The sequence below is a fragment of the Silurus meridionalis genome, chromosome 5 (genome assembly GCF_014805685.1).
Source record: "Silurus meridionalis isolate SWU-2019-XX chromosome 5, ASM1480568v1, whole genome shotgun sequence".
Taxonomy (NCBI): Eukaryota; Metazoa; Chordata; class Actinopteri; order Siluriformes; family Siluridae; genus Silurus; species Silurus meridionalis.
The window spans coordinates 26660828-26721775 of NC_060888.1; the positions used below are offsets into that span (position 1 = coordinate 26660828).

General features: G+C 38.9%; 1 protein-coding gene across 2 annotated transcripts; it reads right to left on the reverse strand.

Moving 5' to 3' along the window:
* Positions 1 to 36381: 36381 nt before the first annotated feature.
* Positions 36382 to 60521, reverse strand: kitlga (kit ligand a). 2 transcript variants are annotated; one of them, XM_046850263.1, is made up of 10 exons: positions 60165 to 60521; positions 46693 to 46800; positions 44683 to 44739; positions 43776 to 43931; positions 40886 to 41099; positions 39909 to 39944; positions 39504 to 39604; positions 38630 to 38739; positions 37984 to 38030; positions 36382 to 37497 (listed from the first exon to the last, which is right to left on the reverse strand). In XM_046850263.1, exons 1-9 carry the CDS (start codon positions 60177 to 60179, stop codon positions 38000 to 38002), a joined length of 828 nt encoding a protein of 275 aa, XP_046706219.1. In that variant the 5' UTR covers positions 60180 to 60521; the 3' UTR covers positions 36382 to 37497; positions 37984 to 37999. The 2 variants fall into 2 exon arrangements, with proteins under 2 accessions (XP_046706219.1, XP_046706218.1); XM_046850262.1 differs by having other exon boundaries at positions 36382 to 37501.
* Between the last annotated feature and the right edge of the window lie 427 nt (positions 60522 to 60948).

Here is a 60948-nt window from a genome sequence, read left to right on the forward strand (position 1 = left end):
ATGTGCTAGCATGAAATTTTAACACCGATGCTACGTGGGGAAGTAGCAGCTCAATGATTAAGACATTAGACTGCTGTTTTCACCAAATTTTTCCCCAGATGTGTTTACGGTTAGATTATTGTCCAGAGCCCGCTGTGAATTAGTTGTCGCTAACGAAAGGAGAACGCATTAGCGATAAAGTTTTTTTCGGCTTCTCCCGTTAGGGGTCGCCACAGCGGATCCTCTGCACGTTTTGATTTGGCACATGTTTTACACTAGATGCCCTTCCTAATGCAACCCTCCCCAATTTATCCAGGCTTGGGACCGGCACTGAGAGTGGCTGGGTCCCCTGACCAGGGGATCGAACCCGGGTCGCAGCGGTGAGAGCGCTGCATCTTAACCACAAAACCACCCTTATTTTCTTTTGGGAGTGAGTGTGATTTGTGTGATTCCACCCAAGTACTAAACGTTTTCTTGATTTCTCCATGTAGAACAAAAGAAAACTCCACTGAGGGACGATTCACCTAAATAAATAAATGTGCATTTTTTAAACGCCTTTTAAGGACAAACTGGCCCAACCAATCCCCCACCACACACACACACACACACACACACACACACACACACACAGAGAAAGACAATGGCCTGAAATCACAAGATCCTCAACATTGAATTTAATTAAGTGTTCACTTGGGCGTGGTCACTGTTGTCGTTGCGCAAGCGGTCTGTTTTTGAACCGCATAGCCATGATGTTTCAATGCTTGATGAACTGCTTTTGATTATCCAAAGGATCGTTCTTGTATCGCACGCTTCTTGAAAACACTCACTGAACCACTCTTTCCGTGGAAGAATTACGGCGGCTGTTTTCCGACGTGAATCCGTGTTATTGTTCGCCGCGTTCGCGAGCACCGCAGGAGCCTCAGTGGCCGTTTCCTGCGTTTGACCATGGAGAAGTTATTTTCAGAGTCACAGTCACTCATCTCATGGGGGTTTGGGAACAGTAATAGAAGGAACCTTTGGCAGAACAATTGTGGGAATTCCCCCGATGCGTCCTGGGAGCGGACACTGGAGCTCGAGACGCTCTGTCTGAGCCTAAACCTAAACCACACACCAGGTCTCGGCTTATATAGTAAAGCGTTTTTAGACACCACCAGTTCACCTTTGGCCTCAAGGAAGCGTTTAAAGCTGTAAAACTTTTTTCTTCCTTCGGGGCTTATGATAAGCAAGCAGACCGTCAATGTCGTCCTTTATTCCTGAGTTAATCGTTCATTCTTTCTTTCCTCCTTTCTGCTGTCCTTCCTTATTCCTATCTCGCTGCATTTGATTTTCGAAAAAAGCCACATGGTTCCTCAAGATGAAAAATCGGATACCTCTTAAAAGTGCAAACTGGTGCCGAGCCGGAGAGTCTTGCGTGCGGAGCTCAGCGGCGATGAAATTGAGATTGACGTGAATGCCTGGGAGATCAGAGTCTAAGCACAGAGAGATTTAAGAGACAACATATTATCAAGTCTCTTATTCACAGGCTCTGAGATGAATATGCGAATCTTTCTGACAAGCTGAGTGTGGCTTTTCGGTGTGCTTTTGCCAAAATCCCACAAAGCCCTGGGTTGCTATTTATACCCTACTCCAGCTCCAAATCTCGAATCGCAACTATCAGAGCATCACACTAGTACTCTGAGAAACCAGAACTGTAATCCCAGCTGAACAGCATGTCCACAGTCTCGGCCAGCAAACTTTGAGACGCCTCATGTTGATTACAATTCACTTTTCAAATTAGAGCAATTTGTTCATCGTGAGATTCCTCAGCAACTCTGTGGGCCCTTTCCGTTTAATCTGATTACCCTGAATGTTTTTTCTTAGCGATCACACGTTCTAAGGAGACGCGAGCCGACCGAAACAACCTCTAGCCTGTAAAGCTCGGAGGCTGAAGAAGGTGGCAGGTTAAAATGTTTCCCATCTGTGTTCCCATCTGTGTCTTATTCCGTATCTCCGAATTCCTCATGAGGAGTTGATTTGCATGAAAACTCTGGGAAGTGTTTTCACGTGTTATTCGCGCACTCGGTGTAACTCGTGTAAAGCTCAGACTTGTGTGCCTTGTGTTTTATGCCGCTAGCCCCTTGGTCATTTGGAAAGTGCAGCGTTTGAGTAATTAGCGCTTCGGCTTTCAGGAGAAAAAAGAAGGCACGCGGTTAAATAACGAGCGCAACCGGTACTGCAAACACGCACACGAGGTGGTCATCGGCGCCAGAGTGCAACACGGACGACTGTTAAATTTTACATCAACTTTAACGCCAACACTGTTAAAATCAGGTGCGAAACTGCTAGTCAGCATTGTGAAAGTGTCGATCCGGTTTTAAACTGAACCACGTTTGTCCTAATCAACTGCTCGCATTTTATGTTGTGTGGTCTTAATGTTTTTACCCTAGTACTCGCAACCAGAATGAGGGATTATAAACCTCACTGGCAGCTGTTTGGATTCGATTCAATCAATACGATTTCCTTCCCCGTTTTGGTATGCAGCCCTTTGCACCAGCGGTTGTGCATTAAGCATTCGCTGGAGTTTGTTTGGCCACAATTATTTGTGCCAATCCTTGGGCGTCGGATCAACATGTGCACCGGCGGCTCCTTGTTTGTTTTTCCCTTTTATCTCTAACCACATTGTGGGCGTACGGAAGCAAACGATTCCACTTTTTACTACAGAGGGTACAAAGTGCGGCTTGAAACTTCGAGAATGATGCCGTTCTTAGACGATCGGATATCGAATATGTTAATGAGACAGTAGGTGCGGGATAATAAACCGAAGATCATTGACTCTGTGTTGTTCAAGGGAGCTTGCTGGGGTCACGGGCTCATGAGTGAGCAGGGGTTCATGTTCCCTAAAAAAAAAGGTCCTGCATTAATGAGAGTCTTTTGAAAGAGCTCAAACATCCGCTTGTGCTTCCTTTTCAGCTGATGAAATTCGTTGTTGATGGAGTCGAGATCAAAAACTGACTTTAAACCTTTCCTCACATACACACAACTGTGTGGTTATCTGGAAAGTGTGTTTTATGCATCACCCCGAATAACAAAAACCCGAATAATACTAATAGCTGGCCATCAGCTTGCAGAATATTTAGTGGCTGAAAAGGTGCTGTTTGACACCATTGTTGATCTTATGTCAGGTGGGTCAGGGGTCATGAGGTAGATCATGGTCCAAGTGCAGAACTTGCAAAATGTTTAAAGCGAAAAAATCTGAGCTTTGCGATGACCTATATTTATTACATGTTGCCAAATAACTTATAGCCCCTCAACCTTCAAAAATGTCCCTGCTCGGTGAAACCACAGCTACACTTTATGGACAAAAGTATTGGGCACCTGGCTTTCTTCTTCAAACTGTTACCACAAAGTTGGAGGTACAATATTGAATATAAACATTTTTAAATCATTACATTCTCTCATCACTTGTACTAGAAGACCCAAACCTGTTCCAGCATCACAATGCACAAAGCCAGCTCCATGAAGCTCTGCGTTCCATGGTTTGGAGTGGAACATCCAACCCTACTGCACAACTTTAGGATGAATTCTTTACACTGACTGCACCCCAGGGTCCATAATTTTTCATCCTACATCAGTACCTGACTTTACAAACACCTTTGTGGCTAAATGAATCTCACAAACCTCCACAAAATCTAGTGGAACATCTTCCCAAAAGTGGTGTCTACAAACGTTTTCCATTACACATAAAACCAACTATTGTCTAATAGGTGCACACGTTGGTTTTGAGTCACTGTGATTGACAAGCCACCCAAAGAGCACTCCTGTGGATTTTTTGGATTCAAAAAGTCCTGAAGCCTGAATCTAGTTACGGAACATGAATTTGGAACGAATAAATGCTGTGTTTTAAAAATAAGAGGTTTGCATGAATTCAGTATCTGCTACATCCTGGTTTTGGTGATTAAAATGACTGTTTTGTTTAATACATTGGGGAAAAACAAAACCAGATTTTCTTGGTCATCAAATCAAATAAAATAAAAACACTTTGTGTCAGGCAAACTTATTATCTGCAAAGCGTTACCTGTTACCATGTACTCATTACAACCACACCTTAGTAAACAAGAACTTTTCACGTTCTGACCCAGAAATGTTAGTTTTCCACACGTGATCCTCTCTCTCACCAGATGGGTGTCCTCATATCACTTACTCAAGAACATTCCTTAATCTTGCGAACCATCTGGAAGTGCTGCATAAGCCGTATATCACCTGTAACGGTTCATTCTTCAAAGAAGCCTTTTGAAGGACAGCCTGTGGATTCTTCCCATCGTAGAACATAGTACTAGACAAGCATGTTATTTAGTGGTGGCTTAGTGGATGTTCTGAGGTTCTCATCATTAAATCCTGCCAATGCCAAGCTCACTTTTTTTTTGGCTTTTAATCATAAGCCATAACAATCAACTCGTCTCAACTGTAAGTCATTTTTGTAAGTTTCAGCAAACGTCCTTCATATGAACATCAGCTTCAGATCTCACCATGACTCATGACTTCGAAATGGAATTATGTTCAGGACTGTAGCGTAGTTTGGGCAAGATTATATTTCTCCCATTGGACCTGGAGGAATTCCAACCAACATATGCAGGCTTTTCTGAGAAACTTGCAGCAGTGGAAACCATGTAGTCGAGTTAAAGATCAGATCCACTTGGTAAAATATTACTCCAGTAAAAAAGTGTCCCTTAAAACTTTCACTTTGGGCAATAATGTTCCTATTCTCAATTTATTTACAAGATTCCTTCTTTTGCTTGTGTACAGAAAGTATTAAAATTTCAACACTTTTGTCCTGGCAGAAGTCAGATTTGTGTCCGAACAAACAACAAAACTCGATATGAGGATTCATCAGAAAGGAAAATCACAAGTTTTCAGTGGTAAACAGTAACGAAGGAAATGCAAATCATTACAATAATTAAGTAGCTTGTTGTTCTGATTAAGAAAATGTCCTCATGCGACCCTGAGATCCCAACCCAGGTCCTGCTGTCCTGCACATTTTAGGGTTGTTAGAGCAGTAAATACTCTTGGAATACGTGCCCTCATCCTGAGCAATCTCATTTATCCAACTGAGCAGTTGAGGGTTAAGTGGCTTGCTCAAGGGCTCAGCATTTGCAGCTGATATTGTTGCCATTTGAACTCACAACCTTCTGTTCAGAAGTCCAACAGTCTTAACCGGTGAGCTCCCACTTCCCAAGGAACATAAAGAACATCCACATATGACCTTGTTAGTCAAAAAAAAAAAACTGAGGTCCTCATAAAGGTCCTCACAATTGTCTAAAGTGATGATCACGATCACTTTGATGCAATTTAGAGAAGGAAACATCAGTGCCGGTTTAGAGTATTGTTTAGTCTTGCTGTCGAAAAAGCTCAGTACTTATCATGCAAACTTGTCCCTAAGAGCGCTTGAGCCTGGTGCTATTCTTAAACCTTGACCTGTTTTTGTACTAGAATGAGTAAAATGCCTTTGATGGACAAAGAGCACTTCTGTGAGACATTCTGGATAACAGTGTCTGCATAGCTGACCTTAAGACCTCAAGACAAAGAGTGAATGAAGTTAAAAGGTTTAGCCTCAGGCTGGATGAAACCAAAACATCTCACGAGTGTCGCTCAGTGTTGGTGTGCTGGATAATGGGGACAATAAAACAATGGAATACATTTATAATTGTTTCTTCGGCTTTGTGAGAACTTTGTGCAGTTTTACTTAGTTATTTATTATTTCTGGATGAATGGCTCCTAAAATAGTTCATTAACATGTTTAATTAATGTTAATTAATTGGTAGTGTTTGGAAATTGTCTTAAGATTTGTACATTTTGTGAATGAAAATATAGTTTAAAAAAAAAAGGGAGATGATCAGGTGCTGGAAAGGTGCTTTAAAGCTGTCACATGTACATTACAGCACAATTCTTTCTTCGTATATCCCTTTGCATCTTAGGAAGCTGGGGTCAGAGCGCAGGTCAGCCATGATACAGTGTCCCTGGAGCACAGAGGGTTGCCCAAGTGGCAGCTTGGCCATTGCAGGGATGGAATATTCAGGTTTTGAAAAAACATTTGCCCATGCAGTGTAGTTTATATTAGGAGTTTAGTGGTCCATTCTCCTGCACCCCCAACCCCCTCATCTGTACACTTGCACACTTGTCCACTAGGATTAGATCCCTGACCATCACATATCAGTGTCTAAGCCTTTTTATTAGGTATCTGACTAATAATTCATAAATTCAGGTTTGGTTTTTGTTGTTTTTTTCAATGAGATGTTCTGGTTCGGATTGTTCACAGCTGCATTTAGGATGGTGGACATGCCGCATGAGCCCAACCTCATGAGTTTTCAGATCACAGGCAGCCTTCCAGATGTCCTGCAAAATTTTCCTGATGTACAGTGAAATTCTCAGGTTCTTCTCAGTTACTCAGTGTCCATAAATCAATACGGATCAAACAGGTTCATGTGTCAGGCCTTATACTGTACCTGAAATGAAAAATGCAGGAGGTGTTTTTTTTTTTTTTTTCTTTTTTTTTTATTACTACTTCTCCTGCACTGATCTTTCCTGAACGCCACCTTCCTCTTTAGTGTTTTTATAACAATAAAGTCATGAACGCCGATGCTATCATTCTTGTTTACAGATTCTGGCTTATGCCTTTGTGCAGATGTTTGCAGAACGTTCACTCACTCTTTCGGAGATTTACTACACGGCCGAGTTTCTTTATTTTCCTGGGGTTTTTTTTACATGCATTTGCTCAAACTCATTATTTTGGGTTCATTTTTAAAAGGTAAAATCACATGCAAGAGCTACAATTTATGGACAAAAGTTTTGGGACTCTTGACTTTTTCAGCCGTATGTGGTTTCTCTCCAAACTGTTACCAAGAGGTTGGAGGAACACGATTGTTTTTGGATGCGGTAGCATGAAATTCTCCCTTCAGGTGAACTAGGAGACCCAAACCTGCTCCAGCATGACAATGCACAAAAGCCAGCTTCATAGGTTGGTGTGAAGGATCTTCTGCTATAGAGCGCCAACCCTATTGAACACCTTTGCGATGAATGTGAATGACACCCTAAGCCTCCTCAGATCGCCTTCATCAGTACCTGACGTACACTCTTCACTCTTGTGGCTGAATCTCCACAAAATCTGGTGGAACATCTTCCCAGAAGAGTGGAGCTGATTATAACAGGAAATATTGACTAAATGTGGAATGGGATCTTCAAAAAGAAGTACACATCAATCTTATGGTCATCATTAACACCTGCTGTACTTCTAATATCCCTCACGGTTTTATTTATTGGTAAGAAAGTGGCAGGAAATGTTAAGGTTTTTTATCTTTTCCGCTTTTTATTGTAATCAATTGAACACTGTTTCTGTAAATGCTGATCCTTTTATTTTTTTATGATCTGCTTTATGACATAATCAGACTTATATATGAGGTCATGAGCCCCGGACATTTTTTTTCATGTTTGGTTTAATGATTTCTTGACTTTGCTCGTTTGAAAGCAGCAGAAACAATTTCCACAACATCAAACAAATAAGCGCAACATTTACGGGCCAAAACTAAAGAACTTCAGTCATTATTCTTATTTTGTATTCTCTCCATATTTGCTTTTAAAAAACTTTGTTGTAACTTTGTGCTTTTCGGCCAGCGGTCCTCACACTCGCCAAACACACCTGAACTGAGTTTTTCTTTATTGTGCTCATTATCCTACAAAAATGATATTTTTATAGTGCTTATTATCCTTATGACCTTAATTTCGTAATACATGAGCATCGTGCTGATCTTTATGGACTGCTCTTTATGTTTTTAGAAACCCCACTCTCAGGCACCTCTCATACTTGAGGAGTTGGAGCTGGAGTTCATGTCTCCGCTTCAGCTTCTGGATGAAGATAGAGCTGGTTTTCCCCTGAGTGCTGTTCAAATCCTCGCTGTTATAAACACATCAGAGAGAGAAGAGCTTCATATCTCAGAAAACGTGTCTACAAAATGCGACAAACGGTGAACAATAAAATATATTTATATTTTATATATTAGATTTACTGTATTCCAAAATTCCATAAAAATCTGATTTACTACTTCCTTATAAATCCCAAAATTCAGATTAAATAAATAAATAAATAAATAAAAAAATCAGATTTACTGCTTAGAAAATTGTAACAATGTACAATATATTTATTTTTTGTATACTAAAATGTAAAATGTACTGTATTGCAAAATTGTAAAAATTCAGATTAACTGTATTCTGAAATTTAAATAAATCAGATTTATTGCTTTTTAAATTTCCCAAATTTTTTTTTTTTTTTTTTTTATCCAAAAATTCTAAAATGCAAAATGTAATGTAAGGCAAAAATTAATCATTAAAGATTGAATGTATTCCACAGCTCTAAAATGTAAAATGTAAAATTTTATTTTTGTATTAAAAAAATTCCAAAATTCACATTTACTGTATTTCAAAATTCCAAGTCTATAATTCTTATATAATTCTAAGTAAATTTTTTTTAAATGATTAATTATGAAATAAGTCAGAACTTGGATTTTGATATAATACATGATTTTGCTCACTGTCTGGGACGTGGAGGACGTGGAGGACGTGAAGGACGTGGATGATGTGGAAGATCAGGTATTATAGACGTTTACACAAAAAAGTCTTCATGAGTGTGTGAACTGTGTTTTAATGTGTTTTAAACACCTCTTTTTATCCATCCTTCCTTTCTTCGGTTTCCATGTTTCATCAGTCTTTATCTTTTTTCCTTCTTCCCTTCCTATATTCTATCTTTCCTCCATTCCTTCCTTTTTTTTATCCCCTCCTTCCCTCCTTTCCCATGTTTAATTTAGACCCCCTTTATCCCTTCTTTCCCCATGTTCCTTCTTCCCTTCCATCCTTTTTTTCCTCCCTCCATCTCTCTCCAGTTTGTTCATTTCTTCCTTCATTTCCTCCCATTCTATTTCATTCCATTCCTTTATTCCTCTCTCACTCCATGATCTGCTTTCACCCTAAACACAACACACTCCGTATTAACACGCTTTAGAGAAAAGTTTGAAGTCTCGGCTTCAGTCTTCCAAAAGGTTCAATTTGTCTCACAGATTGATTTTATAAATAAACACAGACATTGTTTTTTTCCCCGTAAAAAAAAAAAAACACACCTAATTAGCTAACTATGCTAATTAACCAGTGATTAATAATCGCTTTAGTCTGTGGTGTTAGAGCGTGGTGTTGGACTGAGGCAGTGATGTGTGAGATGGAGCAGCGTAGCGTCTGGACACGGCGGCTGAGTTGAGCTAAAGTCTTAATCGAAAACAACTGCAAAAATACAACAAGTGCTGAAAAACACATTTCATTTCTGGACACGGGCCGTTTGGCTTCACGCTTTCTGGGGCTTGTTCATGTCTGCCTTTGTGAGAAAACTCCCAAATGTCCTCCTGGGGATTAATCAATTATGTGCACTACTTACTAAAGGTTAGTACACCCCAACCCCCTGAATAATCATGCATTAATACCTGAGACAGTTGTCAACCCAAAGTTGAGGTCAGACCACTTTAACAGGAGATCTTTCACTTCAACCCATGTAAAGCAGATCTTCATGAAGCTGGCTTTGTGCCCAGTTGTCATGGTGGAACAGGTTTGGGTCTCCTAGTTCAAGTGAAGGAGAAAGTTTTATGCTACAAAGACGTTGTATACAGTGGGAACAGTTTGAAAAGATCCGCATATGGCTGGAAAAGTCGGGTGTCCTAATACATTTTTTTTTTTAACATTGAGTGGTGAAGTGAAGAACACTGATGATCTCTTCATCATGGAACCTGTTAGTGGGTGGATTTATTTATTAGGCAGCAGGTGTACATTTTGTCCTCAAAGTTGATGTTAGAAGCAGGAAAAATGGGCGAGCATAAGGATTTGATCGAGTTTGACAAACTTTGACGTCTAGACGTCTGGGTCAGAGCATCTCTCCAAAAGTTCATGCTGTTGATGATCGATAGGTTTTAGGTCTTTTTGTAAAGTGAGGACTTGTACTTTTTATATTTTTCACAGAAAAAAAAGTTTAACTTCACTGGAGTTTTTATTATAGAGTTATTTCTGTAGAGGATCAGGGGAACTTTTACTCAAGTACGGTTTACTGGTAGCAACCAAAAGACTGGATGAGGAGCATAATCCTTGGAGTGGAGATACTGCATAAAATAAAGAGGAACCAGCTGAAGTGGTTTAGTGTCCTTACAAAGATCAGAGATGGATCTACGACCCAATGAAAAACATTTTGACTGCATCAAATTTCCCCAGATCCCACTGGAGTGATTTTATCTCACAGTTGGTTTGGGATACGTGCAGATCACGCAGGAGTGCGAGTGCTTTGGTCCTTAACTCTGTGTTCTGTTATGTAGCTCTGTGTTGTGTGATGTCACTCTATCTTGTTTAATGTAGCAGCAGGGTTCTGAAGAGACGTCTCGTTTCACCGTGTACTGCGTCAGCTATACAGATGGTCCCCGGGTTACGATGGTTCGACTTAAGTTTTTTTGATCTTACGATGACGATAGCGATACGACAAAATTGTAAAAATGTAAAAAATTTCATGCGCATGGCAGCTGGGATGAGCGAATCTCTCGCCCTGTGAGATGTTTTGCTCTCGCTAGCGGTCGATGGAGTAAAATTGTCTGCATGTATTTTTTTCTGTCCCAAACAGCAATTTTAGTGATAAAAGCATCTCCCAAGCGCCAAGTACGTCTCCTGCTGCTAGTGAAAAAAAGAAGAAGAAAGCCATCAGTTTAGAGCCGAAAATGAAAATTATAAATCAGTATGAAGCAGAAAAAAACGTTACAGTCACAGCACCATCTTCCACTTACGATATTTTTGACTTACGATTAGGTCGTCGTAACGTATCTCCATCGTAAGTAGGGGACTACTTGTATATGGTAGAAATGACAATAAAGCTTCTGACTTCTCTTGACTTCTCTTCTGTCCTGTAAACAGGGTTGCCAGATGCTAGAAAGATGTCCAATAAAAAAAAGTATCACGTAAAAAAGTTGCGATATCACAGTGTTTCTGATCCGCCATTATTGTACCCGGTCTTGGCACTGCCCTCTTCATAATCCCACTTTTCCCTTTTCTAATCTACAATGCTTTCCTCTATATTTTCACTGTTTCTTTGGCAACACACTTTCAAGTACAAATGTTTTTGCCTTCAAATGTACTTAAGTATCTAAAGTAGTGATTTATTATAAATATAATGTTCCTGTTATCATTTTTATCACAAGATTCTTTACTTAATCACTTCAGTTTATGTGAAAAGACTCGAATGTGACTCTCAGCACACTGATCTATTAATAGAATGATATTAATGACTCAAACACTGATTGATTTCTATTATAATCATCAAAAATCAGTCACGTGTGTTGTGGCGAGTTTGAGTCTGGAGTTTCTTCATCATTTATTCCTCTCTAAATGTTCTGCTTGATGTTGAACTGATGCTGAACTGTATGTTGGTGATCAGTAGATACACTGAGCGGCGATCAGAACACGTGTAAAACAGAGCGTGCGCTCGATCCTGATTGGTGACTCGCTGCGTGTTTCACCAGTTACGTTTTTATCCTCGTAAATAAAAAGGAATGACTGATTTCACTAAATGTAGTCGAGTAAATATTTGACTTTGAATTGTAGTGAAGTTACAGTAAAAATCTCCTTAAATGGAAACACTTCAGTGATGTACAGACACGTGAAAAAGCGACTTAAATACAGTAGCGAATTACATTTACTTCATTACTGTTCATCACTGATTAAATTTCAATGTTTAATTAATTTTTTAAGTTTTCTACATACTAATTAACCAATTATCTATGTGCAAATTTTATTAATTTAGTTTTGAGACCAAACAACAACAATTTCCTGTTAAAAGTAACACTTCCGGGCTAAAATGCTCTGAGATACCGGAATCACCAGAGCGATTGGACTTTGAAATGCACCAAAGGGAAACGACATGAAGCGACATTTCACAATCTTCACCTTGTGTAAAAAACAAAAAAAAAACAAAAAGCCTGAGCTTGAAGAGCTTTTTAGATAACATTATATCGTAATATACATAATCTCTGTACTCAGATGAACATAGGATTTCAGTAGTGATGGTTTATTAGGGATAATAAACCAGTTTAAAGATTTATCCGCCCTGTTCCTAAATCATCTCTGCCTTATTAAGAACTTTCAAATGCTTCCGAGCATGTTTTCTGGAGTTCTTCCAAATCATTTCAAGAGCGCCATTTTCAAGTATTGTTTAGCGCCACATCGCTGTGTAGCGCACGGACTGCTCGTAGAAACAAGACTTGTGGAACTCTCTGGCCTGATGTGAAGATGTTAATCTCCAGAGGTTAAAACCCAAGGTCGAGGAACCAGACGTCGGGCCCGGGGCTTCTCCTAGAAGGCCCAAAGACCTGACAGACACAGGTGTTTGAGAATCAAGGTGTGTGATTGTGTGAGATGAGATGATCTACAGCTTTAAAACGATCCTTTATGTTGTGAAGTTTGATTGAGAGAAGCTAAACAGGAGCAGACAGGGAGGCTAAAAGGATTGAAGAGTGTTTTGGGGAAAAGTGGAGGATTGCATGAACAAAGCTTAGTACCTGGAAGCATTGTAAACATATTTTTCATCCAAGTCTCGTCTGATAGAGCGTCTACGGTGGTGGTCTGATCATTTTCTTCAGAATCCTTTCCTTCAAACACGAAATTAAGAATCCATTGGTCCAGCTTTCTGTTTGTCACTTTTCCCTAAATGACTTACACTGTATGAACAAAAGTATTGGGACACCTGAAATACGATTTGCATAAAGAATAAGAAAAGTGCTTTATACTTGTCACATGTACTTTACAGCACAGTGAAATTCTTTATTCACATAAAGGGGTCAGAGTGCGGGGTCAGCCATGATACAGCACCCCTGGAGGTTAAGGGCCTTGCTCAAGGGCCCCAAGAGTGGCAGCTTGGCAATAACCAGGCTTAAACCCACCATCTTACGATCGGTAACCCAAAGCCTTAACCACTGAACGACCACCTCATCAAGTCGTGAATGCTGATGTTTCCTCTCCTGGTGTTCTTGTTTCCAGATGCTGAGTTATGCCTTTGAACAGATGTTTGTAAAATGTCCACTCCCGCTTTTAGACATTTGAAAATCATTTGGTTGTATTAATAATTTCGGCTTAAATCAGGATCGGGCAGCAAGTGAACATTTTGTCCTCAAAGTTGATGTTAGAAGCAGGAAAAATAAGCGAGCGTAAGGATTTATGTAAGTTTAACAAAATTCTAGATGTCTGGGTGTGAGCGTCTCAAAAACTGCAGCTCTTGTGAGATGTTCCTGGTCTGCAGTGGGCAGTATCTTTTAAAAGTGCTTCAAGGAAGGAACAGTGGTGAACTGGCGACAGGGAGAGAGCCGAGGCTCATTGATGCACGTGAGGAGCGAAGGCTGGTCCATGTGGTCCGATCCAACAGACGAGCTCCTGTAGCTCAAACTGCTAAAGAAGTTCTTGCTGTTGATGATCGACAAGTCATGACTATTTAAGCGTCCAAAGGAAAAGGAAATCAGTTCCAGTCAGAGTTCCATTCTGGCAGTGATCTGATGCTTCTGCAGCTGGAAAAATAACTTTTCAGACACCAAATGGTGGCAACCAGTGGCATCCTTGAAGAGTTTGAAACCATTAAGAACCACTCACTGGAAGGTAAGAGCTGGTAGTTTTTTCGACCTGGTTAAGATGTTCTGGAGCTTTGATTCCTGTCCCAGTCTGTGTTATTATTTTACATTACATTAATGGCATTTACAGACGTCATTATCGAGAGCGACCTACATTTATCTCATTTATTCCACTGAGCAGTTGAGGTTAAGGGGCTTGCTTAAGGGCCCAACCGTTGCAGCTGGGGATGGTTCCACATCTACAGCTGAAAGATTCATGAAGTTACTTAAGAACTTTAAGGATGAATTTGGACTGTAATTAATATCTACTATAGTGGATCAGGACCACAGATGCATGAATAGTTCTGCATTTAAGCACCTATAACTGTACAGTTCACCTCAACAATGATAGAAAAAAAAAAGAATGAACATTCAGTGATGAGAATGACGATGGGTTCCCTTTTGAATCTGGTTCCCCTTAAGGTTTCTTCCTCATGTAACATCATTAGGGTTTTCCTTGCTGCAGTCACCACTGGCTCGCTCATTAGCGACAAACAAAACATATGCATTGGTTTATAAAACCTTATAACCGCTTTATCTCTGTAGACACTTTCCATTGCAAAAAGCGCTATACAAAAAAAAGGGATTTGAACTCATGACCTTCCAATCAAAAGTCCAGCTTTTGAACCCCTGAGCTAGGACTACTCTATTTTATGAGGTTATTTATATCGTGTACAGATGCTGTCACTTGATATTTGGGTTTTTGCTATGCCTTGATTGTCATCATTAATTGTAAAAAATGGTACCTGCCCTGTTTGTGTATTAAAACTACAGTGTACACTGGGTCTAATTCAGGTCCAATCGGACGCTGGTATCTGAGCATGGAAGAAGTACGAGTGTAAATCATAACAGAACGCATCATTGCATGATGAATCACGCGACATCAACGAAGACAAAACAGAGTTGCTCGCTCGCCAAATGACAAACTTCCTGACAGCATTCAGACTGACGTGTCTTGCGCCTCGTCTGTCACAGACAACAGAAAAAAAAAAACGTTTAGGGAACGCATAAAAGCGTAGTCCTTTCTTTTGTACATCACAATACGAAGATAATCTCAGAAGAGACGCGCTGAATGACGGGGAAATGTGAAGAGTGACAGAGGAAAAGAGTGATAATGGGTTAGCCGCTTCGGGGGACTTTTCAATCGGCCGCTTTTTCAAAGGAAACGCTTCTGTTATATTTGGTCCTAACGCGATAACGCTTCCCGAGAACGCCTTGTCCTTCCATCCATGTTTTCGCCGACGCTTTGTTCAGACAGCGCATCTGATGCTGGTTGCTGATAATGAGTCGCCATCTGTGCTTTGGACTTCTTCCTGCCTGCACAACTTTATCTGTCTCTTGATAAAATTGCTCCCGTTTGACCACTGGTTGAAAATAAATCCACAAATGATGGACTCTCGATATGAACTTCATGTGATTTCACTCCGTAGACATGCAGACGCCGTCTGCGCTCCCGCGGACGCATTTGTTAATGTTCCACCAATTAACTTCTCAGTTCGCTTGATGTTCTCTGCACACTGCTACCTTTCAAACCTTTTCATCCTGTGCTTTTACACAAGGGTCAGATAAACATCTACAGGTTTACATCGACATGCTTAATTGTTTAGAGCATAGCCCTTTTTTTTTACATTCAGTATTTAGGAACATGCTACCATTTCTTTTTTATTCATTTACGTAAATCTAATCTGGTGGAATGTCTGAGAAACAAGTTAGTTCCTGTAATCACTGAACTTTTCCTGTAGCAGCTCTAAACACATTTTTTAATCAGCAGATTCTCTTTTTTGTCTCACGTCGGAAAACTGGGAGAGACTCCTTCCCTATTCTGGATTTCCCCACGAACAAGTTGCTACCGTCGAAGCGATAATAGACCCTGACACCAGTGCATTATTATAAACCTGAGCTACCTTCAGAACTGCTGTTCTACCACAAAATAAATCAACACCGTTGCACCTTCTGAGAAACTCAAGCATGCCTTCTGAAAGACTGAAGAGACTGAAAGAAAGAGAGGAAGAGAACTGTATGGACAAAGACCATAAGATTGGTATGTGCTCTCTTTGAACATCCCATTCCACATTGAGTCTCCATTTCCTCTTATAATCAGCTCCACTCTTCTGGGAAGATGTTCGACTAGATTATGTGGAGATTTGTGTTTTCATTCACCCATAAGAGTGTTAGTAAAGTCAGATACTTTAGGTGTAGGTGAGGTGAGAAGATCAGCATGAAAGATTCAATAGGTTTGGAGCTCTATAGCAGGAGCTCCACCACTCCACACCATGTGAAGCATCTCTTTATGGAGCTGGATTTGTGCACAGGGGCCTCATCATGCTGGAGCGATAGAAGGGAAAATTTCCACTACTGTAATAAATAAATAAAGTGACAGGACATAATGCAGTTCTTAAATCAATTGTTTAAAACCTGTGTGTCAACAAGTAACAGATGTTCGAAGAGGAACCAAATCCAACATTAAACATAAAAACTGTAACATTGCAACATAAAACATTTTCTTCACATTTTTTTAAAGTTACATTGTGAGATCAATGATACAGTAATCCATGTGCACTTTCTCAGTTTGGATTGAGTTCCAAACTGGAGTCAAAAATGTTGGAATAATGTCACTCCCAAAAAACCTAAAAGTCAAAGAAAGAGAGGAAAAAACAAGAGACATCAAGATCAGTGTGCTGAGAGTCTCATTCGAGTCTTTTCACATAAACTGAGGTGATTTAGTGAAGAGTCTTGTAATAAAAATGATAATAGGAACATTATAGTTATAATAAATCAGTACTTTGGATACTTAAGTCCATTTGAAGGCAAAAACATTTGTACTTTTACTCAAGTAAAAGTTTAAAGAGACACTTTTACTTTTACTGAAGTCACATGTAACCAAATTTAAAGCTCTAACTGGGTACACATATTTTAACTGTGTGACAGCAACAGGTGCCTACACTTTCAGGTCATTTACTTCAGATAGTTTATGTCTACTAATCCAATCCAGAACTATTGGCACCCTTGAAAATCCTGGCCATAGAAATATCAATAAATCAGAATCTCTGAATGACTAACTGTCACTACTGAGGCGGTTTATTGTTTCGATGGGACATACAGTACATTTACACATTAAAGTGTTGCTGCCAAAACGGCTACATTGCACTTCGGCTTGGATTCTACACATCTCTGGATCGGTACCAGGACATTAAATTCTATCGTCCTGAACGATCGTCCCTCGGTTGGTATTTTCTCATGACGGTTTTATTTTTCCAATTTATAACAGAATGAAAGTGAGTTAAAAAGCATATCAGATGCGATCAGCAGATGTGTGGATCGAATGAGCAAATACATGATATTGTTTGATTGTGATATTATTTGAATAATTAGAAATGTCTGTAAGTTATTGAATATTTGGGATTTAATAAGCACTGACATCTCACACACGAACACACATTGTGATTTCATTAGCTTGATTAAATATAGAGTTAATTAATTACCTAAATAACGAACTAAATGTTAAATGATGGGACGTGCTGGATGAAGTGTTATTTTATAATACTCATTTGCTTTATTTATTTCAGTGGTTATAAACATTTTTTTCATGAACTCATAATTTTTCTCATTTTATATCTCTTGATTTACTAACATACAGTAAATAGTATGATAGTAACTACAGTGAAACCCGGTTATGTCGATGTCCTAGGGGGACGCCAAAAAGCATCGAGGTAACCGATGATCGAGATAAACGAAAATCAAAATGGCGGCAATATATTAACGTGCTTGAAATTTCTTTATGTACATGATGTGCGTTAATAAATGAGAATGTGCATGCGTGTTTTGAAGGTTTTTACACAACAGCGTTGCCGCGATTTGTTTGATGAAGGCATGCTATAAAAATACATACAGTACATGTTTATCTGTCCCCCCTTCGGCCCCCTTCAGCGTGTCGGGTGTTTTCTCGGCCGCTTTCTCTGAAGCTCCCGGCTTCAATCGCGCATATGGTGCTCGTTTATCATCATCACCAGCTCTATTTAAACTTCCACACTCTCACTGTCCGTTATTGTTGGTATATGTTGGTTCACGGCGGTCGTTGTTATCGCTCATGCGTAGCCCGGTACGTGTCTTCCCACCGGCACTCTCTCAACGGCTGCTCTTTTCTTCCCAAAGCGCACATGATTCCCCGATCCTGCCGGGGTTCATTCTATGCTTTTGCTGCTCATCCCACGTTCTCCCGTGTCCTGTTCATTGCCGCGCTTCTACTTTCGCCTCCCGTTCATCGCATAACATTTAACAACAAAAGGCATATGTGCACTAACTAACAGCAGAGATTCACCAGTATACAATACAACACCTGTAGCAGCTGTAAGACTTGATTTTTCCGCCACTTTCACGAGTTCTTCTGCGGCTGCACCGAGATAACCGACGTTAAATGGCAAATTTTTCCCCCCTTGTGCTCGAGATATCAGGGTTCGGCGACATAAAAAAGTCGACATATGCTTAGACAAAAAAATGCTTAGACAAAGCGAGAATTTGGCGGTTCCACTTCAAAAACGTCGACTTAATAGGGTTGTCGAGTTAACCGAGGTCGAGATAACCGGGTTCCACTGTAGTAAAATAGGGTTTGGTTTAGGCGAATGTTAGGCCAAGGTTAGTGTTAGATTATGATTAAGGTTAGGGGTTAGATTAAGGTTTAGAGTGTTTTTAGGGTTAAATTGGGTTTAGAGTTAGGTTTTAGGATTAGAGATAGATTTAGGTGGGGTTTGGGTAGGATTGGGCTAGGGTTAGGTTATGAAGAGGTTAGCGTTTGATTATGGTGTGTTTAGAGTTAGGGTTTGGTTAGCATTAGGACAGGGTTAGGTTAAGGGTTTGGTTATGGTTAGGTTAAGTAAGCGGTTGATTAGCATTTTGTTAGGGTTTAGTTAGGACTTGGGATGAGAGTAGATGAATATGGTTAGGGCTTAGATCAATGTTAGGTTAGAGTTAGGGTTTATTTTGAATTAGGTTAGCTTAGCTTAGTGTTTGGTTAGCATTAGGATAGGGCTGGGTGAAGGTTTTTGTTTAGGGTTAGCTTGGGTTAGTTTAGGTAGTTGGTTAGCATTTTGATAGGGTTAGGTCTGGGTTTGAGTTAAGGTTAGTTTAGAGTTAGGGTTTGGTTGGGGGGCTATTTGGATTTGGGTGAAGCTAAGGTTAGAATTTAGACTAGGATTTGATTAGGGTTTAAGATTGGATTAGATTAGCTATTTGTATTTATTTAAACTCTGTATATATTCTATACATTATTTTTTCCGCTTGTGTTAAAGTCAGTGGTCTACATGCTACTTCAGCCTCAGACGGTTTTACTTTACAAAACTCTGGCAACCCCGCAGATGTGAACTACACTCAGGTGGATTTAATAATCTTTATGACGAGTGTAAATATGAGGAACTGTCACAATATTGACGCATGGTTGATGAGCCATGGTGATTTGGACGGCAAAATGTGCTGCTGCTGCATATGAGCACTTTGTGCCCCGTAGTTGTTCTTTTATTATTTTTTGTTTTCGAAACTTTAAAAAGTTCAATGAAGCAAATGCATGTTTTATTTCTTGTCTATAAAATCTTACACTTATTATCCAGTTATAATGACATGTCATGTTAAGGAATGTCTGTGTGAAATGGCATAGCAGCTCTAAACAGCATTCCTCTTGTTTTTTCTTTCTCGAGCGTAATACGACAAAAAAAACAAAAAAGCAATCAAACGAGTGCAGATACAACAATATAAACCTGATTGGCAGCTGCAAAAAATAAAAAGGCCGAAGTTTTATTAGAGAAAAAACACATTCTGACCAATCGGAATTGGGAATCTAAGAGCGATGTGATTACAATGAGAAAACAATGAGATATTTGTTTTTGCAATTTTATATCTATATTTGCACACAAAAAAACAAAAAAAACAAAAACAGCCTGAGAACTTGGCGTAAGTAAAAGCAGTAGTTCCCTTTGGTGATTGTTACAAGTTGGAACAATGTTGTTTACAGCTTATGGTAGCTGATTTCCTCAGGGCAAAGAGAGAGAGAGATGGAGAGATAGAGAGATAGAGAAAGAGATAGTGAATGAGAGAAAGAGAGCAAGAAAGAGGGAGACAGAGAAAGAGAGAGGAAAAATAGAAAGAGAGTATAGAGAGAGAGAGAGAGAGAGAGAGAGAGAGAGAGAGAGAGAGAGAGGGGTAGAGAAAGCAAGAAAGAAAGAAAGAAAGAAAGAAACAAAGAGAAAGAGAGATGGAGAGATAGAGAGATAGAGAAAGAGATAGTGAATGAGAGAAAGAGAGCAAGAAAGAGGGGAGACAGAGAAAGAGAGAGGAAAAATAGAGAAAGAGAGTATAGAGAGAGAGAGAGAGAGAGAGAGAGAGAGAGAGAGAGAGAGAGAGAGAGGTAGAGAAAGCAAGAAAGAAAGAAAGAAAGAAAGAAACAAAGAGAAAGAGAGATGGAGAGAGAGGTAGAGAGAGAGAGAGAGAGAGAGAGAGAGAGAGAGAGAGAGAGATAGAGAAAGAGAGAGAGAGAGAGAGAGAGGTAGAGAAAGACAAAGAGGTAGAGAGAGAGAGAGAGAGAGAGAGAGAGAGAGACAGAGAGAGAGAGGTAGAGAAAGACAAAGAGGTAGAGAGAGAGAGAGAGAGAGAGAGAGAGAGAGAGAGAGAGAGAGATAAATAGAAAGAAAGAGAGAGATAGAGATTAGAGAAAGTGAGAGCAAAAGGGGGGACAGAGAAAGAAAGAGAGGTAGAGAATGAGAGATGGATTGAGAGAGAGAGAGAGAGAGAGAGAGAGAGAGAGAGGAAATTGGTTTGCAGTGTCATAGCAACATCTCGACTCCACTGTGTCAGTACTGTACTTTAGCTGCTGTCATTAACAGTAACCTGATCTGCCTCTACATCTCGTAATTTCCTTTACAAAAAGAAAAGGAAGAAAAAAAGAGAAAACCTGACATGCATGTTTTATGTTTGTCTTAATGTGTTTATTGTGGCTGCAGTCCAGGAACTGAACCAACTCCGACTTCTCAGCCACACCTTTCGAGAGCATTTCATTAAAACCTTACGAGATTTTTATATTTAATTAAAAAGTTTTTCCGTTTGCTTGTTTGAGACTCAAACTAACACGTCCAGATATGAGACGAGGAACCCTAGTGAGAACTATCATCAAATGAATTTATAGACCTTCTTTTTCTATAACTTTGAAACCTTCTTTCCTACTGCAGGATTCACGTTCACCCCTTCGACCCTGTCTGCGAACCGTCGTGATCTTGAACAGTGTGTGAGGAGCTCATCCTTCTGGTCTTCCTGATTATCCGGCATGTTATCCATCGTTCTCAATGAAGCAATCACAAAGAGAAGTTTTTTTATTAGAGATACATTAAATGGAGTTTGTGGACACCTCGTTATGAGCTTCTTTTGAAAAATCCCATTCCACATCTAGACTACATTTGCTGTTATAAGAACCTCCACTCATCTGGGAAGATGTTCCACTAGATTTTGTGGAATTTTGTGCTCATTCAGTTACAAGGATTGTTAGTAAAATCAGGTCAGCGTTCACATTCGTCCCAAATCTGTTCCAGCATGACATTTGTGCACAAAGCCAGCTCCAGGAGCACCTGCTGGCAAAAGATCTCCTGCTATAGAGCTCCAACCCTATTGGGATGGATGTGAACGCTGACTGCACTTTAGGCCTCCTCACCTTCTTATCTACATCACTACCAGACTTTGCTAACAACCCTCAAATCTGAAAGTCCACACAATATAGCGAAGCATCTTCCCAGAAAAGTGAAGTTTATTATAAGAGCAAATGGAGAATAAATGTGGAATAAACCGTTCAAAAAACACATCCAGCAGACTGCTCCTGAAGTCAGCATTCCAATTTTCCAATGGGTGTCAGGAGATCTTCCACTTCAACATATGCAATGCATATCCTCATGGAGTTTGAGTGCTGGAACAGGTTTGTGGCTCCTAGTTTAAGTTAAGGGGGAAATTTCATGCAACTGCATCCGAACACACCATATACAATTTTTGTGGTAACAGTTTTGAAAAGAACTACATATTGCTGGGAAAGTCAGGTGTCCCAATACTTTTGCCCGAACAGTGATTGCTGGTTGAGATGTTCGATGAAAGATAAACATGTAGAATGAGATCTATCAATAACCGTCTAATAAAACTGCTATTGTTGAGCAATGCGTTATATCAGGATGGTGTAATAAGACACACACACACACACACACACACACACACACACACACACACACACACACACACACACACACTTCTAGGGATATATAGGATTCATGATTTGGATTATTTTACGAGGGCTTTTGAAGCTCTACTCGTTTCATCCAAATACCAACACACACAAAAAAACATCATTTATCCATCATTCTGGCATCCGTTTGTGTATTCTTTACTTGGATTGCACAATGTGTCTTCTAACTTTATTTCTCTTCCAAAGACAATAATAAAAATAATTAAAAAAAAACCCAGAATGATTAATAGATTATAAAACTCAGCCGTTATGGTTGCACAAGTCAGTGCACTCTTAGTGCGGGTCTCAAGCCCAGATAAAAGGGAGGGGTTTTGTTATGAAGGGCATCCAGCGTAAAACATGCGCCAAATCAAATATACGGATCACAAATCAGAAATTCATACTGGATCGGTCGAGGCCCGGGTCACCAACGACCGCCACAGGTATCGTTACCCAACAGGGTACCGGTGGAAATTGAGCTACTGTTGACTGAAGGAGGAGAAGGAGAGGAGGAAGACGTCTACAGAGACAGCAGGGAAAGGAGAAGTGGAGGAGAGTGGAGGTTTGGGTGGGCACTTTAAATGTTGGTACTATGACTGGTAAAGGGAGAGAGGGAGCTGATATGATGGAGAGGAGAAAGGTAGATATGTTGTGTGTTCAGAAGACCAAGTGGAACAAGGCCAGGAACATTAGAGGTGTTTAAACTGTTCTATCATGGTGTGGATGGAAAGAGAAATGGTGTCGGGGTGATTCTGAAGGAAGAGTGCAGTAAGAGTCTAGTGGAGGTGAAAAGAGTTTCTGATAGGGTGATAAACGTGAAGCTGGAAGTTGAAGGCGTGATGATAAATGTCATCAGTGCTTATGCTCCACAAGTGGGTTGTGAGATGGAGGAGAAGGAAACATTCTGGAGTGAATTAGATAAAGTGGTAGAAGGTGAACCTAGAGAATAACGATTGGTGATTGGGGCAGATTTCGATGGGTGAACCTGCAGTAACTACAGGGGTATTAAGTTGATCAGTCACACCATGAAGTTATGGGAAAGAGTGGTGGAAGCCAGGCTGAGAGAAGAGGTGACCATCTGTGAGCAACAGTATGGTTTCATGCCGAGGAAGAGCACCACAGACGCAATATTTGCTTTGAGAATGTTGATGAAGAAGTATAGAGAAGGTCAGAAGGAGTTGCATTGTGTGTTAGTGTGTTTTATACAGCTATAAGGGTGTGAGTAAAGTCAGGTACTGATGAGGTTGAGAAGGTCAGGAGGCCTGGTGTGCAGTCAGCGTTCACGTTCATCATGTTCAATAGGGTTGGCGCTCTATAGCAGCTCTCTATTACATCAACTCATGTAAAGATCTTCATGGAGTTTGCTTTGTGAACATCATGATGCTGGACCAGGTTTTGGGTCTCCTAGTCCAAGTGATGGGAAAATTTCATGCTACAGCATCCAAAGACGTTCTGTATAACTGTGTGCCTCCAAGTTTGTGAGAACAGTTTGAGGAAGAACCACATATTTGTGTCCCAATACTTTTGGTATACGTAAGTATACGTAAACCTAAGACATTTAATAGCATTTAATAATCTGGTTCTAATATGATAGCAATTAAAAATTAATGAAGCACCTGCTGATAATATGATCCCAATCAGTTTCCAAGATGAAAGACAGATGAAAGTGTGTGGTGCAAATTCATTTCCTGAAAATGAAGATTGGATTAGATTGGATTAGATTAGATTCACTTTACTTTAAATTTGGCAGCAAGTAGATTTTTGCTGGAAAAAAAAAAAAAAAAAAACGGGGTGAGAAGCTTTAATAAGACCTTTTCAACCTGAAGAGATCATCTGAGACATCAAACCTCAACCACAAGAAGATCAACTACCATGTGTATTTTACACCTGTTATGTTTGGTGTGTGTGTGTGTGTGTGTGTGTGTGAGAGAGACTTGACAAGGCTTGAAGCAACAACAAAAAAAATCGAACATGACCCAGCTACATGCAAGATTTTGAGGAAAAAGAGAGTGGATTAAAAAAGTTATCAGAGGAAGCCCTTTGTAAAAAAAAAAAGAGAAAGAGGAGTGTTTATTTCATGCTCATCTCCTCCCTCGTTCAGGGCTGGGAAACTGGCGTGCGCTCCATAAAAACCTGAATCGACTTGTTTCTAGGAATTACGCTATTTATGCAAGTTTGTATATGATGAGTGACACTAATAAAACTACACAAAACATTGTTGCATTTTATTTGCTTATTAGGAGACGTTTTTCTTTTTTTTCGTATTGTACTGGCATGTTGGTGTACAGTACTGCAGCGGCAAATCATATTCAATTATATTCAGGCGATTAAACGATATAATAAACTAATTGAATACAAAATATATTTCTATACCAACAGATCGTTGACAGAGACATGAGCGGTGTAAAACAGGTTAAAAGTGTAATCTCTGATATGTGATGTATATTTCCGTGTATATCTGTGTATATAACTGTTTGTAGCAGCTTATAGCTGTGTTTAACTGTGTACATTCCTGTTCATAGCAATTTATAGCTGTGCATATAGCAGCTTTTAGCTGTTTATAACTGTGTTCAACTGTGTACATTCCTGTTCATAGTTTATAGCTGTGTTCAGCTGTGTATATAGCTGTTTATAGCTGTGTTTAGCTGTGTATATAGTTGTTCATAGCATTTTATAGCTGTGCATATAGCTCTTTTAGCTGTGTTTAGTTGTGTTTATAGCTGTTTATAGCAGATAATATATGTGCATATAGCTGCTTTTAGCAGTTTATAGCTGTGTTTATAGCAGTTTATAGCTGTGTTCAACTGTGTACATTCCTGTTCATAGCAGTTTATAGCTGTGTTTATAGCAGTTTATAGCTGTGTTTATAGCAGTTTATAGCTGTGTTTATAGCAGTTTATAGCTGTATTTATAGCAGTTTATAGCTGTGTTTAACTGTGTATATAGATGTTTATAGCTTTATAACTGTGTACATTCCTGGTACATTTCTAGCAGTTTATAGCTGTGTTTATAGCAGTTTATAGCTGTATTTATAGCAGTTTATAGCTGTGTTTAACTGTGTATATAGATGTTTATAGCTTTATAACTGTGTACATTCCTGGTACATTTCTAGCAGTTTATAGCTGTGTATATAGCAGTTTATAGCTGTGTTTATAGCAGTTTATAGCTGTATATAGCAGTTTATAGCTGTGTTTAACTGTGTATATAAATGTTTATAGCTTTATAACTGTGTACATTCCTGGTACATTTCTAGCAGTTTATAGCTGTGTATATAGCAGTTTATAGCTGTGTTTATAGCAGTTTATAGCTGTATTTATAGCAGTTTATAGCTGTGTTTAACTGTGTATATAGATGTTTATAGCTTTATAACTGTGTACATTCCTGGTACATTTCTAGCAGTTTATAGCTGTGCATATAGCAGCTTTTAACTGTTTATAGCTGTGTTTGTAGCTGTGTATATTGCTGTTCATAACAGTTTATAGCTGTGTTCAACTGTGTTTGTAGCTGTTTATAGCTGTGTTTAGCTGTGTTTAAAACAGTTTTATATATGTGCATATAGCTGCTTTTAGCTGTTTTTAGCTGTGTTTATAACTGTTTATAGCTGTGTTCAACTGTGTATATAGCTGTTTATAGCTTTATAACTGTGTACATTCCTGGTACATTTCTAGCAGTTTATAGCTGTGTATATAGCAGTTTATAGCTGTGTTTATAGCAGTTTATAGCTGTATTTATAGCAGTTTATAGCTGTGTTTAACTGTGTATATAAATGTTTATAGCTTTATAACTGTGTACATTCCTGGTACATTTCTAGCAGTTTATAGCTGTGTATATAGCAGTTTATAGCTGTGTTTATAGCAGTTTATAGCTGTATTTATAGCAGTTTATAGCTGTGTTTAACTGTGTATATAGATGTTTATAGCTTTATAACTGTGTACATTCCTGGTACATTTCTAGCAGTTTATAGCTGTGCATATAGCAGCTTTTAACTGTTTATAGCTGTGTTTGTAGCTGTGTATATTGCTGTTCATAACAGTTTATAGCTGTGTTCAACTGTGTTTGTAGCTGTTTATAGCTGTGTTTAGCTGTTTTAAAACAGTTTTATATATGTGCATATAGCTGCTTTTAGCTGTTTTTAGCTGTGTTTATAACTGTTTATAGCTGTGTTCAACTGTGTATATAGCTGTTTATAGCTGTGTTTAGCTGTGTATATAGTTGTTCATAGCAGTTTATAGCTGTGTTTGTAGCTGTTTATAGCTGTGTTTATAGCTGTTTATAGGAGTTTATAGCTGTGCATATAGCTGCTTTTAGCTGTTTCTAGCTGTGTTTCTAGCTGTTTATATATGTGCATATCTGTCTATATTGCTTTTTATAGTTTCTAACTGGGCCTATTTGTGTATATATCTGTGTATATAGATATTTATAGTTGTATATATATCTGTGTTTTATAGTTGTGTATTATTGTTTGTGTGTGTGTGTGTGTGTGTGTGTGTGTGTGTGTGTGTGTGTGAAACTGTGTATAACTCTGTTATGTGGTTCTTAACACAAAGGTGTTTAAGAACCACAAACACTTGTACCAGCACCACACACACACCCACACACACACCCACACACACTCCACCATGTCGGTGTCTCTGCTGTACTCCAAATGAACCAGTACATTGTTCCGAACGACAGATGGCCTACAGTCAGTAATTATACACCTACAAAGTGACCTGATAACGGTCAATGTACTTTTGTTGTATCTTTGTAAACAAGACATTTCTGCCTATTGTGAGAAAAGAATCGAATGTCAAGTGAATTTTTCGTCCGTCGAGGAAACACAGGGTCAGGTCGCCTCGAACCGAATTATCGTATAGCACACAACGCCATGCCGTCCCACATGAAAGACGAGTTCTTGCCGTCGCCACTTTGATGACACCCGAGTAAAATTTTTTGTGTATAAACAGTCAGAATTGATCGGGTCATGGTGAGGGATCTGCAAGCCCGAGGCACCACACAGTCTGTTTGGTTTAGTTGTATTGACTAAAGGCGTGCTGACGAGGGCGACGTTTTAAATACGAATGCTGTTGAACTTGAGTGCATCTTACTGTGGCATCGATCTATTAAGAAAAGGCGTCCACCTCCTTCACATATACAATCTCTTCATCCTTCTCTTCCACCACTGACCCCACATCGCTGAGACGATCTAAACTACAGAGACCCCCACAAACAACAGCAGCAACCTCGATCACCGCTCGCTCGCTCCCTCTCCCTCTCGAACACCGTCCAGACCCGCCTACACATGCAAAAGCACCATCTCTATCTCTCTCTCACATTCTCTCTCACACTCTTTCTCTCTCTCTCTAGCATTCTCTTTATCTCTTTTCCACCCACTCCTGAGACGTCCTCTGCTGAGGGACCGCCGCGTTCTCCATTTCAGCCTCCGCGTCCTGAGTGGTGGTTCATTGGGAGGCGCTGGAGGAGGCCTTTCACAGGAGTATTACAGCACAGCGCCGGGCCCTCACAAGCCTCCGGTTACGGCCTCTAGGGAGCGGGCATGTCCGCCTACGCTCCCCACCTGGGGGCGAGGGCTTTCTCTGCAACGACGTGGAAGCGCTTTTGTGGGAGGGGGGGGTAAAAAAAAAATCACACAACACAAGGCAATTGGTTGGAGCTATTAGTAACCTTAAACCACATGACCTGTGACTAAGGTCCTGTGCCGATTCCCACTGACGCGGAAAAAAAAAACCCTCAACATGCACGCAGTTTAAATTTATAAAGACCTTTGTGGCACATTCAAAAGTGAGAGATAATGCCCTTTTTTTGTTAATGTATGCACTGTCACAGGAGAGCGGAGGCATTCAGGGGACAGAGCTTTTAGGCTCATCTGCCTGGGCTCTCAACCATCGAGCCTGCCCACACACACACACACACACACACACACACACACTCACTCACTCAATAGCACTCTGACTAATGCCGCTACACACACGCACACCAGAGCAAAGTCAAGAGGTCTGAGACACAGACAGTTACGCAAGCCGCATTTCCATTTCATTTACCTGCGCACTCGTTTACGCACCGAAACCCAAGAAGGTGATGGAAGTTAATTAAATACGGGGGAGGAACAATGAAGGGCTTTATTATCGCCACTGTCATTTGAATAATTCACTCTAAAGTGGTGCATTAAATGAAATTACATTCATTAGATCTCGTTGTGTGTGTGTGTGTGTGTGTGTGTGTGTGTGTGTGTGTGAGAGAGAGAGAGAGAGAGAGAGATTGTTTTGTACAGACTCTGGTTATATCACAGCCTTGCATAAACAACTTGTATAAATCCATTAAGTGGGTCTTTTTTTCACTGCTTTTCTATGTGTGTGTGTGTGTGTGTGTGTGTGTGTGTGTGTGTGTGTGTGTGTGTGTGTGTGTGTGTGTGTTTAAACCTCCCACTGAAAATCCTTTCAAAGTCATGTGTTTAGAGTGAGCTGAGATAAATTCATTTCAATGCTTTTTATATGTTTTTTATGGTGACCACATAGATGGAGACACACACATGTATAGGACGTCTTTGGACGCATGAAATTTGAAACCTGTTCCATGACAATGCCCCTGTGCACAAAGCCAGCTCTGTGAAGATTTGCTTTACATGGGTTGGAATTGTGTGGAAGATCTCCTGCTATAGAGCTCCAACCCTATTGAACACCTTGTGAACTCTGACTGCACCCCAGGAACCTCCTCACCTTCTCACCTACATCAGTACATGACTTTACTCACACTATTGTGGCTGAACGAATACAAAATCTCCACAAAATCTAGTGGAACAACTTCCCAGAAGAGTGGAGCTTATCAGAACAGCTAATGGGGGAATAATTGTGGAATAAGATGTACAAAAACACATACAGATCTTATGCTGATGTGGCCTGTCTGTCTGTCTGTCTGTCTGTCTGTCTGTCTGTCTGTCTGTCTGTCTGTCTGTCTGTCTGTCTATCTATCTATCTATCTATCTATCTATCTATCTATCTATCTATCTATCTATCTATCTATCTATCTAAATACTTACCCATGACAGGGTTCTGAGGTAATTATGGGTGAAGAATGGTATGATATCAGACAGACAGACAGACAGACATTGGACAAAAGTTTGTGTCCACATCAGCATAAGATCTGTTTGTGTTTTTGAACTTCTTTCTTTCTTTCTTTCTTTCTTTCTTTCTTTCTTTCTTTCTTTCTTTCTTTCTTTCTTTCTTTCTTCCTTCCTTCCTTCCTTCCTTCCTTCCTTCCTTCCTTCCTTCATCCAAAATTCACACATTCAAGTTCTTCCCAGAGCAGTTCAGTAGGATTTAGGTGCGGTGACTGGGCAGCCAATTCTATGATAAATATCACTCCAGACGACAGTTTTTTTCTCTAAAGAACACGTACAGATCTCAGACGCACAATGTGGCTCATCATCTTGTCCTATGGTGAAGTTGGTTCCAATGAGCCGCAGTCCAGATGGAACTGCACGGTGTTGAAATTTGGAATGGGAGCCATGTTGGTTCAGGATTCATTTTACGTTCCGGAATCTACCCTGTTCCAATACAACCACAAACCATTAACCTTCCACCTCCTTGTGTGAGTGTGGGGGTGAGGGAGTCTGATCACATCTTCTCTCCTGTTCTCCAACTTACACAATATCTTCTGTTAGAGAAATGTCCCATTGGGACTCCACAGAACTTTCCTGTTTTGAACAGGAGTTCGGCGTCGATCCATTTTCGTGATGATGGAAGGAGAATGAAATCCACAAATAAAGCAGAGATGAATATAAAAAAATATATATACTTTATAATAAAACCAATAATGAAACACTTGGCTTTCACAGCTTGATGGACTGACTGGATGCAGGAACTCTAACTGAAGGAATGACTTTATGACTTTATGGTTATCTTCACGTCCATATTGGAGATGTCGTAGGTCGAATAAAAACCCACCGTAAATATCAGCAATGTTCACTAATGCAGCATCCCTGTTAGAAATCCTGTAAACAGTGCCGTTCTTTTCACCGTTTGGCAGCGTGATTACAAATATAGGAAACAATTATAACACAAAAGATGTCGAAATATAGATTACAAGTTTTAAAAGCTCCCAAATCTTCAATCTTCTGTCTGAACAGGAGCGTGTAGGCGTGTTAGGTGTCATAATGATTGACAGCGGCACGTGTAGGAATTGTGGGGAAAAGTGCGTAGTAACAATAGTGTTGCTTTTACTGCATAAAGAAACGAAGCCTTTGTTGTCACATATTGTTTTTATCTTCCCAGTTTGTCAAGAAGGATGAGTCTTAATACAGATTTTTTTTTTTTTTACATACGTACACACATACACTGGATGGACCAAAGTTTGTTCCAAACCTCCACTCTTTTGGGAAGATTTTCCACTAGATCAGTGGTGTAAAGTATGTAAGTACTTCGTTACTGTACTTAAGTAATATTTTGGCTGCTTTCTAGTTTTAGTGAGTATTAAATATTTAGATACTCTAAAGCAGTGGTCCCCAACCCCAATCCCCATCAATCACCAACCCCACCAATCAACAGCCTAAAGATCCATGAAGTTACTGAGCAACGCACTGCACCATGCTGTCTGAGATCCTCCAGCACTGCTCGACTGGTACCACCTTCTCTCAGAATGAGAGGTGAGTACACTTCAAGGCTCTTCTCTGTTTTGGCACCGAGGTGGTGGAATGAACTTCCCCTAGATGTCCGTACAGCAGAGTCCCTGACTATCTTCAAGTGACGATTGAAGACCTTCATCTTCCTGAAATACTTAAATTAGCATTTTGCAAGTTTGCTTTGTAGATTTATTCATTGCTAGAGACTCAAAGCACTTTTGTACGTCGCTCTGGATAAGGGCGTCTGCTAAATGCCACAAATGTAAATGTAAATGTAAACTCAAGAACTTTAAAGCTGGATTTGGACTCTAATTGTAGTTAACAGTCTTCTACAATGTGCCACATTTTGCACAAACAGTTCTGCATTCAAGCACCTGATGGAACTGTAATGAATGAACATTTGGACTGGAATTAAAAACAAACTGTCTGCTCAATTGGGCTCAGGATCGCAGTTTATAGGACATATTCTGCATTTAAGCACCTTTATCTTAACAATGATGGAACTGTAATGGACAGAGGTTCCCTTTTGGTTCCTCTCAGGTTTCTTCCTCATTAAGTCTCAGGGAGTTTTTCCTGGCCACAGTCACCACTGGTTAGTTTATTAATGCACTTTTTGACAATTATAAGGATTATAAGGCACGTATAGGAACTAAACTTATACATTCTTTTATATGACTTTATAACCTCTTATTAACCTATCATTATCCCTCTAAAGCTGCTTTAAAACAATATCCATTGTTTAAAGAGCTCTACAAATAAAAATTAACTAAATAAATTCAAGAACTTTGTAAGAGGCTGGATTTGGACTCTAATTGCAGTTAACAGTCTTCTACAATGTGCCACATTTTGCACGAACAGTTCTGCATTTAAGCGCCTGATGGAACTGTAATGAATGAACATTCAGTGTTGAGAATGAGGACGAGTTCCCTTTTGAGTCTGGTTTTCCTCAAGGTTTCATGAAGGTTTTTTTAGTGTTCACATTCATTCCAAAGATGTTATAGCTTTATAGCAGGAGATCTTCCACTCAGATTTATGTGAAGCAGATCTTCATGGAGCTGATGTTTTACACATGGAAATAAACTCAATCATTTTTTATGTATTTATTTATTCATTTATTTGTTTATTTTAATTTGTATTTCTTCTTCTATGCTTGGAAAGTGCTTTAAAATGTAACTTTGAAAGGTGCTATTTAAATAAAAAATTGTGTAATCCTTTTATATTTCGTGTGAATGCACAGGAAGCATGTATGAGTTACAGATGTTTCAGCCTGTAAACGTACAGAAACGTGTTTCTAATAGTCACAAAGCTTCACACGACGCTGAGCAGTTTGTGAAGTTCGGCCAACATTTCTAAGACCGGCTCAAAAAGTCTGCTTTGCATATTATGCAAATTAGCACAGAAAAAAATCCATCAATGGTGGAAATTAGGGGACGTGGCCTGGAGAAATCCCGCTATGTCAAGTTGTTAGAGGAGATGAGGAGATCTTGCCAGAAAGACTCCCTACTTCCACCCTAATCACTCTGTACAGTGTCCTTAAACATTTATGGAACATAAGAATGATTAACAATCCTTTTTTCTCTCTTCGTCATCCCTCTACTCTCATTCTCTCTCTCTCTCTCTCTCTCTCTCTCTCTCTCTCTCTTTCTCTCTATGTCGAGTTACACATGTTCCTGAGATACCAGTGACCAGTGTTTTTCTTCTCTTCGGATCTTTCTTATTCATCTCGATGGAGTTTAGTTCAATTGGAGACTCTGCAGCTAAGAAGGTTTCACCTCAACAGAGATCCATGGAGCTACAGAGCAACTCAGGAACTTTGAGGATGGATTTGGACTGGAATTAAAAACAAACCTGCACCATTGGGCTCAGGATTACAGTTTATAGGACATTTTCTGCATTTAAGCACCTTTACCTCAACAATGATGGAGCTGTAATGGACAGAGGTTCCCTTTTGGTTCCTCTCAGGTTTCTTCCTTATTAAGTCTCAGGGAGTTTTTCCTGGCCACAGTCACCACTGGTTAGTTTATTAATGCACTTTTCTGACAATTATATTGATTATAAGGCACGTATAGGGACTAAACTTATACATTCTTTTATATAACTTTATTACCTCTTATTAACCTATCATTATCCTCTAAAACTGCTTTGAAACAATATCCATTGAGCTCTACAAATAAAAATGAACTAAATAAATGCAAGTGTGAGAAAGCGTGTAGAATTATAACTTTGGAAATTTAAAATGAAACGTGCTGAACTCTACAGCTCCACCATCAAGCTAATCCAATGCTCATGCCTAGATTCAAGGACTGAGTACTTCCTTCTGACCATGTTTCATCTCTTTCTGACGTTTTATTGCAGTTGTCAGAAATAACCCTAATGCTAACCACTGAATTTAGAATTAGCCATGTTCACTAGCATGTGAGATACTTATGCTAGTTGTTTTGTGTAAATAATAAAATGATGTGTCTATCTATGTGTAGTAGGACCATAAGATTAGTATTTTTTTGAATATCACATTCCACATTTGTCTCTATTTCCTGTTATAATGAGCGCCCTCTTCTGGGAAGATGTTCTACTAGATTTGATGAAGATTCCTGCTCGTTCAGCTACAAGGGTGTTAGTAAAGTCAGGTACTGATGTAGGTGAGATGAAGAGGCCTGTGGTGCAGTCAGCATGAAAAATTCATCCCAAAAAGAGCGCTATAGCAGGCCAGTCAAGATGTTACCTCACTGACTAGCAGAACACGGCTGATTCTCCTTAGAGTAAAGATTAGCTCGCTTATAGAGATGAGTGTATTAATATGTACAGGGTTCTGGGGAGAAAAATGAGGGACAGAAAAGAAAGAAGGGGGAAAAAAGAAGAAAGAGTGGAGGATATAGGAAGAAAGGAAGGAAGGGAGGAAAGAAAGAAAGCAAACTTTAAGTGTATAAAATGAAAATAAAATAAATCAATATGAATCAATGAATCAATAAAAGTTATAACACATGGCACAGCTGTCCTCAATAAGCCGGTCGAATTCAGCTCTCATTTATGCGCTTGTCATAATAAGAAAAAGAAGAAGAGGAAGAACAACAGAATCTTGGCTTCGAGAAGAAAACACATTTGAGGATCGAGATTATTTTGTTTACTAGCAAACACAGCTAACTCTACATTCTGTACTTAGCGTAAAGATTATCTCACTCAATAGCAAAACATGGCTAATTTTCCAGTCTATTTAGCGTGAAGATTATCTCATTTACTAGCAAAACATGGCTAATTTTACAGTCTGTACTTAGCATAAAGATTAGCTTTCTTGTGGAGACAAGAATATTGATATACAGGGTACTGAGAAGAAGAATGAGGAACAGGAAAGTAAGAAAGAAAGAACAAAAGAAAGAAAGAGTAGGGGAGATAGGAAGGAAGAAAGCGAGAGGAAAGAAATTCTACAGTCTGTACTTAAGATAATCTTGTTTACTAGCAAACACGGCTTCTTTAATTGTATGAAATAAAAACATTAAAATGTAAAATAAATATTATAGCACAGCTGTGAAGAAAAAGAAGAAGAAGAACAAAATCTTTGCTGGAGGATCAAGAATCCGAAACATGCTTGTAGGATAAATGTTCTTTATTCACATACATATATATTTTCATTATATGCATATATTCATAGAAAAAATACACAATACAGTAGACTGTCACCCAGATGTCACATGATCTGGGCCACAAGATCTCATCTGCTTTTGGCACCCTGACCATCTCCCGTGACTAAGAGCCTTCTTCTTCTGCATCACAGTCTCAAAATCCAGGAACAGGGATAGACTTTTTTTTTTTTTAGCGCCAGGTATCCCTCTATCAAGTTCCTCTTCTCGTTCCTGCGACGTATTTTTTATTTTTTTACCTCACGTCCAGACACGAGGATTTGTCCTTATACTGCACCCACACACACACACACACATACACACACTTCACACTGAAATCAGTCTGAGATTCACGGCGGCCTTCGATAAGTCTATGGCGTTTCATGTCACATGATGCTGTCCACAGGTTCGAGGTCAGAGGCTCTTAGGTGGGTCGGGTTCATACATTTTCACAGCTTAGGCCTGTCTCCATACCAACACAATTAAAATAATATGCAAATAACAACTATAAAAACAAAACAAACAAACAAACAAACAAAAAAACCCCCGAGTATGTTGAGTATTGATCCGATACAACTATTTTCGTTACATGTGGTTTGTTGTGTTTTTTTTCTTTCCTTTTTTACAGAAAACAGAACAACGAAAACCCCACCGCCGAACGCGACACGTTCATTTGCGAGTTCTGAACACGCCGTGATGCTTGCATGGTTGTTTTTAGTTTTTGTTTAAAAAAAAATAATGCATCGTATATCCTTTCTACAAATGTTTCACGTGACGGGTTAATAGCTCTTGCGCAACCTCCTCGTAAAAATTCCTTTACTGATATTGAAGTCAATTGACAACGAATAGATCTGGAGAAAGAGGATAGCTTCGAGAACAAAAAAAGCTAAAAAAAAAAGGAAAACGATCGGAGTTTGCTGCCGTAATGAATATCAGGCTGTAAACGTTCAATAACGGGCAGATTTTCGAATCCTGACTTCCTGGTTGTCCTTCCAGGGCGTCCCTACTAAACGGTAATAAGTGGTAGTTTGTCTTTTTGATAAGTTATTAAAAAGAAGTTAAAGCGATGCATCAAAGCAGAAGCATTATTGTCTAAATAACTGCCAACAAAAGTGAGTACACCCTCAGTGATAACAGCTGTGATGTAACTGTGCAAAGCCACACGTCCTGTTCCTCATGTTCATGTTTTTGTCTGCTTGACAGAACCATACAAACGTGTGTATCTTGTATTCGAGCAGTTAAAATGTGGTGCTTTGAGTCCAATTCTCTCATACTGACGACTAGATGTTCTACATGTACCTCATGGTAAAGAGTCTCTGAGGATGTGAGAGTTAGAAATTGTTGCTCTCCACAAAGATGCTGAGGCTGTAAGAAGATCAGTATCACCCTGAAACTGAGTTACAGTACAGTGGTCAGGGTCATACAGAGGTTTTCCGAGACGGGTTGCACTCGGAACAGACCTCGCAAGGGTCCATCAGAGAAGTCGAGTCCTCGTGCTGTGCATCAGGTGCAGAAGATGCTTTAAAAAACAGAAGCATGAGTGCTGCAGCATTGCTTTAGAGGTTGTAGAAGCAGAAGGTCCACTCGTCAGTGCTCAGACCGTACGCCGCAACAAGTCGGTTTGCAGGACCATCATCCCAGAAGGAGCCTCTTCAGAAGCTGCTTACAAGAAAGTCCACAAACAGTTTGCTGAAGACGACCTGCCCAAGAGCATGAATTACTGGAATAATGTCCTGTGGTCTGATGAGACTAAGATAAACGTGTTTGGCTGAGATGGTGTCCAGCATGTGTGAGGACACCCTGGTGAAAAGCACCAAGAAAACCTTGTATTGCCTACAGTCAAGCCTGGTGGTGGTAACATCATGGTCTGGGGCTGCATGAGTGCTGCTGGTACTGTGGAGCTTCAGTTCATTAAGGAAAACATAGATTCCAACATGTACTGTGACATTCTGAAGAAGAACACGATGCTGTTTTCCAACATAATAACAACCCCAATCACACAACTGGAATTCCATGCCCAGAAGGATTAAAGCAGTGCTGGATAACAATGTGCTCACACAAAACATTCACACTTTAGACACAGTTTTGACATGTTCACTGAAGGTTTACTCACTTTTGTTGCCAGTTATTTAGACAATAATGGCTGTATGTTGAGTTATTTTCAGAGAATAGAAGAAAATGGCAACCTACAATCCAAAAGAGTCACAGAATAGTGTTATTAGGGGCCATTTGATGTTACACACAGTGTTTTTACTATCACACACACACACACACACACACACACACACACACACACACACACACACACACACACACACACACACACAATCAAACTTCTATTACACAAGGCACAGGATTATCAGAATAGCTGTTGCATCTTAAACTTTAACCTGTAAATTAAATCGGATTTTGTTCTTCCAGAGCAGAAATATACATATGCCCTGTTTTTCTATTTCATAACATTAATTCAAATGGAATAAAATTTATTACAAACGATTAGGAAACAGAGAGTTTAGTCAGTTTTGTCAACCAGGCGTTAAAGTTCATCTCCGGTGTTGAAACAGTTCAGGAGTCAGTCGAACTCGCGAACTCGCGAACCGCAGCGAAAATTGAGCCGATGTTTCTGTTACGAATTCGGTAAATGGTTTTAAAAGTTGCACATAAAAGATTAGTCCGTGATTATTGGGCCTGAGAGCTAGCGCTAGTGTGAAGAAAGCACGGGGTCAGGTGGTAACACTTCCACCATGGACTCGCTCACTATCCAAACTGCTGGAGCAGCAAAAAAATATAACACAAGAAACCAAATAAATAAATTAAGTCCACACCACCAGTAAAGCGACTTAAAAAAAAAGATACACAATTCAGATGAAACGACTGAAATATATATTTTTTTGGATTTTTCAATTAAAAACGAGTATCACGCTTGAGGAAGCTCAGGACAACAAAGAGCGAGAGAACTCTACGAAACAGGAAGCAGAAGGAGGAAAGAGGACGAGTTCTGGCTTTCGCTCTTCATCCCGCTCGTTACGGGAACACCGCTGAGGAACGGACGCTGTTCAGGTGAATCCGATCTCCTGTCGTGGATCACAACCGAGTCGTCCATGAGCCGTCCGTCCTCCGAAGGAAGAATGGAGGAGAACAAACAAAACAAACTAACAAACTCCGTCATCTCCATCCTCCTCTTCTTCCTCTTCCTCCTCCTACCACAGCAAAGGTCCAACCATTGTTCTTAGCAGAAACGTCATGGAAACTCGGTGGGCGGTTCTTCGTTGGAGGTCAGTACTCATCCCTCAGAGCTGAAAAGGAAGTGACATGTGTGGGTCTCAGGTTGCTGCCTTTTCGTCTGCGGTACTGTCTGAGAAAAGAGGAAGGTTCTGTTAGAGCTTACTGAGAACTTTATATGTATATTTGTGAAGAGAAAGAAAGAAAGAAAGAAAGAAAGAAAGAAAGAAAGAAAGAAAGAAAGAAAGAAAGAAAGAAAAAGAGTAGAGGTGATAGAAAGACAGGATGGACAGAAGGCAGGACGAAAGGAAGGAAGAAATGAAGTATAAAGGAGCAAGAGTGGAAAAAAGAAAGAAAGAAAGAAAGAAAGAAAGAAAGAAAGAAAGAAAGATAGAAAGAAAGAAAGAAAGAAAGAAAGAAAGAAAGACGGAAGGAGAAATGAAGTATAAAGAGGAGAGAGAAAAATCAGGAAAGAAAGAAAGAAAGAAAGAAAGAAAGAAAGAAAGAAAGAAAGAAAGAAAGAAAGAAAGAAAGAAAGAAAGAAAGAAAGAAAGAAAAGAGGTGGAACAACTAAGAAAAGAGTAAACAGTTGTGAAAACTGAAGAAAGATCTCACCGGTTGTGTGGAGCAGTTACACCGGGCAGATGTTGTTTAATCTTTTGCTGAAAAATAAAAAAACACCAGCAGGTTTTGTAAATATACACGACATCAGATTTTTAGTGGTGTTTAATGAGGCAAACTTCCCCACAAACATCGATTGTGGTCCGACTATTCTTCACTTCCCTCTCATGACTTCAGTTCCTACCCAATTCCTTCCCATTCCCAAATCTTCTGTCCAATTGCAACCAAAAATACACATTAGCAGTCTGAGCATGTGACCCCAAATTAGACATTCTGATCTAATTTGTGTTTTGTTGGTTAGTTTCTATTATTCTATTGTATATTGTATATGCAGCTTTGATAATCTAATCTAAGAGGCGATCACGTGAACGAAAAATTAGACGTGCTAATCTAATCTGAGAACGAGTGATGGCGCTGCTGCTGCTGTTAACGCTCACACTGCTACAGGAGCGGAATGAACACCTGAGGAGGTTCAGCTACAGTAGTTATCATGATATTATAGTGTAGTACAGATATTACTGTTACTAATCAGATACATAACGCTGGACAGGCCACGCCCCCGAGACTCAAACGCCAAGGTGACGACGAGCGATCCGTCACGTGAGAGTGTGCGTGAGTGAGATACTGCACAGTCCGTTACCTTTCAGATATTTCCTCATCTAGCGGCGGCGCGCTGGGCTCGGCTCCGATATACAGCGGCGGTCCTTCTGTACTGCTCTGCAGTGACGGGGCGTTTCGTCTGGATTTCACCTGCATGATGAAAAACGAGAACAAATAAAGAAAGAAAGAAAGAAAGAAAGAAAGAAAGAAAGAAAGAAAGAAAGAAAGAAAGAAAGAAAGAAAGAAAGAAAGAAGGAAAGAAAGAAAAGGTAGAGGAGAAAGAAAGAAAGAAAGAAAGAAAGAAAGAAAGAAAGAAAGAAAGAAAGAAAAGGTAGAGGATAAAGGAAGGAAGAAAGAAAAAGAAAGAAAGAAAGAAAGAAAGAAGAAAGAAAGAAAGAAAGAAAGAAAGAAAGAAAGAAAGAAAGAAAGAAGGAAAGAAAGAAAAGGTAGAGGAGAAAGAAAGAAAGAAAGAAAGAAAGAAAGAAAGAAAGAAAGAAAGAAAGAAAGAAAGAAAAGGTAGAGGATAAAGGAAGGAAGAAAGAAAAAGAAAGAAAGAAAGAAAGAAAGAAGAAAGAAAGAAAGAAAGAAAAGGTAGAGGAGAAAGGAAGGAAGGAAGAAAGAAAATGTAGAGGAGGTAGGAAGGAAGAAAGAAGGAAAGAAAGAAAGAAAAGAAAGAAAGAAAAGGTAGAGGAGAAAGAAAGAAAGAAGGAAAGAAAGAAAGAAAAAGAAAGAAAGAAAGAAAGAAAGAAAGAAAGAAAGAAAGAAAGAAAGAAGGAAAGAAAAGGTAGAGGAGAAAGGAAGGAAGAAAGAAGGAAAGAAAGAAAGACAACGAAGTGGAAGAAAGTAAGAAAGAAAGTCAACTACACATTTTCCAGGTAAAATGAAAAGAATTCGGGATGCGAATGGACACAAACCTTCCAGGCAAGAAGCAACACGGCAGCGATGACGGGGATGAACAGGAGCGAGTACAGACTCTTCTTCATGATCTCCGTCAGGACCCTCGGGTTCATGGAGCCTGCAGACAGAGCGGATCAAACTGCTCAGAAAGGGGTTTCATGCATTGATCGTTTCTATAGCGATCTATCTATCTATCTATCTATCTATCTATCTATCTATCTATCTATCTATCTATCTATCTATCTATCCATCCATCCATCCATCCATCCATCCATCCATCCATCCATCCATCCATCCATCCATCCATCCAACATTTTTTGTGGCAACCAGAGCCAAAACTTGTGAATTACAACCTGAATTAAAAAAAAAGAAATCAAAAATAAAAAAGAATGAACTTTTGGTTTTGGAGAAAAACACCTCACCTTCGTTAGCAGTGAAGTTCGCAGTTGAAGAGCTACCTGTAGCGAGAGAGAGAGAGAGAGAGAGAGAGAGAGAGAGAGAGAGAGAGAGAGAGAGAGAGAGAGAAGAAAAGAAAAGGGTGTAGCGTTAATACATTTAGATGAAAAACACTTCGCTGAAAGAAGAGTCCATCACGGCCCCCTTTTATTTGCGTCCTAACAAAAGATCCCATGTGTCTCCTCTCGGAGAGAGAATGAGTCTGCGCTTGGGAAGATCTGAAGATTGCTCGCTTATCGCCGCGCCAACAATTGTGCTTCGGCTCTTTTCTTCTATTCATCTCGCCCGCTGGGGAACATCTCGTGGTTTTTTTTCAGGCTACGTGTTAAAAACCGAGCTGACAATACTAAACAAAACGCCCACATGGAGATGTTCGTGTTTCCTATGGAATTCTTTGTGAAGGTGGTTATGAACAGGACAGTATGCACACATCGCATCGCGTCGCCCCGGGGGAACGCTAATTTACGACAATTCCGTCGCATTTTACTCGTCCTATGGAGCTCTTGTTGTTACATAAACCCTGCGTGGATTGGGTTGCCGTTTCCGCATTTAGGTTTAACCCTGGTGTGGGCGTGGCCTAAACAGAAAAGACGGATTTATTTTCTTCAGGTTATGTTTTTTTGTAATCCATACAAATCCTCCCAATATTCCTCGTCCTCAGCTACATCATTCGAGTGTAGAATTGATCTCAATTAAAGATTTTTTTTGGTTGTACTTCCTGGAACTTTCAACAAGTTTCCCCACTGTGATCCTGAACAGGCAGTTACTAAGGATGAATGAATCATGGAGAAAGATCAGGTTAGCATAAAAAAAAACATCTTTGTCCTATGAACTTTATATCTCGATGCTCTCAATCTCTGTAAAACGTTCTGGAAAACGCAAACAAGAACTCGTCCACCTCCTCATTGTATTTGTTTCGTTTGTGAAACCATGTTCCCCTCACCGTCTTGTGAACGAATCTGCGTCGGCGGCGGCGTCGGCATCGTCGCCAGCGTCGTCGTTGCCTTTATCGTTGTGGGACACGGCGGAGGTTCGCAGTCTTCCTCTTCTCTCGAGGAATTGGCGGTGTTGAAAAAGTCTTCCACGAATTGGAAATAGCGCGGCGTGAGCCATTTCTCCTCTCGGTAGTGGCACTGGAACTCCAGCATGGAACTCTCCTGGAAAACGAACCAAAAAAAAAAAAGAAAACTTTATCTCGTGCTAATGGACCCTAAAGGAAACGAGCGACACTCAAATCCTCGATGGTTTTCTGGTTCTGGTGTTGCTAAGAATAAATGCAGTCTCACGCAGCATCTTTAATGCTTTACAACTGGAATCATGTGGCGTGGGCTCCAGCTTTCAGCTTCTTCACTACTCGAGGCAAAAATGTTCCTACAACTCCAGCCAAGTTGGAAAGCGGCCCAGTTTTGTGGCTGATTTTAATATATAAAGAACAGCAAAGCAAACTCAAAATTAGCATACTAGTGTGTTGTTCTGCGAGGGCAGTGAGGTGGGGGGATGGGGTGATTTTATCTAACAGAAAATCTTTCGCAATCTTCTCAGGAAAATGTTTATCATAGCCGGTGTCACGTCAATGCAATGCAACGTCGAGTTCTCGTCCTTGTCGACGTGTCACAATTCGTGTCACGAATCTAAAACCGGCTAACCGGCGAACGAACCACGGGTCCGTTTGTCCTTTACGCTACCATATAAACAAAACAAAGGATTCGTAAAAAGGTCACATGATGCACATTCAAACGCAGCAGGCAGTGCGAGTGCTGGATTGTGATTCGCTGGAAGTTCAGAAGTGATTTCAGGAGGGTTGAAAGCGTAAGGTAGTTTGCGTGTTTAATTTGCGCCCTAAACCAGTTAAATTAGCGTTCTCAATGAATGCGCTAATAATAAAAGGTGATTTTTTTAAACAAATGAGTCGAGTCACCGCATGAATTGTTGCTGAATGAAGCGAATGAAAAGTTAACACAGACAGCTCCATTATTAGTAGAGATGCTGCACAGATGCTCTCTTTCTTCAACATTTATTCCAAAATCTATGTAAACGAATGCAATCGTCTGAACCTACTCGATCTCTGTGTGATGTAAAGCAGCAGAATTCCCGATTAAAAGAGCCGTGTATAAAATAATGAGGCGTTATTTTGTAACATTCAGTCAGGACAGCTTTCCTGCGACGTGACCAACACAATCCACACCTAGGCGTGAGGCCTTGCATCATTTTAATAGTTTACTTTTCGGGCTGTTTTTTACTTCCAAGAAACAGGATCATATAATTTGCATTTTAGTTTGAAAGATAATACAGAGCCATCTGACTATTTAATTAGTTAATTACTAGTTACTATTGAAGGAGTGTTTCCTGAGAAAATCGGAAGTAAGTTTGTATAGAGTTCTCAGATTTAACAAAACCCACAGGAAACCTGGAGAAAACACCACAAAAACAGAACCCCAAGTTTCAGGGATTCTATGCTTCATTCTACACCACCAGTCGAGCACCACTGGGAAGTGGTAGCTCAGGGTTTAACATGGAGGATTTCACATCAGAAGGTTGTGAGTTCAAATCCCATCACTGCTAAGATACCACTGTTGGGGTTTAGAGATCATGTAAGTTGCTCTGGAGCTTGTTTTTACGAAACCCTGGGTTGGCTCTTCTCCAGTAGAATCTTTGTAACGTGTTTGTACAGCGTATGCGAGAGGTGACAACTGAGCGACATTTCGATTTTCTGTCTGGCCTCCACCCAAACTTTCACCCGAACCTCGTTAATGTCGCATGCCGATGTATTTAATTTTACAGATGACACTAGCAATATAATTCAGTAGTTTGCATAATCATTGCGGTGTTTCTCTGTGGTTTACATAAACATTATTATTATAACCATATGTCTGTTGTTTTCATGGACAATTAAAGGGTAAAGGCATTGATGTGTACTGAATAAACAATGCAGACGTTCCTCTAATTAGCGTCATTTACCAAGCGGAAAAACCCGTCTTTCTCTTCGGCTGCGCAACGACAACTTCGACCGCTCGCGAAGCAAAAGCCAAGAATGTGCTTGTGGCAAATGTACGACCTGCAGCACACATGCGCACACTTGCATGAAATGATCTTTTGAATTAAAACTGCTACCTGGCTCGAACTTATAAAATACAACAATAAACAAACAACCAGCTCGCATTTATCGGAAATTGAATTTGCATAGCAGCAACTTTATAAAACACGTGGGTTGGGTAGGACAAAAAATTTTTACCAAACACCACACACCTACTTTGGAGATTCTTGAGAATCCAGGGACTTTTTTGCAGATTTTCGAGCAGAAAGAATGTGAAATCTGGATGATCTGCAACTTTAAGCCACTGATTGATCAGATTGTCATGATTTATTATGATTTTTTAATTTTATATATATATATATTTTTTACCTCACTTATTCTGTTACTTTATTGTTTCTATAGCAACAAGCTCATTCACAGGGAATTCGACGTTGGACATGGAACATTTCATAGAGTTGTGTAATGTTACACAACACCTTTGTTGCCAGAGAAGGTGAGGAGGCCTGGGGTGCAGTCAGTGATCACTTTCATCTCATAGGTGTTCAATAGCAGATCTAGCAGATATAGCAGATCTTTCACCAAATCCAACTCATGCAACGCAAATGTTGATTGTGCACAGGGGCAGTGTCATGATAGAACAGGTTTTAGATCTCCTAGTTTAAGTAAAGGGAAATGTTCATTCTACAGCTTTCAAAGACGTCCTGTACAATTGTGTACCTCCAACTTTGGCTGGAAAAGTCAGGTGTCCCAATACTTTTGTCAATGTAGTGTATGGATATATAGTAAAATAATAACTCACCAAGCTATTTCCAATTATATATCGCATCTCTTGTAACATCTGGATGAACGTCGCTATATAATCTTTGTTGGAGGAAATATTCCCAAACTTCTGGGCCAGGTCTTTTAAGCTCTCCTCCAAGTGGAATACGTTTAGCTGCACCCAACACATACTACTCTGTTTGGAGAAAAACAAAGCCAGATAAAGGGAAAAGAACATTTTCTCACATGAGTACACAAGTAAGTTGGCTCAGAAGGTTCGTGGTGAATGCGATAGAGTTCTTCTGCACATTTCGATTACATTTTCTTCCAAGTAAAAACAGATAATATACTTCAGTGACAATGTAATGTAACGCTAGGGGTCGGCGATATTATCAAAATATCACATCAAGATAAGAAGTTTTGCACGATACACAATATGCATTACAATGTATGTACAAGTTTGCTTGTATTGTCCAAGTAGTATGTGGAGTAGGATGTGTGGGGTCCTACTAATTTAACACATTTAAATTTATTAATTTATTCAATTTAAAATTGAACAAATAAAGAAAGAAAAGAAAATGCATATTAAAAAAAATAAAATGAACACATGAAATTAACACTGTTAAAAATGGTAAAAAATTGAAAAGAAAAAAAGCTAAATAATTATTATATTAAATAATAAAAAAAGAAAAAAATATAATAATACACTATATAAAAAATAAACAAATTAGAAAACTCTTCCAAAAATATTTTTTTATTATTTAAAAAACAGAGTAAACCACGTGATACAATATTATTATATTCTACTTTGTAAATAGTGTCTATTTTTATATTTTGTTTAATTTTTTTTTCTTTCTTTATTTTTTTTTACATATTTAACCTTTCAACTGAATTGTTTTTGAAAGTTTAAGTGTATTATAAAAAAGTAAAAAGTCTCAGGCACTTACCACTTCTTTAGGCAAATATTGTACAGTGATCTTGTAGTCTTTTGGGATATTCTGTTTCTGATGAAAACAAGAAAAACACAATGGTGTTAAAAACCTGGAAGTGCGTTTCATAATCCATGGCTTCCTTCTGCTCTGAAGGAAGGAAGTTGTGGAGTTTGAGGTGTGGAAAAAAAAAAAAAAAAAACAATCCCAAACCCTGCTTCAGGAAAAAGCTGCACAAAAAAACATGTTGAATGTAATAAATCAGCCACAAAAATGTGTAGACCTTCTGCAAAAAGGAGACGAATTTACTTCTAATGGTAGTGACGCCTTTTTTAGACACTAATTCTGCTTCAAATACTGTTTATACTTCGGAAGAACAACCATTACGTAAGAAATGTTTCCATAAACTGGACTTTCTGCTGGAAATGAGTTTCAGTACTTGAGTCAAAGTACAAATCCCATGCAGAACTATGATTCCAGTAACAGTAGAAGTCCTGCTTTGACGAACCTACTGGAGTAAAAGTTCTCGATTCTGAGATCTTTAGGTGAATAATGTAATGCAAGTCAATGTTCCAATGTTCTTCGTGATTTCATGCTAGAGGTGGTAGTGGAGGAAATGTTTCCTGAGCTGAAAATACTGTTAATGTACAGGTTCTTAAGCAAAGCAATCAGGGGTGAAAACCAAAACAATAATCAGATACTAATGCAGCTTTCTGACTTGACTCTATGAGTGACTATTATGCTAACAATAAGACTAACATGATTAGCATAGCTAGGCGAGAGCTCCAGTACACCTGTCAAAAAGTTTCTGTGTTTAGCTAAACTTGCATACGTTTTTAATTTCTTTTATTTACTGTAATTTTCATTATTTTTATTCTCTGAGTCTCATTATATGTGTTCTATATCGACAGAGGTTTGTTGACACCTGAGCATAAGATTGGTATGTGCTTCGTTTTTGAACACCTGGTTCCCCACATGTTGTTCCCATTAGCTGGTATAATAATCTCCAATCTTCTCTTCTAGATTTTGGATTGTGCTTGTGGAGATTTGTGCTGATGTAAGTGAGGTGAGGAAGCCTGGGGTACAGTCAGTGTCCCAATTCATCCCAATAGGGTTGAGGTCAAAGTTCTATAGCAGGAGACCTTCCACTCCAACCTATATAAAGCTTATCTTCACAAAGCTGAATAGACAGGTGTCCCAATACTTTTGTCCACACATACACATATGATTAAATATATATATATATATATATATATTATAAGTTGATTCATGAGTTAAAAGTGCAACTTTTCCAGATTAATCGATTCAAATAAATGAATCCTGATTAATTACACAATTGTCACGAGTTAACTCAATTAATCGCAACTTAATCGCACATTTTTATCTGTTCTGAATGTGCCTTAAATTAATACTTTTTAAGTTTTTAATACTCTAAACAACATTGACACGGACAAATATTGATGCTTCATGCAAAAGTATGCTTATTATTAGTGAAACCAAACTCAGCATGAAGACTAAATATATTTATATACATTTTTTATATTTTTATACAGAAATTCAAGAATACTTTGTTTTTCTTGTCATTTAAAATGATTAATAATTCATTTTATTATTACCTTTTTTATGTGAATTGAACTCCCAATATTCATCCTCAGAGTGCTTTTCATTTATTTATTTATTTATTTAAAGTTCATTTGAAGTTTTTTTGGTTTAAAAAAAAAAACGAGTTAAATAAAATCGTCTATAAAAAAACAGAATTCCCGAAATATTCCAGGTAAACGGGATTCTGATTACGAGTGTAAAGAGTGTAAGGTCCTGTGTATGGTTTCGGGTGTGAAACTGGGAAAGACTGCAAATCCCACAAACAACACAACAAATGTTAATCCTTTAATCCGTCGCTGTTTTTCTGCTGTAATCCACCGTCATCTCTTGTGAACAACAAACAAACCAACAACAAACAACAAACAGTTCATCACTGTCTAGACTAATGAGAGCTGATGAGCGGAGACGGAGGGATTGAACTCTTACCAGTAATGAGATTTTCTTGATGTCATCTGTTATGGGATTTCCGATCTCACTGGGATAAGCAGCAACTGTGATGTAGAGCAACAAATGGACACAGGTACGTATCCAAATCTGCGAAAGAAAGAAAGAAAGAAAGAAAGAAAGGAAGAAGATTTGGTTAGTTATATGCTGACACTATCACAAAGTCCATCTCTGAGGTAAACCTTTTTTTGAAAGATGAGATTTCCTCATAGCCTATAATGATATTCCAGTTTTTCTTCACACACACCCACACACACACACACACACACACACACACACACACACACACACACACACACACACACCCGTTGCAGTTTGTTTCTAGTCCTTATGCAGATTAACTCTTAAGCCTGAGATACAAATCGGAAGAGTTTTTCATTCCACATGTACACAAAAGTAACCTCTTTAGTTCATGCCACGATCTGATTTTTAGATCGGATTAGATTGAAATTGATTGTCATTGTGAATACGAATGAATGTGCATACTTAGATTATGTCCTATACAAAGTGCAGGTATGAGGTAAAGACCATCTCAGTGCAAATGACCTGAAAGTGATGATCAGGTGTCTATACAGAGATCATGTTTTAATTATACAGTAATAAATAAAAAAGGAACAAAACCGCATTAATTATATACAGTACGGATGTTTTTCTCATATATATACCAATAAACCAGGCAATACAATATTCTTTTTTGTTCAATAGGTACATTTCATTCCCATTCAAAAACAAGCCCGGCTCTGACCACACAAATACATTCATTTCAATTACATTTTTTATTTTTTATTTAATTGTTTGTACAATAAAAAATAAAAAAATAATTTCATTCTTTCTTTTTAAGAATACATTTTTGTGTTAATTCATTCATCTCTTATTCATTTAATATTCATTAATTATTCATAATAATGTTCCATATTCATATTCAATTCATCAATTAGTTAATTCATTCGTTAAATCATTGTTAGTGATAGGGTGCCAAAACTTATAGAAATTCAAACAAAGAAAATAACTTATTTTAATCTCTAGGTTCTCTATACGCATATTTTGAGGTATATAAAAGTCTTTTCCGATCTCATACACAAAGCCGTGAGGTGCCCCAGACATCTCCTGGTCCGTATGCAGTCCTCAGCTGAGCTCCAGCACTTACTGTAGCTTCAGATTCTTATTCCTGGCTGGCAGGAGAGGAACTGCATTTTCTGAACTTTTGACGTTCTGCTCAGCACATTTGTACAGAGCGGTTAGTTAAGCTACCTTAGCCTTAATATCCTTCTGGACCTGCAGATGCTTGTTTTTTGTTTTTCGTGCCACTCTGGGTGAGTTTTTGTAAAAGAATACCCCAGAAGATCAGGATTTTCAGAAATATTACAACTTCAAAGTTCATAAAAGTCACTAAAATTTCCATTCTGGTCTCTGTTGTAAACGCTGTGGAAGCACTTCCCCTGCATGGTGTTACGTGCCTCTATGCTGAAGTTTGAATATCTGATTAGTAGGTCGATGAGCTATCTGAGTTCCTGTAGGTTTTGTAGCTCTGATTAGCTTTAAATGCACATCAGAGATTTAAGATCATTTATTTTAAATAAAAGTCTTACTGGATGATTTGTTTGTTTTTTTTTGCTTTTTGCACAATCCTATATGGGCAATTTCTCTGAATCCCAGTATATTTGGATTTCTTGAAATTCTGGGATGTTCCTCTGCTCATCACGGTACTATGAGATTTTCCCCCAAATCCCAGATGAGGATTTTCTGACTTTTAAGACGTGTCCTTCTAAAATGCTTTAGATGAGAGGCCAAATTTCTTATATCCGATAGCTGAGGACCTTCTAACAATCCTGGAGACATAAAATTAAATGTCCTTCACCTTTTTATGGATGAAGAACAGAGATTTGTCCTGCAGGTCCATTCACATGCCTCTCCACTGAATTAAACGCTTAAATACTCTGCATGGACAGGAACTCAGGAACACGATGTTACCTTAGACAGCTGGTTTAACCAGATAATAAGAAAAATAAGAAAGCATGTGACCGCATATCTATCAGCTCAATCTAAAATAAACAGAATGTAGACACCCGGGGTGAATAAGGACATGGACGGGTTTATCTTCAACACATCTTAATCACGCTCGTTACACGAGGACTTTTCATTTCATTTCATGCTCACAACTATTTTCCTTTTGTCCCACTACAAAAAGAAAAATCTAATTTAACACAGCATCGACTCAACACTTTTTTTTCCTTCCTGAAGATCCGGCTCAACTCCGTGAGGGTTCCCACATGTTCTTCAGCGGAATAAAGAAATTTGTGTTATCTGTGCAAAATATTTTATATTGCGATCTAGAATCAGTCTGGAATCCTAAATCTTAAACATCTCCTTTGTAGATGTGGGTTGAGATGAAATAAGATGTTTAGTCTAGTCTCCTCTCAGCATTTCATTTTGACCTGAATGTATTCACTAATTAGATGCAAATAACCAATTGATTATATTCAAATAAAATGAATAGATCGACAAAACCCGGTTCACAGTGAGACTTTTCTGACCGGGCTTTTATAGAAAGAGAACCCCAGGACTGTCTGTCATCACCATCATCATCACCACTGCAGTCGATGCCTTCACTCAGTACAAACCTTCATGTCTTTATTGGACAATCGCTAGCAAAATCATTCCCTTCATTCTGTTGTTCTATTTCTGTAAAACTCAAGTATTTCAGCTCTTCTGGAAAGATGTTCCACTAGATTTTGTGGAGATTTGTCATCTAAAAGATAGTGTGTTCAATAGTGTGAGAGCTCTCTAGCAGGAGATCTTCCAATCCAACCCATGTAAAGCATATCCTAAAGGAGTTTGCTTTGTGCACAGGGGCGTCTTCATCCTGGAACAGGTTTTAGTCTGAACAGGGAAATTTCATGCTCCAGCATCCAGAGACTTTTATACAATTGTAAGCCTCCAACTTTGTGCTAACAGTTTGGAGAAGAACCACATATTTCTGGAAGGTCAGGTGTCCCAATACTTTAGTCTCGATAGTGAGTTTTAGTGAGTTGATACAGAAGATGGAGAAAGACATGGGTAAGAGGATCAGAGAAGATGATGAGGGTGGTATAGAGAAGGACATGAAAGTCCATGACTTTTTTTAAGCAAGAGCTGATGAAGAAGTTTGTCAGCTCATCGTTCGTCTGTTCCACGGTTCACAAACATAAAAAAGTAAACATAAGTTGACACATGGGAACCTTGTGTGGTCCTCACACAGTTTTTTTCCCAGACTCCCAGGAATCAAATGGTCGAATAAAAAGAAGTTCTGCTGTTTTCAACATGTTATAAATTTAAAGAATGACTTCATTTGACAAAAATCTGCGCTTTAAGTGTAAACCGAGACAAGCTCGAAAGTGAAACAGTGTGTGTGTAAATGCCACGGCCCAGAATTTGCCGCATCGCTTCTGTAATAAGGTTGCATCAAGTCCGACCACAATGGGCTTATTTTCTCTTCATTGTTGAGGATTCGTTCAGTTCATGTCTAAAACCAGTCAGATCAAATAGCTGAGACACAACATTCAATCTTTTATGATCCTGAAATCTAATTTTTGTCTGTCTGTCTGTCTGTCTGTCTGTCTGTCTGTCTGTCTGTCTGTCTGTCTGTCTGTCTGTCTGTCTGTCTATCTATCTATCTATCTATCTATCTATCTATCTATCTATCTATCTATCTATCCATCCATCCATTTATCCATCCATCCAGCTATCTGAAGGTCTATCTATCTATCTATCTATCTATCTATCTATCTATCTATCTATATCTATCTATCTATCTATCTATCTATCTATCTATCTATCTATCTATCCATCCATCCATCCATCCATCCATCCATCCATCCATCCATCCATCCATCCATCCATCCAGCTATCTGAAGGTCTATCTATCTATCTATCTATCTATCTATCTATCTATCTATCTATCTATCTATCATCCATCCATCCATCCATCCATCCATCCATCCATCCATCCATCTGAAGGTCTGTCTGTCTGTCTATCTATCTATCTATTAATACATCCATCCATCCAGCTATCTGAAGGTCTATCTATCGATCTGTCTGTCTGTCTGTATATCTCTATCTCTATCTCTATCTATATCTATATATATATATATATATATATATATATATATATATCCATCCATCCATCCATCCATCCATCTGAAGGTCTGTCTGTCTGTCTGTCTGTCTGTCTGTCTGTCTGTCTATCTATCTATCTATCTATCTATCTATCTATCTATCTATCTATCCATCCATCCATCCATCCATCCATCCATCCATCCATCCATCCAGCTATCTGAAGGTCTAGCTATCGATCTGTCTGTCTGTCTGTCTGTCTGTCTGTCTGTCTGTCTGTCTGGTTTTTTTTGAGAAAAAATAAATAAATAATGTTTTTTATCAGTATCATAATATTGTAGTCATATTGCATCAATTTCTGCAATAGATTTGTATCTTGATCTACACGAACCTCCTGAATTTGCTGCAGGTGAAACATTTGTGTAGCTTTCAAATATATAAAAAAACTAATTGTAATATCTACAGAAAAAAAGGTTTACATTAAAATAAATCGTTATAAGATTCTAAATATATATTGTTCATACATCGCTGCAGTAAATTTTGCCCCAAAAAAAGGCAAAAAAAGCACAATTGTAGCTTGTAGCTTGTGACTGTGGAATTTTAGCAACAATGTAAATAAGCTGCATGTATTCACACTGTACGGTGGTTTGAGCGTCAGAATCAGGCTTCTACTATTGAAGCTAAGGCATCATGTATATAACCTACATATCCTACATACAATAAAAACACCTTGTCCTGCACTGTCGCTAGCACATGCTACGAGACCAGGCGTTTTTCCCCCCACCATATTTCTTTACAAATTCATTTCATGCACTTACACGTGAATGATTTTATAACCTTGATCGCGTAGCATGTGCATGCTAGTTCGGACCTGTTTGTTCCCCAATCGTTCACGTAAAAATCGTGTAGATGCCTCGAGGAAAAACACTGACTTTTTCCCCTCATATTGAAGTCCAAACCCCCGTAATGGCTGAATTAAGATGTTAATGAGGAATGTGAGACTTTGAAAGCAGGCATGTCGTTAAATCGCGCAGAACACAAACTTTAATTAGATTTTTTTTTTAACCAGGCTTGACAAAGAGCTCATCATGGCCGTAAGTAACTTTTGGAACGATGTGGATGGAGATAAAAGGGAGAACAAAAAAAGAGTTGAGCTTTTCATCCTTTTGCCCGTCTCAGAGATAAAGCTAAGATAACGGTGTGAGCACCTGGACTAGATAACTGTCACGAATTCGCACGAAGCTGCCGCTTTGAAGGTTACGCTTCGGTAATTCAGCCAGCCGTCCAGACACAGGCTTCGGATTCACCATGAACAAAGTGCCATTCAGTCTATAATCTCATTGACATAATCAGGCTGGAGAACAACAGCAGTGCCGGAGAGATGAGCATGTTCCATTAGTCACACAGCCATGAACTTCTTCTACTGAACTTTGGACGGCTGAGACTTCAGTGTGGGAAAAAAATCACGCTATAAATCAGTTGCCAACAGCGACCTGAGGGAGGCGAGACTATAGCGAGGGGCAAAGCAATACCTCAAACATATCATATATATATATATATAACACGGATATGTGCATTGAAATCTGTTCACTGGTTGGTACTAATGTATATTATTATATTAATGAATAAGTAAAAAATATAATTTATTGTACACTTTAATAGATATAAATGATATATATTATATATATATATATATATATCAATAATTTGTTTTTGTTTGAAAAAAAATTCATAAAAACTTAAAAAAGAAGAAAATTCTGTTATAAATAAATTATGTTAAATGATGAAGTCATGATCACGTCTTAAAGCTTCACAATTTCCCGTGATACCGATATTATATCGTTATATCCATCGATATCAAGATATTTTGTTTTACGTTTCAATTTATTTGTATTATTTTTTTAATGATTACAAACTGACTCAATGACTAATGTGATGTTACTTTTTTTTACTTAAATATTTTTAAAAAATGTATTTAATAGTTTGTAGTGTTTTTCAATATTTCAGGTATTTTTATACGTTTTTTTATTATTATTTTATTTTCATTATAATTTGTTAAATTCAATGTCATATAAACAGTGAATAATTTTGTTTTGATCATAAATAAAATTACCCTATTGCCCTGTCATGAATATTATAATATCTATGTATTTATTTGTATATAAATTATTTTTTTGTTCACTTAAATAATAAATATGTAGGATGCTGAAAATTTGTGTTAAATAGAATTAAAATCAGTTACATTTTTTTGTAATTTATTCATAAATAATAAAAAGAAATGAATAGTTACATAATCAATGAAATATTTCCCATAGATCAAATTGTGTATTTCAGAAATACCTCAGGGAACGATATTTTTGGTCGTATCGCCCCGCCCCCCTTGTGTGCACCCCAACTAACATTTAGATACACTTATCTGTTCAAACAGAGTCATGCACAAGTCAGATATTTTATTTGACTTCTCACTTAGAGGAAATGAAGAAAAACATGGTGGAAAAGAATGTTTATGAAACCAGAGAGCGAGCATCACCGCTAACCGGAAAACTCATCAAATCCTGCGATAGAGACAGAGATCCACTCCCAAAGTTCCCAAATTCAATTTACTTTCCGCAAATTGCACTCAGTCTGTCTGTTTCCTTTCAGATGCACTTAAAGAGCTTCGTGCTAACTGAATAAAACACGGCAAAGACAGCGATATCGCGTGTCCTGAGAACACACACACTCTCTCTCTCAAACACACACACACACACACACACTCAGAGAAGGGCAGTGTTTATGATACATGTATTTTTTAAAAAATTTGTTTCATATTTTGTATCAAAATACTTGTGTTTTAAAATACTGTAAAATCCTGTAAGAAGTTCTACATGATGACATCATAAAAACGACGCCTCTGATTGGTGCTATTCAGTAGTTTTCCCAGACCTGCAGGTTGCCAGCTTCCAGATAGGTGTCCAATAATCGATAAATAAATATTTGATCGTACCCTCATTAAAGCAGCTGTTTAGTAGGATCATGATTTTGCACACTACTGCATGAATGTTTACCGGATGCATAATACATGATTATATTTATGATTAACAATAAAATGAATAATCAGTTAGAAACTAGTTGCTATAAATGCAGGTGCGATCAGTCGTCTTCTTATGAATGACTTGTTTGTCATTGAGTCGGTGTTGCTGATGTGAAGCAGCCCCTCGTTAACGAACACCGAGTTACTAAATTAGGATCCAATTATGATTCATTTGCAAACTGTTCAACATTAAACTGTTGGTTACTTCAAAACTAATATTTGATCTGTTAACTGGTTGCGTGACTCGTATAACGCAATACTACAATAATATACTATAATACAGTCGTTTATTTTGATACATTTATGCCCCTGAGCAGTTGACATTTAAGGGCCTCACTCAAGGGCCCAACAGGAGCAGCCTAGTGGTGCTGAGATTTTAACTTACAACCTTCTGATTAGAAGCCCAAGGTCTTAACCACTGATCTAACGTTGAACTACCACATCCAATGGACACAATGAACTTGTCTGTATTTCTTTCTAAAACAGATTTACATTATAAAAGGATTCTGGATTCTGATTGGTCAGAAGGTGTTGATTAATATACATACTAATATTTACTCCGTAACCATTCAGCAGTCTTCAGTGTAGCTATAAATGGATGAAAAGAACAATGTGTTATATTTAAATGAAAAGATCTTCGTGGGCGACATGAAATGTAGCTATTAATGGATTAAAAGGGCATTACGCAATATGGAATGCCAAAAAAAAAAAAGTAAATGTCAACAAATTACACTTCCGGGAAACACAAAACAAAAACAGATTTTGTGTTTTCGGGGACGATCGCCAACATTAAATGTGGCTACAAATAGATTGAAAAAACGTTTGTTTGAAATGCATTGCATTTTAATATATGCAAATGTAAAATAAAGAATGTAAATTTTGCTCTAAATGTGAAAGTAAAAGAATAAAACACTTTAGAGAAATAAAAACCAGTCTACTAGCTTTGTGGATGTTGCACAACATAGCTATAAATGTATAAAACTACGGACATATTCCATTTTAAATAAAAAAAAAATAAAACGTTGAACATTGCACAAATTATGCAAATATAAAAATATTTTAATGGAATATTATATCTCAAGGCATTCTGGGTAATCAGGGGAAAGTGATCAGTGTGTGGAGCAGGAAAACAGGTCAGATCCCCATCAGGATTTACCATCCCAGAGTTACAGTAGTGTTCTTTCTGAAGTTTACAACGTGTTAAGTGGTAAAGGTTACAGCGCTATAGCGAGCTTTGGGGTGAACCCGAGCCATATGGGTAATAAACAGGAACACGGTTTGTGTCGAAAAAAAGGCACACAAAAAAAAAACAAAAAAAGAACCATTCATATGCTATAACTACCATAAACCTGTGGAAGCTTTTAAGCACAAAACGGACCTGCAGCCTACTGTTCTCATTCACACACTGACTGAGGAGGACCGAGACAACGAGGGACACCAGCTGGGGATCAGTTTAGAGATACGGTAGAAATGAGAGATACCTGAAATGAGAAATACCGAATCTCTGTGTACAGTCCAGTGAGGGGATGGAACATATCAATTCTGTCAATTCGTTGTACATGCCATGATACCTTTTTATTACTTTTATTATATATATATATATATATATATATATATATATATATCACAATATTAAATAGACACATACAAATAATATAAATTTAGCAATTTTGAGTTGAGAGCCTTTAAACTTCTGTATGTTGTTCTGAAGGAATGTGTCTCTCATGAAGCCATAAAAATAAGTGGAATGTTTTTAGAATGACTTGCGCTCTCTCTCTCTCTCTCTCTCTCTCTCTCTCTCTCTCTCTCTCGCTATATATATATGGTCGTAAGTCAAAAATATCATAATTTGAAAATTGACTGAGTTTTTCCTGCTTCATGCTGATTTATAGTTTTCATTTTCTGCTCTAAACTGATGGCTTTCCTCTTCCTCTTTTTTTCACTAGCAGCAGAAGATGTACTTGGCGTTTGGGAGATGCTTTTAACAAAAATTGCTGTTTGAAACCGTTTGAGACAGAATGCCCTGTGAGAGCGAGACATCTCACAGGGCTAGAGATTCGCTCATCCCAGCTGCATCCAACCTACATATCCTACATCGTACGCTGCTGCCTGTAGCGCAGTATTGGAAATATTTTTACAATTTTGTCGTATCGATATCGTCATAGTGAGAACGAAAAATCCTAACTCAGGGACCATGTAGAGTAAGTGAAAAGTGTTCTGAATTTTGTGTACATTTATATCCGGACAGACAGACAGACAGACAGACAGACAGACAGACAGACAGACAGACAGATAGATAGATAGATAGATAGATAGATAGATAGATAGATAGATAGATAGATAGATAGATAGATAGATAGATGGATAATCTGCTCCAGATTCTTATTTTTTTGGTCCTGAAAGTAAAAGTTTACATCACAAACTGTTTCTCAGAAACATCTCAGCCCGAGGCTACAGATTAGCGAACTTCTGAAGAATGCATCATGAATATTGATCACAGCAGATTCTATGTTTCATGACGAATTATATTTATGACATTTATACATCTGGTAAAGAAAATAAAAACAGGATAAGAAAACGAACGAGCAACTTCCTGGTTAAGTTTATGGACAGGCTGCTAGGAAGATGAATTCAGGAGAAAAAGGGATTGTAAGCGATGGCTGATTTGGAGATCAGATTCACTATGAAGCAGGTGAAAAAACAAATCTGACCTTATTAAATAAATAGATTCCTGCATTTCTGAGCTGCTTGGAACAGTTTGGTGAAACCCCGGGCGAATGTTTAAACCTCATGCATCATCAACCCTTCAGCTCATTCTCACGTCTCTGATGGACTGTGAGCGTCTCGGACTCCCGCCAGTGTTATCATGATCGCTGGATCACGTGGACTTTGGAAGGGACAAAGAAAAACGACTGCAGACAAAGACATGCTGCAAAGGAGACTTAATAGGGTGTGTTGTAGTTTTGTGTGTGTGTGTGTGTGTGTGTGTGTGTGTGTGTGTGTGTGTGTGTGTGTGTTACTTGGGGGTTTTGAAAACGTTTTTATATGAAAAATTCAAAAATATTTATCAAACATTAACAAAGTTATTCAAAACAAGTCCACATTCTGTCAATCATTCATACATCCCCGGCTTCGCTGCAATCATCTGGATCTCGAACCATCAAAAAAACAGACCCGGGTTCAGAGGGGAAATTATCAACCTGATGGCTTTTAATATTCAGAATTATTCAGAATCTGAAACATCACAATAAACTAAAACAGTTCATATATTGATATCGGTTTCACTACGACGATACTGATGTGGGTATCGGATCGGATCGGATCGGATCGGAGTTCCTTCGCCCGTGCCTGGTGTGTCCAGGAAAGCTAAAAGGTTGTCTATGGTACGTGAAGAAAGATTAAACTGTCCTGCGACAAAAAATCTGAAGACTGTCCTGCATCTTGCAAGTTCAGAACGCCTGTAATGAAAGGGGGACGGAATCGTCCTCCAGCATGAAGACCATTAGCACACAATAAACAACAACAACAACAGTAAGCAAGTCTGCACTTCTAGACTTTATGAAGTCATGCTCATCAAAATCCATGTGTGCAACATGTCCTTCCTGAAAAACTGAAGGTCAAAGCAAAGAATCCAGCGTTTTAGAGACTCGTGAAGAGGAAACGAGGTGTTTAAATGTAAACCTCTTGCACTCCCTGTTCGCTAGAAATCTAACACTTCCGCATGTTTGCTTTCATGAACGCAACATAAAGCGATTTGGAGAGTTGATCTAAATTTGACATCTCGTACGCCCCTTCCCCTCCCCACCCCACCACACACACACACACACACACACACACACACACACACACACACACACCTCCAGGCCCAAATGCCTGTCGAGCTCGTCAGGTAAAACCAGACGCGGGTTTCTTCCTTTTAGCCTACTTTCACCTTCTCCTGCAGCACGTTATATCACGCCGTCTGAAGAACAAGTTGTTAAAGTATGAAGAAAAGAAAAAAGAAAAACCTGTGCAAGCGCGCACACACGCACACGCACACGCACACACACACACACACACACACACACACACACACACACACCTTTTTTTCCACAGGTTAACTCTCAGTAACTCTCTGCCTGCTCCCTCGCATGAAACGAAAACTTCTTTCTTTCTTTCTTTCTTTCTTTCTTTCTTTCTTTCTTTCTTTCTTTCTCTCTCTCTCTCTGTCTGTCTGTCTGTCTGTCTGTCTGTCTGTCTCTCTCTCTCTCTATTTTTCGTTTTGCAACTCCAGTCAAAGAACGCTCTGGGGTCGGGAAGGTCCAGTAAGGAAAGTCAGGAAACTGGGGAATGAGTTGTGATGTGCAAGAAGGCAGGATCCTAATCTCCAGACAATGTAATGACAGGCGTAATCAGGATGGGTGGGCTGCATGGGCTTAACTTCCTCTTTATAGCATACGTACAAGAATGTGAAAGTGAAGGGGGGCGGGGGGGTGGATGAAAAGCTTGTAATTCTTTATTGCAAACAGGGCATCAGGAAACGTGGATTGAATCTGACGTGAGAGAAGAAAGAAACATAATCGATAAACAGATGCAGGCACAATTTAGATATATTTATAAGTCCAAAAGATCATCATCTGGTGCATGTTTAGATCCTTTCTAAGATGTGTGCATGCTTAAATGTGTGTGTGTGTGGGTGTGTGTGTGTGTGGTAGCCAAACAGCAGCTGTATGGATTAAGGGTTTTGTAGGTTTTCAGATCCCTCAGACTTTTCACATAAAAAATGACATAAATTCAGTGCTGTTTTTTAGATTCCAGTTGATCCTTGAGCTTTCAGCCTCCAGCCTCCAGCCTCAGGCTTGGAGCTCCACCCAGATGTAAATCTTAAACCTTCCCAAAGCCTCCTAATTGCTTGTGTAATGCTGCTGTCAGTGAAAGGACATTAAGTGCTTTAAAGAATTTCGATACGCCTGAAAATTATAGCTCTCGATTCCTAACGCAGCAGAATAAACCCATCTGCCAGATTCGGCGCATCCCGCCTCGGGCTCTCGGGGGCCAAACCGCAACCAGGACCACACGTATTCTCTCAACAAGCCGGCGCGTGGACCCGCAACAGATCCACCGATCCGACTGACGCTTAAACACTGCATCAGTTCGGAGTTTGGAGATCGAATGGAGATTCCTGTGGATCTGAACGCTGACGCAGACTCGTTTCTCATCTCACATCCCACTACATCCTGAGAAGCGCACGGTGGTCCCACCAGCAGGATGAAAAGAGATCAACAGATCCTTCTGTCTTGCTACAATAAACAACCCTTAATGAGTGTGTTGGAACTTTCACTCTGATCGCTTCTGAAACCTGAAAAACCAATTTTTTTGATTTACCACAAGCCTGGTGCTAGATTAATATTTAGCATGTTGAAACTTGTCCCGTGACGCCTGTTGAGATGTGTGTGTGTGTGTGTGTGTGTGTGTGTGTGTGTGTGTGTTTTTTGCATTCAAGAACTCTCCAAGCTAATTATTAAGACATCCATACTAATGGAATGTATTTTTTTTTATTCTTCTTATCATCTTGTGAGCTTTATGACATTTTTTTTTCCGAGACTCCAAAAATTACGTGTTTCTCGTTTTCGGGGTCAAACCAAAAAAAAAAAGTCATGCCTGAATTGATGACCCTGGAGAAAAAAAAAACAATGTAGGAGAGTGATGATGTGCTTGTGGATGGAGGAAAAGTAGAGAGGAATCACCTGATGTGTGTCTGAAAGCACATATTAATATCTGGAGAGTTTAATATATATATATATATATATATATATATATATATATATATATATATATATATATATAAAATGTGAATTATTCATGAATAAATCTGGATCTTTATTCTCGCAACTACAGAGTTACATAAGTCTGGTGATTAAGGTCTTGTGTGCATATTTGCATAACTGTAAAAGATATCGAATTCATACTATTATACAGTGCAGCATTTTATGCATAATGTTATAATGAAATAAATCCAAATGCAATGCATCGGTGAATAATGAATTAATCACTAATTAATTAATATTCAATTAATGAATAGATTCGCACATGCGTAAATTAAATGCGGATTCAAAACTGCACCACTTTCACTCCAGTAACAACAACGCTTAATGCATTTGCATCTAAACTGCAGCCACGCGAACTTGATCCGAAAGTTTGTGCACCCGTGCGCAATGCGTTACAATAAGACGGTACGCTGCGCGAGAGCGCGCACACGCACACATACGCAAAAAAGAAAACTAAAAAACAAAACAAATGCACGACTTACTTTTGACTTCTTCATAGGGAACGGGAGGATTTTAGTGTCCACTGTGAATGAAACCCTATTTTATTTTACTTCTGCGCGCAGGAAAGGGCTTCTCTTCATCCCGTTTGCGCATATCCAAAATCATCATAGGGGTAAAATCCAAAGTCAATTCGGGGAAGAAGAAAAAGAAGAGGAAAAAAACATCAACCCTGAAATGACTTCACCTTAAAAAAAAAAGAAAAAAGAAACCAAACCGAGAAGACCACACTGCTTGTTATCCAGGAGCGCGCTTCATTACGCACGGTGACGGGGAACGGCGCTCTCTCTCTAGGTGCGCGCGTGCGTGCGTGTAAACTAACGTGTGACCGTGTGTGCTTGTATATGGCTCCGTTTTCAAGCACGGCCTCCTTTTATGGCGTGACTATACCCCTAGAAACCCGCCCACTCACCATAATCCCGCCCATTTCTGCACAGAAACCCCGCCCTGTCGCACTGGTCCTGTTTCCAGAGCGCATTTTATCATTTCTCAGAGGCTTTTAGCTCAGAGTGGTGAACACATAGGATGAAGACCTACATGTTCTTGAAACATTAAAACAAAACTAACACGTTTCCAGGTTTGTTTTGTGTAAAAAAATAATCTAATGTACCAGTGTAGAGTTTTTAATTGATAGAGACTCAAAGCACTGGAGATGGGTGTCTGCTAAAATGACACAAATGTAAAAGTTATAATTGTAAGTATGTCCCTAATGAGCAAGAGAGTTTCGACTGCGGCAAGGAAAATCTCCCTGAGAAGGCATAAGGAGGA

Excerpts from the sequence above, each read along its gene's own strand:
- kitlga (XM_046850263.1), bottom strand. Across the intron at positions 44,740-46,692 it reads TCAAGAAAATCTCATTACTG|AAACAGAATATCCCAAAAGA; the intron begins GTAAGAGTTCAA and ends TGTTTTCATCAG. Across the intron at positions 38,031-38,629 it reads GATGAGGAAATATCTGAAAG|CAAAAGATTAAACAACATCT; the intron begins GTAACGGACTGT and ends TTTATTTTTCAG.